Source organism: Denticeps clupeoides, chromosome 17 (assembly GCF_900700375.1).
Source record: "Denticeps clupeoides chromosome 17, fDenClu1.1, whole genome shotgun sequence".
NCBI lineage: Eukaryota > Metazoa > Chordata > Actinopteri > Clupeiformes > Denticipitidae > Denticeps > Denticeps clupeoides.
In genome coordinates, this window is record NC_041723.1 from 10,169,695 (window position 1) to 10,231,714 (window position 62,020).

The window sequence follows — 62,020 nt, forward strand, 5'->3', positions numbered from 1 at the left end:
ACCAGCTTTGGACTCAATTGTTGGATATATCCACTTCCGGGACCTTGGTTTCTGGCAGAATGTCAGATATCAGATTGATGGCTAGGATCCTAACTACCATTGTTTGTCATCCTTGCCCACCACTGTTTATAAAGGGGAATTCTTTGACACCAGTTTTTACCATCACCACCACATGTCACTCTGTGCAGAATTGGTCTGCCAACTACCTCATACTTCTCAGTCAGTAACAAGACTACTCTGACACTTTTACACTTTACAAGCTCTGTTGCACTACATTGTTCACATTGTTTACGTGGTTTGCACTCTCCACCACGTGCCCTTATTTGTATATTGAGTTTTTAAATTTTATATATTTGCTTATTTTTATACCTTTGTATTTAATGTTATTGTTGTATTTAACGTTACTGTTTGTATTTAATGTTACTTGTATGCACCATGGGTCTGAGAGTAATGCAATTTCAATTCTCTGTATGTCCTGTAATTCTCTGTATGTCCTGTGGCAGAATTGACAATAAAGCTAACTTTGATAGTGGACATACTGGGGCATACGGTCGAACAACTGTGGCAATGTGATAGACACTGATATGAAAATTGTCTACAACTGAAAGACACAAACTGTTAATCCATGATACTGTATCTAGACTGCTGTAACAAATGACCTCAACAACTAGATAACATCTTTGGTTTTCTTGAAATTATGAGAAAATTAAGTTGTGAGCTTGACATAACAAAAAAGTGAAAATTCATGTCCCCCAAGGACTTTGATACAGAGCTCTTACAGAGATCTTTCACTGCATTTATTTGTATGCCCCCTCAGAGACACGTAGTGGTGGCCAATTGTATATTCAGTTTGTCGTCCTTATCCTTCCGCCTCCTAAAATGCAGCTCCAAAGTGCCAAACACTGCACAAACTCTGACACACTGAGGGGGATCCTGGGTGTAAGTAACCTAGTCTCTTTAACTACTGATTGTAAATTCCAGCTAATTGCAGACATCCTTCTTTCTAAGATGAGCAATAGTTGGACCAGTACATGAGCCAAGACACAACCATTCAATCATTGTGCCAGGACAGAGGTGTTCAGATTTAAACCTGTCTATAAATCCCAATCTCCACCCAGCAGACAGCCTGAAAGGGAAACACACCCCAAACCACTCTATGGCCCAAAGGACGAGATCCTTTGGGCCATAGAATGAGATCTTGTATGGAGCCCCAGGTCATGGGAGGTTGTCAGTGATTCCATTTTCTAATAATTGCTCCAACAGTTGTAGGCACTTAACGAGCCTATTCAAGGCAGGAGTGAGGTGCAACCAACCTGGAGGATAAATTTGTGGTAATCTGGTAACTTTTGCAGATAGGGTGTAGTTTTTGATTGCTAACCTTGTTACCTGTTTTTCCTAAGTGTTTTAGCAATGCTATTGAATCTGCCCCGCATGTCTCTGAAGTTTCAGACGCGACCAGGATGTCATCCACATACACTATAATTCGGCTTTGAGGTGAAACTGTGAAATCTGCTGTCTGCAAACCCCTGGGGTAACCCGTCGTACGTGTAACCTTGTCCCTTGTACGAACCAGAACTGGGAGTCTGGGTGTACTGGTATTGAGAAAAAGGCATTGCTCGGGTCAATCACATTTGGTCGTAAGGAGTTTAATAGTGTATGGGGGTTTGGTTTGAACTGCTTTGTTGATGGCCCGTAAATTCTACCATTCTCAACCTGACTTTGCTTTCTTTACCAGGAAGATGGGGGTATTACAAGGTGAGTGGACATTTTCTGATTACCCCTGCTGTTAGTAGGCTTTCAATTACTGATCTGATCCCTTCTTAGGCTTCTGGCCCAAGTGGGTGGGTATTGTTTAATTCTTGGTCTCCAGTCAGATTTTGGCTTTATCTGTACTGATGGGTCCTACATTGGTTGAGTCTCTGGCCCAAACTACCTGAGGGACCTTGGTCAAATCTGCCTCCTCATCACAAATGAATCTTGGGTTGTCCTGTGAATACTGCGCAATAATTGTGTGGTACATGTACAGTACCACCCTTCTTTGTCAGTCTCAGTATTGCCTGTTGCTTCGGCTGCTATGATTGTTCGGGGGCCTAAATCTTTCCAGTCAATGTTATAGGGGTAAAACAGTGACAGATGTGGCACAGCTGGCAGCATGTATTGTCTCTGACTTGTCTGTTGTAGCACTACTACGGCTGACGCAAAAGATCTCCTATGCATTATCAAGTTGTAGTTGCAACAATTACAGGGTTCTGGTGTAGGAACTGGGTTCCATAGTCTGAATCCAGTTTGTCACATATGTTCATCGTGACATGTAACCTGCTGGGTAACTTTTCTTCCTGTGGGACAGTGAGTGTAGCTCTGGCCATCCTTATCAATCTGTCAGGTTTGTGTGGGTTGTCGACATGGGGTAGGTTGATGGAGTAATAGACTCCATGGTTTGGGCATGTAGAATTTTATTGTTGTTCACGCTCTCATTCCATCTTTTACTGGGAGCACAGCTATTCCCAGACGGATCATTAAGTCCTTTCCCAACAAATTGATGGGGGCAGGTTGACAATATTACGACAAAGGCTTCTACACTATTTTAAGTTTCTGGGCCAGTTACAAATGTTGGCTGTGACATGTATTCTCTATGAGACAGTCTGCCAGTGGATTTGACCCATATTGAGGATTTTCGCAGGTCAACAGTTTTGATATTGACAACTGTCTTGCATGTTCCTGTGTCGCATAGCATTGTGATTGACTTCCCATTGACAAACATTTTTACAAAAGATTTTTCTTTTAGTCCATTTAGGAGCTCTAATGTCGTGTAGATGTCTATTCATCACTGTTGGGTGGGCTGTTATCTTTGGGAGCTAGTCATGCTTGATTATGGTCACGTGGTGGGCGGCTTCTTCCACCATGGCCTCTATGACCCCCTCTCCTATTGGGGCATTCCCTAGACCAATGGTTGGTCTCCCCGCATGTCCAGCAGCCCTCTGGGTCCGAGCCAGGATTCCGGGGTGGGCCAGCAGGTTCTTAGCCTCTGCCTCACCCCTAAAGTGACCCCTATGTCCTCCACGGCCCCTTCTTTTTGGTCAGGTGCCCTGGTCGAAGAACACTTCCTCATCCTCAGGGGTTTGGTCAGATCGAAAAAATGCCAGGTCATGCGGAGGCTTTTTATTTGTTACTTTAGAAGCATGTCTAACCCACTGCATAACTTGTGGAACTCCTGTCATTTCTACTTCTACAATCTTTTCTCACCCAGGCGCTAACATGTGGAACCATCCCTGTTAATAGGGCGTTTTTCAACTGTTGTTGGTATGCGCCATTAGGGTCGTCATTATAGGGGATTCCACTGGAATGGACCCTAAATTCCTTTTTGAGGCAGATTTTGTAATCTTCAATGTCTTCATTGGATTTTTGTTTTTATACCAGCCAAATGACTGTAATTTGCTCTTCTCTGGAAATGTTCACGGACCCTACGGCACAGGTCCTCCCATTGTTCTAGATATATACCCTGTAGGCAACCATCTACAGGATTTTGGTGAACCTCTCCATCTCCTTGCCTGTCCGTATCGTCTCCTCGTACTCAGCTCAATTTTTTCCCAAAGAGGACATAGCTGCCTCCTCTAACTCCATTCAGCCAGTATAAATGGAGAAAACCAGACATATCCTGGATCCACGCCTCTGGATCCTCCTGTGGGGGAGTTACTCCTTCCATAGCTTTCCTAGCTTCCTCGAGTGTCCACGGTTAGTAGCACTGTTAGTAGCAGGTTGATAGTAGCAGGTTGATTGTCCCCAGCATTAGGGTTTGGGACCCGGACCATTGGATATGCATCAGCCCTGGGGGCGGACCGACTATTTATATATCTCGGTGGGGGGCCCAATGTATCCCTGTCTACCCATAGTTATTGTTAGTGGTGCTTATCTTCGTTGTTTTTTCTAGACTTACGGTTATTACATTACATGCTGACCCAAACCAGTTATGGGCATTAAACTTGTTACTGGGACTCTAACCCAGTTCTTTTGACATGGGACTTTAACCCAGTCTTTCTTGATTATGGGATTCTAACCCAATAAAACTGTCACTTACTTCTACTCTGGCTGAGGCGGCTCGGTCGGATCCCGTCAATCCACTGTTGTCAGCAGGAGTAGACCTAGGACGAGGAATTCACCTCCCGGGACTTTACTTCAGGCCCTGATGACTCTGGCCATGCATGGGCTTCGGAGCATCGGGCTCCTCCTGGCAACAGATGGATATTTTGGGATCTGGGTCAAGGCATGTTGGGTATTTTTAATTGAGCATCCCAATGTTAGGTTTTAATAAGAACCGTACAGTATTATAAGAACCGTACTTATTATATACAGTTAATATATTAATGCAAAGAACACAGCTAAATTTTGCTTATTTACTATGTGCAATCTGTTGTATGACATGAAAATTCATTCTAGGCAGAGACAATCCCTACCTAAAAATGGAGACAGACACTGCACATTTACATTATTTGCAAATGGCGACACATGGCTGCCACATACTTATTAATTACCAGCTATGGACAGATAAAAAAAAAATATTTAAATGTTGACAAAATAAAAAGCACATTGGCCAGGCTAGCCAATTGGGGAAGTGGTGGCCTAGCTGGTAAGGAATCAGACCCATAATCAGAAGGATTATTCCCGAACCGCCAAGGTGCCACTGGGGTGCCACTGTCCCCACACACAGCTCCCCAGGCACCTGTCATGGGTTCCCCACAATGAAAGTGAAATGATTGTCACTTGTGATACACAGCAGCATGCACACAGTGAAATTTGTCCTCTGCATTTAACCCATCACCCTGTGTGTGTGGGGACGGTGCTTTGCTCAGTGGCACCTTGGCGGATCGGGATTCAAACCGGCAACCTTCTGATTACAGGGCCACTTCCTTAACCGCTAGGCCACCAAAAATGCGTTTCACAATGACACAGTGTTTCACAATGACAATCTCTTCACTTCTTACCCCTGCATACCTGCCGAACAAACACCATCTGAGTGCCTGTTTTCTGCAGCAGGCAACGTATCCTCAAAGAGCGAGCCTGAGCCAGGAGCATGTGAACATGCTCACATTTTTGCAAAGCAATGCAAAGTGTCTGAACAAAGGGAGTGGGAGAGTGTGTGAGTGTGTCTGCAGTGTAGTGTAGAGAACAAGTTTTACATTCGAAAAAATCCTGCACATAATCATGAAGTGCTTCGAGCGGTTAGTCCTGGCACATCTGAGGGACCTTCTCCCATGAACTCTGGACCCAAACCAGTTTGCGTACCATAGCAACAGGAGCACAGAGGATGCAGTCTCCATAGCGCTGCACTCTGTACTCACACACCTGGACAAGCAAAACACATATGCACGGATGCTGTTTGTTGATTTCAGCTCAGCATTTAACACTGCCATCCCCTCTAAGCTAATCTCTAAATTTAGAGCCCTGGACATCAACACCTCACTTTGCAACTGGATTATGGACTTTCTGACCAGCAGACCACAGCATGTAAGGTCAGGCCACATCCGCTCCACTACTGTCACGCTCAACACTGGTGTACCACAGGGCTGTGTGCTGAGCCCCTTCCTCTACTCCCTCTTCACCCATGACTGCCGACCTATGTATGGATCAAATTCCGTTATTAAGTTTGCAGATGACACCACGGTGATAGGTCTCATCGACAACAACGATGAGACTGCCTACAGGGAGGAGGTCCAGCATCTGGCCACTTGGTGCACAGAAAATAATCTTCTCCTAAACACCACCAAGACCAAGGAGCTCATTGTGGACTTCAGGAGGGAGAGAAGAGGCTCGCATGATCCCATCCACATCAATGGGATGACTGTGGAGCCTGTTACATCCTTCAAGTTCCTGGGGACCCACATCTCAGAGGACCTGTCCTGGAGCATTAACACCTCCAGCCTGGTCATGAAGGCTCACCAGCGCCTCTTCTTCTTGAGAACATTAAAAAAGAACCAGCTACCCACTACCATCCTGTTGAACTTTTACCGCTCTACAATAGAGAGCATCCTTACCAGCTGTCTCACAGTGTGGTATGGAAGCTGCACTGTTGCTGAGCGTAAGGCGATGCAGCGGGTGGTGAAAACTGCCCAGCGCATCACAGGGACTCCACTTCCATCCATTGAGGAAATCCAGAGGAAGCACTGTCTGCGTCGAGCTCACAGTATTCTTAAGGACTCCTCCAACCCGGCCCACGAACTGTTCTCTCTCCTGCCTTCAGGCAGACGGTTCAGGCTAGCACGGACAAGAACCAGCAGACTTAGGAACAGCTTTTTTCCCCAGAGCTGTTTCCTTGCTGAACTCCTCTGCCCCCCCCATACACTCCTGATAATCACTGCACTGTACTACTCCTGCACATATCACTTTATCTTGCACATATCACTTTATGTATATATATAACTTATTTGAACTGTATCCTGCACTTGCTGCTTATTGCAATTCTGGTTAACTACATTTCGTTGCCCTGTACTTGTACATGTGTAATGACAATAAAGTTGAATCTAATCTTATTCAAGAATCCACAGGAGTCTCTCCAATCACTCCCAGTCTGAGACGCTTTCACATACTTGTCTGTAATATTACTATAGTTTGTTCTTATGCATATTTTTAATCAGGGACCAGTTTTATAACTACCAAGTAGATCATTATACAGGGTGGCGACTGAATATATCATGTGACAGAAGGAACAAGAGTAGATGAAAAGTTTCAACATAACATTTTATTAAATTTATTCACAACATTGTGTCATGATTAGTGCATGATTGTTTTTCAACTTAAAAAAAAAAAAAAAAAAAACATTTATTGCTTGCACATAGTGGTAAAAGTCCTTTCCTCTGTACCCATTACCACAAAACTTGTTCTTTACACAGTTCAGATAAAAACCATAATACACAAATACACAATTCTCTGGAACACAAAAAAATTGACACAAAAAAAACTATTCTAACTATATTGTTATTCAGTCACTGTCCAGAGTTCAAAACTGAATAGCCACGTTCCCAAAAGCCATGCATTGCCCATGAGGACACCCACCGATGAGAAAGGTTGTAAGGGTGAAATGAGGCAGTTAGTCTCAGACCCAGAAGCAAAAGGTACCTATTCCTCAAGAAAACTGGATCTGCTGCACTCCGGAGATCTAGAAACACAAATGTAAACTGTTTAGTGCAAATAAAAAAAAAAAGCATTTTACCATCACCCTTCATATAGCATTTCTAAGTCTACGCGAAAGGTGCTGTCAGTTAAAGCATTACTAAAAATATGAAAAGGTCCTGAAGACAGCTACCAGTGGCCGACACCTTGTCTTGTATTAACTGATGTTGACTCATGGACAGAAAACAAATAATGCTGCTCTGATGCTGTATTTTAACCTCATCTCAGTCACGCTGGATGTATCAGGGCAGCATGGGCGCAGGCCAAAAAAAAACTTTTTAAAAATTGTCGACACTCGTGATGCCACCCCCACCATGATGCCAATGGCGCAGCAGAATGGCCAAAGCACTCTTAATACATATTGCCATTTAGCCACTGCACAACCATAGACAGGCTAGGGGAACTAGTGATAATGTTAAATAATCTCAGAAAGTTACATTTTCACAATAGGGGACCTTTAACCACTAGGGGGCCTACTGCTGCTCCCACACACTGCTCCCCGGGCGCCTGTCAGGGCTGCCCACTTCTCCATCAGGGGATTGGTTAAATGCAGAGCACACATTTCACTGGATGCTTTGCTGTCTCACATGTGACAGCTAATCACTTTCACACCTTTCTCTTGTTTATGTCCGTTTTTCCCGCTTTTTCCTCACTCAGTTGTCTGTCTGTATCTCTCCCTTGCTTTGCACGTGTAGAGTGGCAATGTTTACCGCCTGGAACACGCATACTTGATTGGCTGAGCGGTATGACATGTGATTGGATCGGTGCTCTGTGGATTCTCATTCACAAAACTACTGAAAAGACTACAAAACCTATGCTGTTTAAAATAAACATGTAGGGCAGTGATGGCCTGGCAGTTAATCAGACGGTTGCTGGTTCGAATACCGATCCACCAAGGTGCCACTGAGCAAAGCACAGTTCCCACACACTGCTCCCCGGGCACCTGTAATGGCTGCCCACTTCTCACCAAGGGTGATGGTTAAAAGCAGAGGTCACATTTTGTTCTGTCTCCGTTTGCAGTGCTTCACAATGACAATCACTTCACTTTCACACTCAGTCAGGTTTATATTATAACCTTCTGTTTTGAATATGTCCAGATTCGTGTGGGACAGCTTCTGGGTTCGGACCCAAAATGTGTTCCACATGTTAGTGTTCCACTGCTATAGAGACTTTACTTTTGGCCATCAGTCACACCTTGAAAATATTGCTGGACAACTGAACGAGGGTTGGGGTTTGGGAATGCTAATTGGAAAATTGACCTATGTTTATTAAATGGCATTTAAGTTCCATGCTGTGTTGGGCAAAACTGCACTGTGCCCACAGGACCATGCTTGATCTCCATTAAAGAAACTTGCTGCGCTTCATTGACTGGTTATTTTCCCCAATCCTGTCCCTGGAAACCATAGAGACAGTTATGACCAGGTGATCGTTAACAACCTAATTAAATACATGGCAGGTTAGAATCTATTCTGTTGAAATAATGCCCCCTATTACATGGAATTAAATTTCTCCAGGACTCACAATATTGCACCCTTAAGCAGACATGATCACCCCCTTAAGTTACCCCCCCAAAAAAAATAAATAAATAAAATAATTGTAGCTACCTGCTGGTAGGAGGTTGTGTACACCATCACATTCTGCTGCTGACCATCAGCTGTAATGATGCCTGTTGGAAGTTGATTTGCTGTGAAATATTAAAAACCAAATAAAACACGGGTAAATAAATAAATAATCTGTTTGTGCGTTGTCAGAGTGGCTTTATGTGCCACACTCTTTAGAACGCATCTTACACATGTAGACTACAAGATGTAGACTAATGCAAATGGGTTAAGCTATAATCATACACTTAATCCCTTGGAAAACATGGCTTCAAATACAATACAAAAAAAATCTCTTGGCCTGAACTTGATGGGACATTCAACATGGAAAACATTTGAATCATATGGTAAATGTGGTCACTTCATTCAGATAGTAGACTGGATGAAGACTGTGGCAGTGGGACCAATTATTCAGAAAACAAATAGAAATGTCTATATAACGTTTTCTTTTCATAACCCAGCCACTGGGGATGTATGTGTATTTCTTGGTGCAGGTCCCAAGCTTGTGTAAATGGGGAAAGACATCTGGCTGATCCGCTCTGTCGAACCATAAGAGGAGCAGCCAAAGGTCAAAGAAGAATATGCTAAAATGCTATGCTATTATGAAACCATAAAACCACACATGGCCTTCGCAGATAGTCCTGCTGAGGTGCATGTTTAGCAATGCATTCCTGGGATGCACAAAATATTGTACTAAACTCCGAAAGCTTTGTGACAGGAACATACATGGTAGGTTAAAGGGTAATATATGCGGTTCATAAAATCCAAATTTTTCATTAATTCTTTTTCATTCAAATCCTATTTGTCACGTACACAGTCATACATGGTATGATATGCAGTGAAATGCTTTTGTGACTGCTATTGACCTCAATATTGCAAATATTGTAAGTATTCAAGTGAAATGTTTGCGATATTTGCAAATTAACCAAAAATTACAAATGTATGTTTTAAGCATAACATATGTGTTCCTCCTCATTCTCTCATGTTGGACTTCAGGGAGTGGAAGTGCTTCCCTGATTGCAGCAGAGAGAACAGTCCATTGTTGGGGTTGCTGAGGTCCTTCACTATCTTAATGAGGTCCTTCAATATCTTAACAGGCCTAATTCTATGTAATTTTAGGTATAATTTTACTATAGCCCTTCTACCGCTGTGTTTCCAAAAGACAATTCAGAAATCATGTAGTACATTACAGTCACATTTATATATTTTCACCACATGATGTTGCCAACCACAAAGTTTCAGCTTGGCACCTTTTGCATAACGCCCCATTACCAAACAAAACAAAAAAAAAAAGTTAAGCAACCTGCAGGTATGCTATTTTGTCACTAAGCAAAGACTATTTTCCATATGTAAATGAACTCCTCCCTTACATACATTTATCAGACACAATGGTAGTAAGTGGGATTTGAACCTGGGTTCATAGGAGAGTGTCTTACCCACTAGGCTACTATCACCAGATCATCAGATTGCGGTGACTCACCAAAACTGTCATCCCCCAGTTCCTCTCCCAGCCCTTCTGTAACACCCACTCCTCCAATGCCCTTCTCCCCCTTCATTGCCTAGAAAAACAAAAAACACACCAGTCTGGGTAAATGCACACTACATAAACAACGGTAAATGAAGGTAGGAACCAGAGAATGAAATGAGAGCCTGGCTGCAGAGATTGAATGAGACTGCCAACACAGACCACATTCATGGACATAAATGGAAAATGCTTTTTAAATGGTAACTTTATAGCATACATCTTCACATTATGACCCATGTGCCAGAAATCAATGTTAACAAACATGAATAAGTCTGAAAAGTCTCAGCCAAACTAAAAACCCAAAATTTTCAGTCTAAATGGATCTTATACAGAAGCCACAACAAGGAACATAAGTAATAAAAATTGTGTTACAGTCTCACAAAAACATTCAGCAGACTGTCTCAAGGTCATTTCATGCTTACGTTAATTTAACAGGGCAATTTACCTCTCTGAACTTCTGAAGATACAACTTAAGAGGCTCCACATACATATCAAAGCCTAGCGTTGACATGGCAAACAGGATGTCCTCGCCGTTGATGGTTTTGCGCTTCTCCTGGTGACACCGCTCGCTCGCCTCGGAAGTGATGAAGCTGATAAACTCACTCACACACTCTTGCACGCACTCTTTGGCATCTTTTGCTATCTGTGGAAAAAACAGGACGATGGAAAACTAAAAAAAAAATGTGCACATCTACACTGTTGTGCACGAATAATAACAATAAAAAGAAAAAAACACCATCAACTGGCCACCTTTCCCGTCTGAGGGATGGCGTTCTTCATAATTCGGGCCACGTTAGCAATGGGGAGGTAGATGTCCTGCTCACGGAAATTATCTTTGCCGCCATTGGCATCATCCTGGTCGTTGAGGCCTTCCTCGCCTTCTTCTGCAAGCACAGGTTAGAAGCTGACACTAACATTACTCAAGAAAGCAGCCATTCCTACAAATATAAAATAAAATGATTACCATCTTGCGCCTGAAGCACATAATGGCTTCCGGCCATATATTCTCCAGTGATGCCCAGCTGGGAGGCGTCTGTTGTTGAACCGTCCCCTTCCATCTATGGAGGACAACAATTGGTCACGCTAATCAAACACAAATCCACCGATAATTAGCTATTTAATTAAACAATTAACTAATTGATATCCTGTATATTATACATATCGCCCCGAGGCACAATTATATACCACATCACTGGCTTAATTATAGATTTACCCCCAAAAAATATTACGTTACTAGGCTAGTATATCAAGTATATTAATCAACAGGCAAAATGTACTGGTATAGTGTACAGCAGTGGCAGCAGCAACCAGAGAACACTCGTTTTATTATGGTGTAAATGAACAACTACGACCTACGAACTGATAACACCTTACTGCAGATTTAAAGTTATTCTTAAAAAAAAAGAAATAAAAAAAAAAAAAAAAACAACGTTGCATGAGGGGCGAAGCCCTTCATCCTTTGTTCCCGCGTCTGGGTCTGCGACAAGGCGAGGAAGCAAGACTAAATAAGACGATTAAAGCTGCTCACCGGCCACGTTAATTATTATTATTATGATTATAATTATTGAATCATTGACACGGCCGAACAAAACCGATAATCCTCTGGTTTCCAGTGGTGTCGCTCCATATCACCGGCCCGGCACAACACCGCTACAGTCGGCTCCAAATAAAAAAACCTGTCACTTGTGCAGCCGCAAGTGACAGTAAACGAAAGGGACAAGCCCGGCAACGCGACGTCGGCTCCCTCGTCGCCAAACACCCCGCTAGCGTTAGCTGAGCTTTTTACTGCAGGCCCGACGCGGGACGAGCGCCTCGCTTCCCGCGCCCAATTTCGCATTCGCGCGGCCAACTAATAACGAGAGTCAAACGCGGAGACGTCCATTCGAGGTAACGCGATATCGGGTGGCGATCATTGGCCGGGGCCAGACACGAACCTGCGGTGCAGCCCTGGTTGGTTACCTCCTTGAAACGGCCGTTTGGTTGGACAGAAAATGGCTGCAAATGAACCAGTCCCGGCGCGTTGCTCCGCGCACCTCGCCAAGACCCGGCCGAGCCGCCAGGGCGCAGCAGCTCGCCAGAAATCGAGTTCAATTATCTTAATTTTTTTTTTTTTTTTACTTTGACGAGTCTCAGATACTTAAAGCATCACGGTGTAAAATAAACAGCACTCGTTGTCAGACAGTACAGTGAAAAGCGTGAATAGGCGAAGTAGATATGGTTCATTTAAATAGATGCAGATGATGTTTGTTTCACTTAATGTGATTAATGAAAATGACCAAAAAAATTAATTGTTTAACACGCAAATGCACCCTGTGTCAGTCCAGCCAACATGTATTATGTACAATTGTTCGTTTGTTTGAAAAAGGAATAGCAATTGTTATTAAATTAATTTAATTACACTAGCACTAAGCCATTTAAGTAAATGTATTAGTCAACATACATATAAGATAGTTTTTTTTCTTCCATTGATGTTTTAATGGAGAAACTGAGTCGAAAAAGTCGAGAACTGCATTTCCCAGCGAGCCTTGCGCGTCATGGGGCAGTCACGGGACCGTCGCCTCCTGCGCTGCGCTCGGGTCTTTTTTTTGCCGTCTAGTCGTTAGCCGCCTGTCCACAGTGGGGGACGTTTCCGCCGGTGCGTGTCTGCGCGATGGCGGTGGAGGCTCTCTCACCTGACTGGGAGTTCGACCGCTTTGATGACGGATCTCAGAGTGAGTGGCCGGTCTCCTTCGCGTTGAACTAGTGAAGCAACGCAAGGGAGAAAGCTATGGCGCTAGACAGCTAGCTTCAGGTGACAGGAGCGGGCTGCTGTATTGGCCCACTAGTGTTTGATCGAATCACTTGTACGTAACCGAGTATCTGCCCTTATATGTGATTTTCCAGAGAGCTGCGCTGAACCCAATGCTTGCAATTATTAAAGATAATGCACGTGTGTTATTGTAAAGTTAAGTTGAGTCATTGTCGCATGTGAACAGGCAACTTCCCTTGAGTGGGGAAAAATATGTATGTATGGAGATGGTTATTATTGATCATTTGTGAGTGATGAGCTCAAAATGGCAAAAAAAAAATGAAATCTGCTCGAAATAAGTTGGTTACGCATTGGTTGAACAGATGAAAAAAGGTAATTGTCTACATATAAATGCAACACAAGAAAACTAAACACGTTGTCATGCATACGTAGTTATATGTAAAATATAACCAGTCTGTTTCTAATGTGGCTTATGAGTATTATTTGTCACCTTGTCATTATTTAAATGTGACTCCAGTTACACAACTGTTATACTTTTTATTTGGAAACTTGTGCTAATATTCATATATTTTGTGAAAACTGTGCTTGATGAATAGAAATTCACACTGAAGTGCAGCTGAAGAATTACAAGAAGTTTCTGGAAGAATATACATCTCAGCTGAAAGGAATTGAAGAGGCTCTAGACGACTCTGTTGGAGATGTGTGGGACTTCACGTTGGACCCCATTGCTCTACAGGTATTATGAACCCTTCTGTGGTCTATACTGTTCGTTGTGGAAAGAACTGGAATAGCAGAGATCATTTCGCTAAGGTCACATGATGCATGGACTCTTAACTATGGAAGAAAACCCAGTGATTTACCTTGATTTTTTTGTCATTGTTTATCTTGTAAGAGCTTCTGTAAGTTGTACCTTTATCTTAAGACTGCATTTGAAAATAATAGATTTAAAAATATATATTTTACCTACCCCCTTTTTTTGGCAGCTTCTTCCCTATGAGCAGTCATCATTGTTGGATCTTATTAAGACTGAAAACAAGGTATTGTATCACATTTCTGCTGACTTATTTATGCTGGTAATGATCTGAGAACGATAGATTATTATTTTCTGCAGGTTCTAAACAAAGTCATCACAGTTTATGCCGCCCTTTGCAGTGAGGTTAAGAAGCTTAAATATGAGGTAAGATTAAGGTATGATTAATGCTTGAACTCCAGGTCATTATGTGACATACTACCTTACATTAAATATGTTTCCTCTGTTAGGCCGAGACTAAATTCTACAATGGCCTCCTGTATTATGGTGAAGGAGGTAATCACATTTTGACTTGTCATCCTGTTTAAATAGCTTTAATGACTGTGTAAAGACGTCCTCCCTGAGTTGTGGCTTTTTCTTCTGTAGTGTCTGACACCAGCGTTGGGGAAGGAGAGTCACAGATACAGATGGGTCGATTCATTTCCTTTTTACAGGTAAGGCTCATAGGAGCATCGTCACAAGACCAGTCTTATCTGCTTCTCTAGTGTTCCTGAGTGGATTGTTATATGTAACTGTGCCATTTTGTCTTTGTTTTGAATATCCTTCTTGCATTTTTCTCACACTCAGGAGCTCTCCTGCTTCCTATCACGCTGTTTTGAGGTTGTGATCAACATAGTTCACCAGCTGGCTGCCCTGTATAACAGTAACAAGTATGTCAATTAACATCTCAGTATTCGTTTGTGCAGGTATGTTTTCATTTATTTAGTATTTTCAAAATTTATTTTGTCTATTTCTACGTAGGGGTGCCGTGAAAGTCATTGAGTCCACCGGCGTTCATTTTCAGGTTTTGATTATTTTATTTTTTTTGTTTGTTTTTTTAAGTTTCTGTGTGTTTATTTGAATGCTGTCTAAATACCTGTTTTGTGCAGATAGTGTATGAGCACCTAGGAGAACTTTTAGCTGTGCTGATCACTTTAGATGAGATAATGGAGAACCACGCTACTCTGAGGGACCACTGGAAGATGTACAAAAGGTGAGTTTGGGTCTTTTAATGTGCTTCCTTTTTCTGTATAAGGTAATTCGCATTAAATGGGAACTCTGTTACTGTAGGCTGATGAAATCAGTATATCACAACCCTTCTAAGTTTGCTGTTCCTGAGGAGAAGTTAAAACCATTTGAGAAGTTGTTGCTGAAACTGGAGGGACAGCTGTTGGATGGAATGATCTTTCAGGTTCCGTTGCAGTCATCACTTATAATGGACAATAAAGATTGTAATGGTCTAATACTGTCTCATGTTCTCTTTAGGCCTGTGTGGACCAGCGCTTTGATGACCCTGGAGAGGGTGTATTGGTGTCTAAGAACAGCGCATTTGCAGAAGAACTTGCTCACAACATCAGGACCATTTTTACCAATGTGGAGTCTAAGCTTGGTTAGTATTGTTTTTTTTTTTTCTTTTAAGTTATTTGACCATTATTCCAGAATTAGGCAATGTAGTATGGCATTTGATATTGTGTATATGTAGTCTAATCCACAACACCACACACTGTTGATTATCCATAAAATATTGTGTACAGACTTTCATCATTCTTGTTTCACACCATATTTAGAACCATGTGTGTTGTTTAAGAGTGTCAGAGTAATGGGCTGTTTTACTCTTGCATATTGTGGTTTGTACTTCTCAGGCGAACCTTCAGAGATTGACCAAAGGGATAAGTATACAGGGGTGTGTGCCTTGTTTGTTTTGCACTTCCACATATTCCGAAGTGTGGACAAAAAACTCTACAAGTCCCTGCTGGATGTGTGCAAGAAGGTGGGTGTGTTTCTATTAATGTAAACATGTCCGGTGTGTGCAAGGTGTTTTATTTCTCTTGTCTTTATTCACATTGTCCAGGTACCTGCTGTTACACTCACAGCCAACATCATCTGGTTCCCCGACACCTTCCTTATCAACAAGGTTTCTGCAGCAGCCAAACTGATGGACAAGAAGAGTCTTCAGACCATACGCACACACAGAGACACATATTTACAGCAAAGGGCACAGACTCTCACCAAGTGAGTCGACAAAATTTTCTCCAGTCTGACGGATTTTCTTATTGCGTTCATGTAAATTGCTGAGCAAATAGGAAGCTCTAACAGTTGCCCCATATGCTAGCGTAAATGTGCATAAGCATTCTGTTGTAGGCAGTGGAACAAGAAACAGGAACCCAGTGTGAATGATCTCTTCTTCACAAGAGAACTTAGCAGCTGCTGCGATGTTGGGACAAAATGGCCTCTGTGGGCTTCTGGCACATGTCCAGTAGATCTAGCTGGAACTGATTGTCTGCCTGAATGAAGCCTGTGACATCAAGTGGAGTATAAAATGGGGGGAATTTTGTTTGAACCTTTGAACCCCCTACATTCTGTTCTCAACAGAAACCTGAAATTGACAGAATGCGTCTTATTAAATATCTCCGTGTAACTGATGTAACGTTATAGTGTTTTCCGCTTTCTTACTCAGAGATGTGCTGTCTTTATAAGACCTTTATGCGTTTTTCATCTAGGGATGTGCAGTCTTACTATGTGTTTGTGACCTCTTGGATGATGAAGATGGAATCTATTTTGTCCAAGGAACAAAGAGCAGAAAAGGTGCCTGAGGACCTTAGCGGCAGGTGCAATGTTTTTGTGCAGGTAATGTGTTTTAAAGCTGTACGTCTTGGTGTTTTTTATAAAATTTGCCCCATATGCAGCCCAATCTTCTTTATCTGCATCTTTATCTAGGGGCTGCTGTATGCCTATAGCCTCAGCACCATCATTAAGACGACTATGAACCTGTACATGTCCATGCAGAAGCCCATGACCAAGACCTCAGTGAAAGCACTGTGTCGGCTAGTGGAGCTTCTGAAGGTGATGTTGGTTACAGTAATTCATACATTCCTGTTTGTTTGTGACCTAATACGATTTATTTTTGTTTCCATCCCAGGCGATTGAGCACACGTTCCATCGCCGCTCCATGGTTGTAGCCGACTCTGTTTCCAACATCACTCAGCAGTTGCAGTCTCAGGCTCTCACGGCTATTGCCACAGCCAAGGTATAAAATATACCATATAATAAAATTAATTAATAAATAATCTGTACTTAATTTAGTTTTGTTAATAAGCTTGTTTTGTTTTCTTTACCATGTGCTAGAAAAGAGTAATATCTGACAAGAAGTACAGTGAGCAGAGACTGGATGTCCTGTCAGCCCTTGTCTTGGCAGAGAACACACTGAATGGGCCAAGCACCAAGGAAAGAAGGCTTGTGGTGTCATTGGCACTCAGCGTGGGCACACAGATGGTGAGGAATTTCTCCAGTCAGGGTCTGGACTAAGCCTGCCGTTCTGTGTTAGTCTGGCGGATTAGATATCTTTGTTTCCTTCGGTCTGTTGCTTTTAAAAACCAACACTTGCCTGCTCATTTTCTCTATCCACATTTCAAATGCTTGTGATTCTGTATTGCATGACATCTTGTCACGTGTCACTCTAATAGAAAACCTTCAAAGATGAGGAGCTGCTTCCTCTGCAGCTTGTGCTAAAGAAGCTGGACTTAATCAGCGAGCTTAGAGAAAGGTATGTGCTGCTAAAAGGAGGATTAAGGGAGTATATAAGTACAGCAATTTTAGGTAGCATTTTCTGTCTTTGTTCTGTTGTATAGGGTTCGAGTTCAGTGTGACTGCAGTTTCCTTTATTGGCACCGAGCAGTTTTCCCTATCTACCTGGATGACGTGTACGACAATGCTGTTGATGCTGCACGAATCCACGTAAGACCGGCCCAACAATGCAAAATGTCTATTAGACACTTGTGATGTTTGTGTTGCATGAGTGTTGAGTGTCACATCAATCAGAAGGGTTGAACTGAAGTGCTGATTATCTGTATGCATATTTGACTTGGTCATGGCTGTGGTCCCAAGGTGACCACAGCCCAACAAAGATCACGTTTGTGGCGTCTGCTGATGGCCTAGTGTACAAGATGTAAGTGTGGAGAGAATGGAGAGAAATAGAGAAAGGGGGTGGACATTGTGCTATGCTTGCACATGTGAGGTATTGACAGGCGATAGTAGGATCGTGGGTGCCAAAGCTAATTCCATGTTATCAGGCACAAGGTTGGCGCAGACCCTGGACAGGTTTGTATATTCGGTGTGCTTGATGTGACATTCACAAACTCTCATCTTATGTAGTGCCCTTAGTTTACTGTTGTAATTTACATGCTCCTCTCTGGTCCTTCTAGTACATGTTCAGTGCACTCAGAGACAGTGTACCCACCATGCTGCATGCCAAGCACATGGAGTCCTGTGACCAGCTGCTGGAGAGCTATGACTCTGAAATCATGTTGGTCTTCAATGAGGTGATGGGAGTGTGAGATATATCTAATAATGCTTGATGGAAAATTTGATGTTTCTTTACTTCTCACTATCTCTCTTTTTGCATTTGGCAGCACTTGCTTGATAAACTTTGTAAGGAGATTGAGAAGGACTTGCGCCTTTCAGTACACACACACCTCAAGCTAGATGATCGGAACCCCTTTAAAGTGGGCATGAAAGATCTGGGCCACTTTTTCTCCCTCAAACCCATACGTTTCTTCAACCGATTCATTGACATTAAAGGTAAGCTTGTTGCCACAACCTCCACATAAAACCCTGGTTTTAGATGCCTCTTAAAACTTCAAATTACCAGCAAAATTGTGAAGAATTTGAAGTGTGAGCCCAAGTCAAAATCTTCTCAGAGAAAAAGACATAAGTCTGAAAATAACTGAGGTCAAATAAGTGCAGCAGGCTTCTCTAATAAGGAATTTTACAGTCATGGTCCCAGGGGCGCAGCACATACTGTTCAACCCAGCATGGATTTACATATCATTTTAATTGGCCTAGGTACATCCTACAATTGGCATTTCCCTAATATTTCCAAGACCACAAGTATGTATGGCTGGCCACCAATATTTACAGTGACCAATGACCAAAATGACCTCACAGGCCTTTATTGCTGCAAATATAAAATCTGACCCAAAAGAAAAATGTTTAAGTGTGTGTACTCATCGTATAACTGTGTGAAAGGTCACACTATGTGAAGACTCACAAATATACACAATAGCAGCAAAATGTAAGGACAAAAATCTTTTTAAATAGCACGTTTTGTTCTTGCAGCCTACGTAACACACTACTTGGACAAGACCTTTTATAACTTGACTACAGTGGCTCTCCATGACTGGGCCACATACAGTGAGATGAGGAACCTGGCCACACAGCGTTATGGCCTGATGATGACTGAAGCTCATCTCCCCAGTCAGACCTTAGAACAGGTCTGTTGATAAAAGTCACATTCTTGTGATTTTTTTTAGTAATTTTTTTTGTACTACTAATGTGCTAAACATAAGTATCCTGAACTAGGGTCTGGATGTTTTGGAGATAATGAGGAACATTCACGTTTTTGTGTCACGCTACAGCTACAACCTGAACAACCAGGCAAGACTTTTCCACACAGTATTTATTATTATTTTTAAATACATGAAGGAAACATGTTTTAACATATATTTTGTAATAGATCTTCATTGAAAAAACGAGCAACAACAAACATCTGAACACAATCAACATCCGACATATCGCCAACTCCATCCGCACCCATGGGACTGGCATAATGAATACCACAGTAGGTGGAGTTTTATTAACATGGGACATTTCTGCCATGCGTAGCCATCACTGATGTCATCTATGATCAACCATCTTCAGGTGAACTTCACTTACCAGTTCTTACGTAAGAAGTTCTACATCTTCAGCCAGTTCATGTACGACGAGCACATTAAGTCCAGGCTCATCAAGGACATCCGGTTCTTCAGGGAAACCAAGGATCAGTCAGATCAGAAGGTGCGGTTGGTGAATGGGTTGCCCCAATATAAAAACTGAATTTTACACAGCGGTTAACCATATTGTGGTTTGTACTTAACTGTTAATTAGTTATTTGTGAATGGGAAATTTCATTTAGCTAAATTTCTGTTTGATTTTAGGTGTAAAATTACCATTTCTTTCCAAATGGCTGTCAGTTTTTATAATATATAATGTAATATAATGAGTAATATATAATGTTATCATATTCATTATCATTAGCTTCACTTAGTTAAATGTAAATACTGGCTTCAAACATGGCATTTAACCAGCATGGCAGTGCTGTCATGTCAGACAAACAAGGGATTCGCTTTATTTAAGATTCTTTGTGTTTGGCTGCTTCTGGTTGGCTTAACAGTATCCCTTTGAGAGAGCGGAGAAGTTTAATCGTGGCATCAGGAAGCTAGGAATCACGCCTGATGGTCAGAGTTACCTGGACCAGTTCAGACAACTCATTAGCCAAATTGGTGGGTGTGGACATGGATGACATCTTTTGGCCTAGGATGAGTGCAGTGATTTTTGCAATGTAACGTCTGCTATTCACGTAGGGAATGCCATGGGCTACGTGAGGATGATCCGATCAGGAGGCCTTCACTGCTGCAGCAGTGCCATTAGGTAGAGTGTGTCTGAATGCTTTATACTTATATGGATATTTTACTTTTAACATTTGCATTTTGTACATTTCTAATGAAGGTAAATGTTTTCACTGGGTTTTTTTTCCACATATTGTTCAGGTTTGTGCCAGATCTTGAGGACATTGTCAATTTTGAAGAACTGGTGAAGGAGGAAGGGCTTTCTGAACAAACCCAGAAAGCTGCCAGGTATATGAATACCATCTTGCCATAACACAAAGTATGAAGGACCAGCTGTTAGACACTAAACCATTTTCTTAAGTACAGTATAGTTTCATTCACAAGACCTCACTGACTGTAATCCCATAAAGAAAAAAAATCATTCATATTCCTGCTTCCCAGCCTACTAGACTCTGTCCTTGGTGACCTGACCAGTAACTCTGCAGAGGGTACAGAGTACTTCAAGATGTTGGTGGGTGTGTTCTCGCCCGAGTTCCGCAGTGTGAAGAACATGCACCTCAGGAACTTCTACATGATAGTTCCTCCTCTAGTGAGTCATTCAACCAATATTCAGAACAGTGTCTTTTTAAACGTTGGTTTTTAATGTGTGTCTAATGTGCTCCTTTCTTTCATATTTAACTGGTGTTCTCATCTTCAGACAGTGAATTTTGTTGAGCATTCCATCAGCTGCAAAGAGAAACTGAACAAGAAGAACAAAACTGGCGCAGCTTTTACTGATGACGGATTTTCTATGGGTGAGCATGAAGGAATTGATTTTAAAAATATCACTGTTTATGCATAAACTGCTATGAATCATTCATTAAGTCCTACTAGAGGTTAGTGTACATGTTAAGGTTTGCTCTTAATCTTATGTCCCAGGGGTAGCCTACATCTTGAAACTCTTGGACCAGTATCAAGAGTTTGATTCATTGCACTGGTTCCAGGCCGTGCGGGAGAAATATGTGAAGGAAAAGAATGCTGTGGTGAATGAGCAGAATGTCCAGGCCACTAACCAAGATGAGAAACTAATGCAGACCATGAATCTAACACAGAAAAGACTGGAACTCTATCTCCAGGTACTTTTACATATGTACGGTGTGTGTGTGTGTGTATATATATTGTACCATCTCATTCCAAGTTGTGATGGTGCATAGATGATTACACTCCCTACTCTTACACTCAGCTACTGCTGTAGATTTTTTTTTAATCCCTTTTGCTTGTTGTCTACTAACAGGAATTTGAGCTACTCTACTTCTCCTTGAGTAGTGCACGCATCTTCTTCAGGGCTGATAAGACAGCTGCAGAGGAGACTCAGGAGAAGAAAGACAGAGGTACGGATGTAACAAGTCAGTATGCTTATGATCAGTAGATTATGATGTAAGATTATGTAACTGTAAAAAATATCTTTTTGTTTGTTTGTTTTGTTTTTTGTAGAAGAGGTTTCTAAAGCAAGTACTAGTGCTGCTACCCCTGAAGAACCCACTTCTGCTGAGTCCAGTGCCAAGTAATGTGTACTGTTGGACCTGTGGACATTAACAACTCATCCGAGTGATGAATAAGTAAATCTGTAGCACAGATTGTCATGTGAAGAACATTCTCATCAGTCAGGTTCATTTTTACCCTCTGTGCTCTGTCAGGGGGTGGATGCTTCTGTTACCTGCTGCCGGTGACAGGAACTTTTTCTGGGAATGTAAACGTCCATTTTTTTTTTTTAAACTGCTGCTTTTTTGGTGTGGTCTGGTTTCAAATGATATTATTTTTATGTGGATGTTTATTAACAGAAAAAAAACTAAACATGCACTGAGTAATTAGTTGTATGCGTACATCTAGTATTTCAGCAGACTGTCCATCTTAGAGGGTGATCTAACCTAAGATAGTTGACTCTCTGTTCACATAGATGTTGCCATTTTCTGAGTTGGCATTGCCTGAGTTTACTGATAAACTGAATTTAGCACAGAGCTGTATGGGAGTTCTTTATTACAAGGATCAGAATGTATAAAACATTACATTTTCCATTACACTATTGTTCTATGTATGGTGCAGTGGTGGCTGAAATCTTAATTTTTTTTTTGTTTTTTTATCTGAACTTGTCATTTTAACTGTTGCCTAAATGTTTTTTTTTTTTTTTTTTTTTTTTAACAGCAGTAATTCCGATATTTACTGGATTTCCCAGTGGCCTAGTTGGAAAAGAAATATTCCTGTAGTACAGTCGGGCGTATTACTACCTACGTTGGTGTTTGTAAATAAAAGTTCACTATTTTAAAGTTGCATTCATATTATTACTGTCTGTAGTTAATAGTAAAAGTAAGTGTGTGTATACTATAAGAAATTACCTGTCTAATCAGCCACTATAACATGAAACTCACCAGGATCTACCAGAAACGGTGGGTCAATTTAAGAGGCAAAAGTTGGGAGCCATTTTGATATTCTAAGTGATTTTCTAATCTTTTGTATTCAGTGAGATTTGTCTCTATTCACCATTTTATATATATATATATATATAAATGAGGCAGTGTTGAAATAAATATGCTTTTAATAGAAAGTAGTGAAGTCATTATGAGAACACAATCACTTTGCTAAAATTGTTGGGCCAAAAAACAGATTGCTCAAGGGAACACTGAAGATGCTCAAAGACCATACACAATCACTCAGGATAACTTTCTTGCTTTATTACAAAGAAAAGCTGGAACATGGTCAAAAAAAAAATACAAGACCGGTCTCATATTGTACTCCATTTCCTATGAAAGGTTGCCAACCAATTAGCTGGTAATGAAACAACTTCTTCAGTCTGGCTTAGGAAGTCCTTGGTTTTGCTTATGTCTGGTCTTCTTTGAAGTCTTGTGTATTAATATTGTCTTGGTCATAAGTGCACAAGGTGACGATGTGACCTGTCTGGCAGTTCCACAATGTCCTGTTGTATCAACATAATGCCAGCCTTGCTGACCTCATAAAAACGAGATACAGAAGGGCATTTTTTGTTCTTAAAATAGACCAATATATATAGATATAACTATATATATATATATATTATATACACATTCATACATACATATCTTTATTTATGTGATGTCCAAAAATAAAAAAAATGTACACATTTATTACAAAATTGTAACAAAGACTGGAAAATGTTCATCCATTCTGCAACAATGAATTTTGGTGATTTCACAAATTCCCTGCTGACGACTGTGGACAGGCTGCAAGAAAACTGTCCCTTCATGTCAGGCTTGTAGTTTCAGGTGGTGTGCCCATTATGAGAATGATGCTAGGGCAAAACTGCTAGACCGAAGGAATGTCAGGAATACGGTACTTAAAATGGCAGGGGGGGAAAAAAAAAAACTACCAGTCCATCCAGACAAAAGAACAAGAGTGTTTTCCATATAGAAAACGACACACAGTTGTGTTCTTTTATTACTAAGTAGTGCAAGAATGAACATTGCATGTGTTCTCCCCGTATTTTCTTCACATTGTTGTACTTGGCGGTGGCGTTTTCAGTTCTGTACGCTTTGGAAAACTAAAGCATATAACCTTTGTTCAGCCACTGAAGCATGTTGTACAGTCAGTTTTCAGTTCTCCGGCTTTTGACCAGATATGCTTCTGACTTGAAGCGTAAACAAAACAGACCCTGCTTAAACGAAACAAAGGGGTAGAGGGGCAAAAAAAAAAAAAAAAAAAAGGGAAGAGGAGAGGGCAGATATGATGTTTTCGGCAGCTTGGAAGTTGTGAGGCAGGGGCCCTCCCTCTGTGGCAGCAGCCCCACCCCTTCCTCCTGCAGTCCATTTTCAAATAGGTGGAGGGGGGACTTAAAAACCAGAATGAACTCTGCGAGTTCTGTGCTGTGACCAGCTGGGACTCAGAAGCAAAAAAAAAAAAAAAAAAAAGTCTCTCAAAATGCCTGCTGTGCTGGGTTGTAGTTAAAGGTCGTTGGGACATGTGGTCGCTCCTCTAGCTTGTCGTATTCAAGGTGGAACTCCTGTGAAACAGAATGAACATGCACATATGTGTGATCTCAGACAGGTTATCCACATGATAACCTAAAACCAACAAGCATATGGACAAGCATGCTATATGCCAGAGGTTCAATTAAGTACAAGTTAGAGATCATAGGACTGCACACATTCAGAAATAATTATGTTCCTTATTTATACATCTCCTTTCTGGTTTAGGTACATAGGATCACCTTGCTTCCATATCTTTAAACATTACTTTACCTTAGCTACCTTTCTCCAGTTAAGACAGTCAAAGAAATAGTATGTTCCCCTCTCATAGGCGTTGGTCTTTAATGTGGGTTCCATGCCTGGTGCTCGGGTGATCCAGACCCTCTCCTCCTTGTGGTACCTCCAGTCCCGGTTAAATCTGCAACACAAGTGAATCGTGAAAAGTGGCAAATTCATAGCTGAATACAGACAGAATAATGGTAATGTTTAGTAAAAGAAATGTTAACAAAATACAACATACAGTTCTACTGCAGCTAAAAGCTGTAGGAGATCGCCTCCATTCATGTAGTACAGATAGAAGAGAAGGTCCTCTCCATAGCGTGCCAGTTTTATTGCAGCCAGCTGTGGAAGAAAGAATTTGCAGATCTGTTTTGTAAGCAGTAACCTAATTAAACTAACCAGAAGCTTCACCCTTGTGAATTTAGATAGTCCTTGATAGATGCAAATTACAAAATACTGCACAAATTCAAACATTCATAAAACCATAAATAGGACATAAATTAAACTTACCTTGTCCCTTATGTGAATGTTAGTTAAGTATTCTGATGGGACGTGGAAGTCTGGAAAATATATATTCATGTTTTGTAAAAATGCTACTTTATGATAGCTTTTTTAGGGCATGTGTGTCTACAGTGTTTTTCTCTGGCAGAAAACCGCTGGCAAGGCACTAGGGATATGACCACTAACTTCCCATTTGATTGGTTGCCTGAAAAGGACTGACAAAACCAGTGCTCTTCAGGGGACTCCATTGCTCAAGGAATTATATATTATAAATAAATAAATGAAAACAAACAAACAGTATAGACACTGACCCATACATTTTCCATTGAATAAATTATGTTTATTCCCTAAAATATGAGACAAAAAACACTAAATGATTACAAATGCAAGAGAAGCCATGACCTAATAGTAATTTTATTAATGTAAATGTGCAAATGTACTGATATTGTATTGGTTTCTCTTTGATGAACTAGGTAGATGCAAGCTGCTTACCAATGTCTTGTGGACGACATGGGACAGATGCCCACGGGGAGGCAAATTTAGGGTACAGGTTTCTGTGAAAATAAATATAAGCAAAATGTTCTCTTAAAATGTTTAACAGTGCAGTAAGGTGGGAGGGAGAAATAAAACATACTCTGGAGAATTTAGATTGAGTCCCAGTGTTGTCAAGTCACTCCCTAGCGCCAAATGCACCATGCCAGGGTCTGTCTCAGCTGCTCGTATGAAGGTCAACAGTCCAATCATCCCAAACTGGTCTGTCACCATGCCAGATGGAATGTTAGTCACCTTACCTGTTCAGGGTGGTTCAGAAGGAAAGAGTGAAAAATTATTCAGAGTCCATCTATATCCATACAGAACCGATTCACTTTAAGATTTTTCAAAACGGTTAATGTGCCTGAAAGCTAAATAGAGCTCACCATCAGGTAGAACCTGAATGCCCCTTTTATGCTGGTTGTTCTGTGTTGATGAAGTCTTATCACCAGGGAACTTGGGCCCATCTATTCCAGAACTGTTCTTGCCAGACGAATTCAAAGTCTAATACATTATTAAAAGGATCATGCATAATTACACTGTTTTTATGTGCCTAAGTGAAAAAAAAAAAAAAATTAAATAATTTTACTCTGTTGTCTGTGTAAGTGACATAAGGTATGTTAGATTATGGCGTAAAAACTGTTGGGATTCCAGATCATGAGTAACATTCTTTCCCTCAAGTCCAATAAAAGGAGAATTGGGGCAACTAGAAGTACCTACCGATTTGCCATCATCAGAAGTCAATGTAGCATCCTTGTAATTAGGGCCAGGTAATGCAGGAAAGTCTTCGTTGTGGATGGAGAAGTCTTGTGATTGCTCACTTGATGGCTTTGTGACCATACCGACTGAATTAAAAAAAAAAAAAAAAAAAAAAAAAGTAAGATGTAAACAGGATGTCCAACAGGCTGTTTGCAGCTCTGACAAATAGCTCTGGGTTTTTTTTTTTTTTACCGTATGGAGCCCTCCCTGCCAGTGGATTATGCATTGGTAGTTGGTTCGTACTTTCCCTTCGTGATCTGTCGGCCAGCGCTGGGAAATCTGAAATATCCAGCCCTGTCACATTTTCACTCCCATCTGTTACAATTCAAAGAATAATGCAAAACTGAATTGCAAACTGTGAGTTTAATAAGTAATGTCTATAGATAGACATATAGAAATTATGTGTGTGTGTGTGTATATATGTGTGTATAATAATATATGCATATATAGAAAATAATTACAGCATAAATGTACTTTTAAAAAAAAATTAACTTTCACACTGTGTAATGCAAGGCTACTCAAAAGGTAATGAAAAAAGGTAATGAAAAAAGATCACAATAATGCATGGAAACTTACCTGTTCCATTAAAGATAGTACTTGACAATGAGCTGTTCAATCCAAAAGACTGGTTTTTGTTCATCCCAAAGCCTGACATACTGTTGCAAAAAAAGCATAATGTTAATAAGACCAGTAGTGGCAAGATATTTACAATTTTAAATCTGCCATGGAGTATAGTTTGCTGGCAATCTCATGGAAGCAATAAAAATGGTGTGACAGCAAACCTGTTTATGGTGAAAGACTGGCGTGAGGGTTGCTGCTTTGGCATGCATATGATACTGGGGGAGCTCCGGTTGGGACTGCCCAGGCCTGAGCTGCCCATGCTGTTGGTCCTGCCAGTCATGCCCATGCTCTGGTTCATTATGTTCCTGGTATTCATGGGCAGTATCCCTCTGTTGTGCACACAAACAAAGCCATTAAGACATCTACTGTATACAACTTTCGCCAGCTAATTACTGACACAAAACCAGCTAATATGCATATAGAGCATGAATTTGGATCAGTACACCTACCTGTTGGGCGAAGGTGGAGTGTGAAGGGACATTGTCGGGACTCCCGTTGTTGGAGTAATATGGTTAGGTAACTGAACACTTTGTGTTAAGCTACGGTTTAGCTGAGGGGTGTTACTGCTCATTCCTCTTACTGAAAAGCCTAGTGCACCTGAAGAAGAAAATAAAAAATTGGGATTTTGACATTGTGTCAGTGCACACATCCAATCAGCCCTTAACAGCAATAAGAAACAATATTATCATAAATACTAATTATGTCAATATTTTTTAAGCTACATTTAAATTGGAGCATCAGTCACAAATTACACATTCACCTACGTATGTCCCATCAGTGCACCACAATTATTTTAGGAGATGATCTATGATTCTCAAGATTTGCAGTCAAGTTGGTAGAAATGAGCACTTACTTTGTGGTCCATATAAACTTGCACCGAGCTGTGACAGCTGACCTGACGATGACGGCGAAGGAGACGCCAGCAACTAAACAAAGCACAAAAGTTCTGAGTCACACTAGGTTATTCGCAACAGTGAGTGCAATTTCATTATTTCGCCAGAACCAGAACCGATATGGTCAGAGAAATAGGGTTGTACTTACGTCTTTCTCCGACCGATGTGGGAACATCGACGGCTGGCCATAATATATGCTATCATCAGGGTAGTCGACACTTTCGACCCCCTCTACAAACTTCGGCCTGGTAGCACTGAACATGCCGTTTGTCACCTGCAATATTAAATACAAGGTTACAGGACATCACTATTTCATTATCGGTAGACGCTGTATACATTCAACACCTGTGGCTACATCTGAGTTAGGTTCACTTTACCTATAGCCTAAGATTTACATTTAGAATACCTGTACAAGCACATTACTCATTAACTCACCATTAAATATCTACTGTAGTTAACAGAGAACCAAAATGTCTTCTAAAAAAAAAAAAAAACACTTCCAGAAAAGCCCTGAGGTTACAGTTTATTGCTGTTATTTCAGGCAAACTGCAGAAGTTCGAACGGTTCACGAAGCGCGCAGTGGGATTGAAGGCGACTTGTTCTCGTGGAAAAGTACCACATCACCCCTGCTCTTAAATAGCAGTTTACGTGCGGAGAAGCATCGCGGTTAAATCGGGGGGGAAACGTTGACGTGCAGCTTCCACGCGTGACGGAGAGCAGGAGGATGAAAAACGCGAACTGCGCGTAAACACAACTCGACAAAAAAACAACAACAACAGACGGCGTAGCTTTAGCATTAGCGACGGCTAACGCGGTGCCATCAAACCTACTGCGTTAAAGGCGAGCCGCTGCGTGGGATTCACTGAGCTGAAACACACCTGAAAATGTCCAAAGTTAAAGAACGTTGCGCGAAACGAGCGGCCTTTCTACCCGCCTGGCTTGTTTTATTCGACTTGTGGCGGCTAACATCGCTCTCTGAAATGCAGGACCCGTTACGTGTACATGACCATCCCCCCGTCATAATTGCGGGTTGTGAAAAATTATAACCAGAGGTGGCTTCAAGCACAGAGCAAGCTTCACAAGCACAAGGCTGTGGAGTTATTTGGTCTATTGAACAAAGTCAACAAAAGCCTCAAAACCGCACGGAAGGGGAAAAAAAAAAAAAAAAAAAAACACCAACGAACTTTAACGCAAGACCGCAACTCCAGATGTGCTTTATCCGGCCGCTCGCTGGAGCGTCTTTCGCCTAAAAGACACCGAGCGGATCCACACGCGTCGCCTCGCACCGCCCCGCCAGATCTACGCCTGGAAGCGGCGACGCGAGGCTGGCCGACCAGCCGGGTCCCGAGCCGAGGTGTACCGACTAGCGTGCTAGTACCGACGGGGCTCGGTAAACGCGCGTTCCGTTCCGGCGGGCCGAACGCGGGCAGTTCGCCCGGCCAAAGCCAGCGACGCCGCCGACGCTTCTGGCCAGGCCGCGCCGTGTTTTAAGGAAGCACCCGTGTAGCTTAGCGAGCGAACAGGTTCGAGCGCCTCAAACAAAACCCACTCATTTCCCCCCGTCCCACGCTGCGGGAATGCCCACTCGGCAAGTCCATACGAGCCACGCGTCTCCCCCGGCACAAAGGCTCCCGCCGCCTCAGCCAAACGCGTTTAAAATGCCGAAAAGGCAACGGGGAGCGCGCACTCACCGCATTAATTCGCCTCCTTCTCGTAGATCCAAGATGGCCGTGTAGCCTACAATTGTGAGTCCCGGGTGAGTGGCCTTTACCCTTTGACCCCGACGGTTCGGGCCTAAGTGCTACCCCGTCCGACAGTTTCTCTCCCGCAACTGCGCGTCAGGGGGGAAACCGCGGCCGAAGCAAAATGCAAATGTATTTCGGTTTTTAAAAAAAAAAAAAATGAGTTTTACACGAGGACAGTTGGAGGTTCATGGGCCTGGCTTGCCTGACGGAACATTTACTCTTTTTTTATAAATACGACTGACTATAACGTTTTGTTTTCATTTGTTTTTACAAATAAAACAAATAAACCCTTACCTTATATTTGTTGTTATGCTGCCATCTTTTGGTAAAAAAAAAACGAGGCCATTTAGTTGAGTTTGAACTTTTAGTTTAAAAAAGATTGTTTTGCACATACTACCTTAAGAAATGTATTACATTGAACAAAAAGTGTTAATTGTAAATGTACATTTACAGCATTTATCAGACGCCCTTATCCAGAGCGACTTACAATCAGTAGTTAAGGGACAGTACCCCCCCTGGAGACACCGGTTTAAGTGTCTTGCTCAGGGACACAATGGTAGTAAGTGGGATTTGAACCTGGGTCTTCTGGATCATAGGCAAGTGTGTTACCCACTAGGGTACCACCCTTTTTTTTAATTATAATGTTTGTATTACTGGCTAATTTTGTACTATTCATTATACAAAGTAATTCGTTTATTTATTTATTTTTGAAGTTTATTGAATTACATAACATAAAGACGAGACGTATTTTACCCACCTTGTGACTCTTATCTGTGTCCAGGCCACCAGGACGCCACTCATAGTACGCCGCTGTGCTATGAGTGGTCACGCTGCTAAAAACAGTCTTATCAGTATGGATGGAATGAAAGTCCAGTAGTGGCTCTTGTGAGATAACAAACAGAAGTTCCCGTCTTTTATCTCATTTCGAAAATAGTCCTAATGAGAGTGTCAGAGATAATGCATGATGGAGACGTGGAAATTCTTGGAGTTGGGTCAGTGTTCATGTGTTATACCAGAAAACGTCAAACGATTTGCTCATTGTTTATGACCGATGGAAATCAAGTAACATCATGGCTCATATAGTGTGTGTTCTGGCATTGGAAATCACCCACCTGAACACCACCCTAGTTTCAAAGACAGAACAATTGAATCTGCGCTTTGGTCTTAGAGACAAGTGTTTCGGTACAAGTTAGATTTCGGGTTTGTGCTTGTTAAGGTACGTACGATATTGTGTGTAGCATATGTACAGTGGATGAAGAGGCAGCCTGTAAGACCAGAGGGGAGGGGTGTAGCGCCCCTTCATCATCCGCTCACGAGACAAAGGTTTCTGCAGGGCTCACAAGACGGAGAGGAGTAATGAACTGTGGCGTCTAATCTTCTGTGAAGGACTCTCAGCTGCAGGTTTCTGGGGTGGTTAACACTTTTCCTTTACGCGACCGTTCCTTTTGAAGAAGGATCTTTTCCAGGCGGATTTTGTACAGGGGGACTTTTTTAAACACGAACAGAAATTCAAAATGACACCAGGAGTATGAGGAGAATTTTTTCCTGCGTTGGTGGAAGTCATTAGAATGGGTAATGCCTTGAGAGGTGTTGTGGCCTTCGTACCCACAGAACGCTGCCAGAGGTTTTTGGTGGGCGACCTGAAGGAGATGCCCCTTGACCGCACGCTGGACCTGAGCAGCCGGCAGCTGCGCCGCCTCCCCGGGAGGGTGAGCGTCTTCGACGAGTTAAATAAGCTCTACCTGAGTGACAACAACCTGAGGAGCCTGCCACAAGACCTGCACAGTCTGTGCAAGCTTCAGCTCCTCGCCCTTGACTTCAACAGCTTTGAGGAGCTCCCGCTCGCTGTGTGCAGCCTGCCGCAGCTGAACATTCTTTACCTCGGGAACAATCGACTGAGCGCCCTTCCCCAGGAGCTGAGCAACCTTACAGAGCTCAAAACCCTGTGGCTGGAAACCAATTGCTTCACCACGTTCCCCGGTGTAGTCTGCCAGCTTCCCAATCTCAAAACACTTCACTTGGGCTACAACCAGCTCCAGAGCTTGCCCTCTGACCTCAGCCTGTTGGAGGAGCTGCGGAGCATTTGGCTGGCAGGCAATTTGCTGGCTGAGTTTCCAGCAGTGTTACTGAAGATGCACTTTTTGGAGGTAATTGACGTTGATCGCAACCGCATTCGATACTTCCCTAGCCTGTCTCATTTGCAAGGGCTGAAGCTAATTATATATGACCACAACCCTTGTGTAAATGCTCCCGTGGTCGGAGAAGGCGTGAGGAGAGTTGGCCGCTGGGCAGATAGCTCTGATGACGACGAGGATGAAGATGGCGGAAAGGCGGCTGCTGAGTGTTCTGGAGAACCAGAAGAAAAGCTTGCAGGAAATGAATTAAAACCAAGAGACATGAAGGGCTCACTTGATATTTGTCCGGATGTGCCCTTAGAAAAGATTATTTAGCACATTTTTTTTCATGCAAGATGCAAGAAAAATAAATGGTTAATTTACTGATGAATGTCAGGGTTAAATGATGTTGTACTTATTATACTTATATCCATATTTCTTAGGTATGATGTCATACAGCATGTCTGGATTTGTTTGATGAGTTTTTTCGTGTTTTCCAGATTTGCACTACACAACTGTATTTGGTTTCAGCGTGCTGTGCAGACCTTGCCGGTTTTTAAAGTCAATACTCTGGCCTTTTAACACCTGCTTGAATATGTATATGATAGATTGCTAAATTCTAGCTATCCACCTCTCATCCTGAATTATGCATACTTCATCTGACAGATTTGGGTCTCCATTCTGATGTATGGTTTTTAATGGGTTTTTATAATTATTTCGAGTTTTCCAGGGCTATGCTGGGAAACGGCTATGAGACTATTCTTACAATTCATTTACATTTACATTTACGGCATTTGGCAGACGCCCTTATCCAGAGCGACTTACAACGTGCTTTCAAGTTACCATCGATGAAGAGATCAATTCAGACATCTGAATGTTCACCTCTACTGAAAGCAGCAAGCCTTTAAATTTGCATCAAATGATACAAAATCTCAAAATCAACCATTAATATTAATGAGTACAATGTTTCATGTCATGTACTAGAGCTATATACATTAATACATATGTAATTGTCATAATTACGGGGAATACATATAATATATTATATTAATGACACAATGAAATAGTTGGTGTTCCTTTTAAATAAAAACATTACACACCATGAAATATTGTGTCATCAAACGTGAAATTTCTCTGTATCGACATGTAAAAACACATGGAGTCAAGGATAAATAGTTTAAACAGTACATTACCCATCATTGTTATGTTTGTCTATTAATTTGAGCGCAACTAAAACAAATTCCACCATTTTTTTACGTTATGGCTGCGCACAATTTACGCAGAAATTCATGGCCAGGCGAAGCAGGATTGTAGACCATCATACCATAAACCACCGCGAGTGTGTGAGGTGTTTGATATACAGATCGACGCGGCCGCTGCGCAACTCGAGCGCACCCTGTCGCGCCGCCTCGGACTCGCCGCCCGCCCAGGGCCCAGTTTCGTGGCGAGGAACGAGCCGCGATGGGAAAGAAAAGTCGCACGGGAACTGGCCGAAGAACAATACTGCAGCTGTCGCCGCCGGGACCGCGCAGTGGAACGTCCGGGACGCGTGAAGAGGGTCTCGGCTCCGCCTCGGAAGGTAGGATTTCGACGAGAAGTGACTGATTGTTTTTTTTTTTTTATTAGATCCATGTCTAAATGACGTGTGATTTTGTGGGCACGCAGAGGAGGCCTAGAATATTCTTGTCTGTCAGCCGCCACGTTACCCTCTGTTAGCTTAGCTTAGCATTAGCTTAGCATATTTCAGTTTAGCGTAGTTTCGCGTCTTAATGCGATCTGATTTAAAACAAGTCCCTGTGACTAGCATTATTCTTTTTTTTTCTATTTCTCTCTCTTTCTAAACGGAGCCAGTCATGAAGATCCATCTACTTTGTCGTGCGTCTTCGTCCCCCATCCGAGTACGATGGCTGTTTTGTTAGCAGCAGTCAAGCCCCGATGTCCGTGCCGAAATCGTTTTTTTTTTTGCTGGATCTCTGGGTTGTTCGAGCACGTCTGAGGAAACAGGCACACAACATTTTAACAGATCAAATGTCGGACAGCACGTGAAAAATACATCCGTCCCTGGCAAAATCGATTAAACGTAGTAAGCGGGCAGTGGCACCAAAGGGGGGGAAATGGTACGATTGTCCGTGTGACTGCATGGGGTTTCCTGGCAGTAATAATTCAATAAACCGATGGTACGTTTCCCCTTCAGATGAGCAAGAGGGTGACGGGCAAAGAGGCTTGAGAGATATAACCACAGAAATGAAGACCCCAGCTGTGAAGGCCACGCGTGAGTTGCCTTCTGTTTCCCCCAATGTCGCCCTTTATTAGCCCATTCAGGGTACAGAACCTAGTCTGTACGTAATGAATATGTCTTGTGTTTGTTCAGAGGGCCTTTCCCTTCTCGGCGCTTACGAAGACAGCGACGAAGAAGATGGAGTGGACAGCCAGTCCCACGCGTCCAAGCTGAAAAACAGTCAGCCGGCTGACATAGACAGCACTTTAGCAAATTTTATGGCGGTGAGTGTAAAAGAATGCAACGATTCTCATCATTAAAAATTCGTTTTTTTCTTTTTCTTTAGTCAGATTGTCTTTTATCACTCAGTTCAGCGTAAATTCACTGTGAGCCTTTCCCTTTGTTCTGATGAAGGAGATTGATGCCATCACAACACAGCCCGGTCAGGCCTCCGATGGAGCTGCTGTGGACGCCACGGCTCCAGCCCCCACTCCTCCCCGTCCGGAGCCCAAAATTGACCAACAAGGCCATGAGCAGAATGGACCAGGTCAAGAGTTCCAGTACAATACCCAGTACTCCCTAGCAGGAGGTGAGAGATGCCATATTATAAATCACACCGCTGGGACTTGAGGCCAGTGTATTTTCTCATGACCGAGCTCATCCACTGAGTGTGCGCATATCTATGTGTGTTTTTGTAAAATTCTTTTGCAGTTGGTGTTGAAATGGGAGATTGGCAGGAGGTTTGGGATGAAAACACCGGCTGTTATTACTATTGGAACACTCAGACCAATGAAGTTGCCTGGGAATTGCCCCACTACCTTGCTGACCAAGTGCAGGGCCTTCAGCAGAGTGCTGACAGGTATTTTCACAAGAATTGATCATATAAACTCAAATTCATTTACGGCCTCATTTGTGACTGTGTGGCCTTGTTCTCACAGCTCTTCTGTTGATGGCAGCAGCGTTTCACAGAATGCAGGGATTTATCCAGAGCAACAATCTGCCGTTGCTGCCACTACCCCAAACGTTAAGAGAGAGGCAAAAAAGAGGGCAAGTATCTTTTGAGAGATCTTAATTTAATTCTGAACCAAGATTAACTATAGTGGATGTAAGGCATGTTCCGGACTATAAAGGCAACTGGTAAATGAGTGATCTCCTTTGATCACTGGACTTCTAAGATTCATCGCATCTGTTGAATATATACACAAGTTCTTCCAGAACTGAAATGTATGCAGACTTGTAGTAAATAAATACAATTAAACCCCTATGTAGTTCATGTAGTCCTGAAATAAAATAACTTGTTTGGATGCTATACTATAAAGAAAAAGATGCCCTTCGCCTGTGACTTATTCCATGTGTGTCTGGACTTTTAGGAAGTCATCGAGAGTGTGGTCGCCTTGACCAGTGAGGAGGAGGAGAGAAGAGGTGTGGCCGCATCTCTTCTTGCTCCGCTCATACCAACAGAAGTGAAGGAGGCCGAGGAGAAATGGAGAAAGAGAGTGATCGCTTCGGATGGCAAGGGGGACACTCAGGACTTTGACGGCGAGGAGAATCAGGCCACTGGGTCACCTGCTTTGCGCGAGGGAGAACACGGCTCACAGAGCAACCAGCAGAGCAGGAGCCAGTCTGCGGAGAACTCCGAGGGAGAACAGGATGAGGCAGAGGAAGACACAATGGAACTGGAGTTGGCACTGGAACGGAAAAAGGTGATGGCTATTATTTTAAAATGTTGAAAAAAAGGTTTAATATTAGTTTTGGTTCTGTATATGAATGTAATATTTATGGCTTGCTTTTACAAAATATCAGGCTGAGCTCCGAGCCTTAGAAGAGGGTGATGTGAGTGCTGGAGGATCTAGTCCTTGCTCTGAGGCCAGTCAGGAAGGAGCTCGTAGTCTTCTATCCAAAAAGACCAAGTGGAAAACCACTTTCCTTCGCACAGCCAGCCCTGACTCAAACAGCCGAGGTTCTGAAAAAGCCGGATGGGACACCCCAGAACACACAGACAATGGTGAGGTTACAATGTTGTTTTAGCTTTACTGTATATTCCATGAAATAATATTCATCAAAAAGTGGATTTATTTAGACCACCTTGAAAAATATGCTTTCCAGCACATTCCAAAACGGTCGACAAGGCAGGTGAAGAGGAACGGGGGGAGAAGGTTGCCTCAAAATTACCACCAAAGGAGGATGAAGAGACTGCAGACCTCAAGGTTCTTTCATGCTTTTAATTCGCTCACATTGATGTGAAATTCTGTACAGATAGTACCTCACATGCAGGTGTTTTATGCACATACACAACAATAATTATGTAACTTTTTTGTATCTTTTCCAGTTTAAAATAGGAGAACTTGCAAACACATTATCCAGTAAAATGGAGTTCTTGGGAATCAACAAAAAAGACATTTCAAACTTTCAGCTTCTGCTGCTTCAGACAGAGGTGAGTAGTCTAGCTCTTCATGGTGACGTTTGCGTCATGTTTAGTAAGTATCCCTCTTTCTCTCCGTTACCGTCAGACAAGGATCGCAGACTGGCGAGAAGGCGCGCTGAACGGAACCTACCTCCGCCGCCGACTACAAGAGGCTGCAGAGCACATTAAACATTATGAACTTAACGCCGCCCCTAAAGGCTGGTCCTGCCACTGGGACAGGTACGGGCTCCTTACCTTTCACATGTCTTACTCCCCTCCCCCCTGAGAATAAAAACCCAGACTTGCCGAGGTCACTTGTGTGTTTTGGGGGTGTCAACGAACAATGGATTTATGAAAGACTCAAAGCGGCCATAAGGGAGTGTCTATAAAGGGCCAGCCTGTCCGCTCCAGGGAAAACAGAGAGGAACCCTTAGACTGTCCTGCCCTGGACAGGGTGTGAGGACAGGGTTCTGTGGTAGCTCGTAGGAGAGGTGGTTGCGCGTGCGAGAGCTTTGCACTTTTCAGGACTTCTGCCCCCCACTGCTGGGATTTGGGGGCGACACAGAGTGACTGCGTGGAACAGGGGTGCATCCGTTAAAAGTGAAGACTGTGCCATGACCCGGAAACGTACAGGTCAGACCAATTCTATTTCATTTTTTTTTCCTCTACTGTTTGTCTTTCCGTGCATCACTGATGTAATGAAACATGTACAAAATCTCCTGTGCTCCCCCCGCCCATGCTGATGGTGCCCACAGTCGGCATCTCGGGGGAGTGTGTGCTTGTCTGTGTGAGTATGAATATGACACTGATATGTCCACAGAGTCAACCTGAAAAATACCAATCAGCTTTTCAGGATTTGCTGGGAATTGATTTCTTTTTTTTTTGCTTTAATTTTTTTTTTTTTTTAGTTTTGCTTTTGAACTTAAAAAAAGAAATAAAAAGAAAAACAAGGTGGGTTTAGTCACCCTCCACCCTTTCAAATCTGGCTGCTGTTTTCGGTCCAAAACCGCCTCTACATGTCTCACTGCTCAGTGGGGCAGTAGAGACGCCCATAGCGCTCCAAAGTTCATAGTTGGACAGATGTGAGCACAGATTTTGAGATGCTGCTGTGTGTTTGTCTCTCCACCTCCTAGAGAACACAGGCGGTATTTCTATGTGAACAACCGGACCAGTGCATCGCAGTGGGATTTCCCAGTGGTTGAGGAAGAGGAGGAGGCCAAGAACGGACAGTCCAATGGCAGCAGCCAGGTGGAGGTTGCAGCACTGTCAACATCTACCAGTGGTCTCATGGGTCAGTATAGATTTAGTTTTCATATTGTATTTTAGTAAACAGAGACATTTAATATAAATTGTTTCTCTGATGTTTCCCTGAATAGGAACAGCCTACTCGTCCATCTCATCTTCCCAGGCATCGTATTGGCCAGTGGCCCAACCCCCTCAACCTCCTCTACCACCACAGCCTCCCCTGCCACCGGACGATCCTCCTCCCCCAGCAGAATTACCCCCACCTCCCCCTCCCCCACCAGAGTCCCCACCCCCGCCACCGCCCCCGCCCTTGAGTGACGATGGAGAGATCGAAGAAGTGGAGATGGAGGATGACGACGCAGAGCCACCTGCCCCCGGTACTGAGGAAAGTAAAGTGAGTAATCTCCAGTTAATTACCATGACTAAAACTAATCACATTAATCATGCACTAAGTTTCAGTTTCTTAATTACTGGTAAGTTTATAAGTCAGATGGCCTTTTTGTCCAATTTTCACTTTCAAACAAGACATCCAACATTGTTACATAACTGCAATTACAATAACTATTTTTCAAACTTTTCCGTATTGATTTAAGAGACATGTCCACTTCTTTAACAACATTTCAGTGGAACCACTTTGCAGCTTCTGATGTTTTCAGAATAAACTACAGAATGAACACTTGAGAGAACTTTCCACAGCACAGTATGGATGTCACGTGGAAATAATCATGGTTCGAAAGAGGTAGAACTCATGACAAGCCCTAAATCTGCACTAAACAGTTGCTCATTATAGAACATTTAGAGAGCTTGTGTAACTTTGTGTGGCTGTTGCCATTATTTGGATATGTGATTTTATGCCTGTACTTCTCTCCTTCAGGCTGGAGAGGCAGCAGTTTCATTTGGTGTAGCAGCTAAAGCGCAGAAACGCAAAGCCCCAGGCTCAGGACAGTCAAGCAAAGCTGTCACCATCGGGAGCAGTCCCATCCTCTACACCCAGACCACTGCCACTGCAGGTCAGGATTAAGATGCCAAAATATGTCGACTCTGAGAAATGGCCTGTGAGCCACCAGTAGTGACAAGACCTCATTTCCCCCTCTGTTGTAGCCCAAGTAATGGCTGGAAATACGTACTGGGGAATATCTGCTGCTGCTACGGCAGCTTCACTACACCCAACAGAACCCCCTCTTCCGCCGGCGCCAGCTCCACCCACTCAGCCTCCACTCCCGGCAGCCCAGCCTAATGCTGTCCTTCCTACAGCACCAGCTAAAGCAGTATTAGTAGACAAGACCAAAAAGCCCAAAAAGGAAAAGGTATTATTTTTCTAAAGATTTTATTTATATGAGATTAATTTTATGCAGTCACTTAGTTCTTTAAGTGAGCTGTTTAATCGTGTAAAATAATACGATTCAAGTAACAAGCCCGCTAAATATTTACCAGAGTTGTACACAAATAATTTAATGTCCATACTCTGTACACATCAAGGAGACTCTAACTTTTAGGTCTAATTTCTCACCGTTTGTTCCAATTTTTGCAGACAAAAAAGAGCAAGACAAAGATGCCGTCTTTGGTAAAGAAGTGGCAGAGCATACAGAAGGAGCTGGATGAAGAAGAGAAGACCAGCTCCAGTGATGAAGACCGGGATCAGCTAAACAACAGACGTATTGAAGAGTGGAAACAGCAGCAGCTTTTGTCGTGAGTTTTCTGATTTCTCCCCTAATTTGTATATTTTTATGTTTGAGGTGTAAGGTTGAGAATAAATCAGTTTCACACAAGTTTACATTTGTGCTTTTGGTATTTTCTAATCTATTTAAGCTTAATTGTAGATGGGTTATGTATATTTTCTGTGCCATTGTGTGTTACTGTCATCATGGTCAAATTGCCAATTTTAGATAATTGCCTGACTGTTTTTATTTATTTATTTTTTATATAATATACTTGCAGAGGGAAGGCTGTTAAAAATGCCAACTTCGAGGTCCTCCCTGACGACTGGAGGGAACGTCTCCTGAAGAAGAGGAAGATGATGCAGAGTTCGTAACGCTGGGTTTAAATGGCTTGGAAACAGACGATCCATGGACATTGTTTCCATGCCATGTATAAGCCACACATAATGTTTTCTAAGGATGTAAGAATTTTTACAATAATTGTGCAGCAGGCCACAGGCCGCTTTTTTTTTTTTTTTTTGGTCATGTGACTTCTCCAGGTGCAGAGGATGTTCATATTTAAAACATACTCAGCACATTAGGTTTTTGTTCAACATTGTCCACTTGTTGAGCTTTCCTTTGAACTGTTCTGGGCTCAAACTATTTATTTATGTCAAGATTATTCACCCACTGCTGACGAGATCGTAGTTTTTATTTTTTTAATAATGTAAAACCGCTGTTAAATCATACAGCTTTCTTTTACAGAAGGTCTATAATATGCACCATCCCAAATATAAAGTTGTTCTGTCCTGTGCTTCAGTCTTTACTGAACTGCATGAAAAATCTACAAATGTGCCAATTTATTCCACCATTTTAAACAACATTCATTCTGTGTACTACTCCCCCCACAGCTTAAGTCACTTTTTTTTTTTTTTTGAATTTGTGTTAAGCACAGTGATTGTCCAGTTGCAATGGGCTGCGACAGTCCCTTGAACAGTACTTTGTATGCGTGTCTTAAACTTTGTGTGTTTCATTACTGTACTCAAATGGGGAATGCCATTTTTTTTTTTTTATGTTGTACATAGTGATTAAAATTTTGCCACTTGTAATAAAGTGTGTGTGCCTGCTTTTGGTACTGGTTGGGTGTAATTTGGGAAGAAAAGGGGTCCCGTGGCCACTTTTCATTGCCAAGTATTCGAGGCCCATCACATCTCATCACGCAATTCTACGTTCTGACCACGCCGTGCTTGGTTAATGGCGCGTATGGATTTTAAACGCCCCGCCCGAGCACCCAATGGGCGCCGCATGCGTGTGAGCTCCATGGCAACCACGTTACAAAAATAAAAAAAAAAGAAGAGGAGAAGAGACGAGGGACGCCGCTGCAGAAAAAAAAAATCAGTGTTGGGAACAGGCGTTCCGCGCAGAAAGCAGCCCGAACCCCCGCGTGGGGTCGACAGTGTTCGTACGTCCTCGGGTAAGCAAGTAGACAAGTCCGAAGACGCCTCGGCTCGATCAAGTCCGCGTCGCGGCTGTCTTCCGAGACGCTAGCCGGCTAGCTGTGGGGAGTGTGGGGCTACGATGGAGCGGCTGTGAAAGGGGAGGAAAAAAAAAAAAAAAAAACTCGCCCAACGATGTGTCCCGCGTGGAGAAGCGACCTCCCAGTGCAGGTGAGACTTCCGCGCCGACGCCTGATTCTTGCGCTTCAGCCACAGAATGAACTTGTTTCTCCCCCACCCCAAGGCGCCCGGCGACCCGTACGAGCGGTTCATTTTGCAGCACCTCCGACACTATGGACTTTTTACTGGTAGGTGGTCTAAGCGGTACAGTGTTACGCCATTGTTCTCATTTGCAAATGGATCTCTTGAATCTGAGGTTGTAATTTATATATTTATACACACACACACACACACACAGTACAGGCCAAAAGTTTGGATACACCTTCTCATTCAATGTGTTTTCTTTATTTTCATGACCATTTACATTGGTAGATTACATTGGAGTTATGTACTTAACAACAACAAAAAAAAGGTGAATTAAGTGAAAGCATGTTTTATATTCTAGTTTCTTCACTATTTGCTCTGATTACTGCTTGAACACTCTTGACATTCTCTCGATGAGCTTCAAGAGGTCGTCACCTGAAATGCTTTTCCAACAGTCTTGAAGGAGTTCCCAGAGGTGTTTAGCACTTGTTGGCCCCTTTGCCTTCACTCTGCGGTCCAGCTCACCCCAAACCATCTGGACTGGGTTCAGGTCCAGTGACTGTGGAGGCCAGGTCTCCACTTTTTGTACATAACTCCACATGTGTTCATTCATAGTTTTGATGCCTTCAGTGAGAATCTACCAATGTAAATGGTCATGAAAATAAAGAAAACACATTGAATGAAAAGGTGTGTCCAAACTTTTGGCCTGTACTGTATATATGTATGTATGTGTGTATGTGTATATATATATATATATATATATATATATGGCATTAAGGGCATTAATAGCTTCAATAAAGGCCAGTATATGTAAATAACTTCCCAGTAGTTGCTCACCACATTATGTCTACACTTTGTGAACAGTGGGTGGGGTATTGGTTTTGATATAATGAATATTCTTTATTCAGCCAGGAGCGCATCGCCTCTCCGGACGGGGAGGTGGGCAGGTAGACGTGATTCCCTTCTCACAGGCATACAGTCACCGGACGGCAACGAGACGGATGAAGAGATGGAGCCTGAGAGGACGCTGTGTGAGATGTTGTTTTATGACTTATCTCCTCCATGCTTTCGTTGACTGTCCAATGTCTTGATATGCATGGTTTATTGTCTCTGAAGCTATTTATGCCACATTTAGACCAAATATTGTACGGAATTCTATTTTACTGTGCCATTACAGTAATGAACTGTAATAACTATTAATAACTATTAATAAGACGTGCCATTAATTGAAGATATTTGTGTACAATGCATTTATGCTAATTTGTGCACTTATGTCACCCATAGACACTTTACAAAAAGAGGCTCTCAGAACCCGACAGCTGTTTATTGATATTAATGGGAGCCACCCAAATCCACGACTCAGGGAGCCTTTAGGTCTCTTTGCTGTTCCGTCCACCTTGAGCTCCTTCCCAGCTGTGCGGTGGCCCATTGAGTGTGAGGTCATCAAAGAAAACATTCGGCACATGGGTATTTAAATTACATCCAATTCTATTCATGTCCTTACGTTCAGTTCTGAGGGCTATGCTGAATATAGATGTCTGTCTGTCTTTCTTTGAATATTTTAATGTTTCTGGTGTACAGAATGGGACCCCCCTGAGGCTGAGCCCTTCTACCAATTCACAGGCCATGAAAGGACACCTATGGCAGTTGGGGAAGAAAAGGGAAATATCGTTTTTTGCTCTGATTCAGGTACTGCTCAAAGCATCTGGTTTTTAATTCCTAAAATTGTAGCATCAGGACTCACCACCACGTACCACACCACAATGACCATCTGAGACGAGTGGGGGAATGAAAACATTGATGCTGACAGTGGATTCGATGTAGAGAGGTGCAGTGCCACTGATACCTCAGAAACCAGGGAATAAGGTCATGAACCTGATACGTTCTTCTGCCACCAAGAAGACGCACGGGAAGTTTTTTTTCACCTCATCCACGCTCATTAGTCTGTGCTTTAAACAGGCAGAATAATATTAGTTGGGAAGCTATTGAAACTGAACATGAGCACAGATCATACAGAAACAGAATAATCCTGAACAAGGTTGAGAAGCAGTGAGCTCTGGAGAACAGGTACCATCAGAGAGAAACACTGAAGCTAACTAAAGACGTTAAAATCACGTTGCAGGAAAAAGGCAGCAAATGTTAACGTGTGAAGAGGGAAGGTATACAGAATGTTAAATAAAGAAGAGGAGCTACATTTAAGTAACAGGAGAACTCTGCTGGTAAGGTTACTTACCAAGATGAGGTTTAGCTGTTACTGGTGTGATATTTCAAATGAGGTGAGAAAGGTGAAGAAGTCTGTGGTTAGTGGGTTCAGTGTGACTGTTTAAATTGCTCAGGACACTTACTAGAAAGTATCTGGCATGTATCAGCATGCCTGGGTCATCAACGAACTGGGGCAGCCTATTTGTCTGTCGGCTTTGAAGTAAGCTTTAAATGGAGATGAGCTAATATGTGCTGATGATACAGGAAATGTAATATATATATTTTTTCAAATTTTCCTAATTCAGAAATGTGTTATGTGGTAGTAGCCTAGTGAGTAACACACTCGCCAATGAACCAGAAGACCCAGGTTCAAATCCCACTTACTACCATTGTGTCCCTGAGCAGGACACTTAACACTGAGTGTCTCCAGGTGGGGACTGTCCCTGTAACTACTGATTGTAAGTCGCTCTGGATAAGGGCGTCTGATAAAAATACTGTAAATGTTATGTCTTGGTCATATTTGCAGCCACAAAGACACCGTACTTCACTGGGTCACGGGTGGGTGGCAGTCGAAAGCCACTGAAAACTACCACATTTTGTGCCAAAGGTCAGAGGGATTCCGCTTTGGAATTTGAGTCTCGGTTTGAGAGTGGCAACCTTCAGAAGGCAGTGCAAGTGTAAGTCATGATACTTTTAGAACTGATGGAACATTTATATTGTGCATGCAATACATGTGTTTTAAGAGCTGAGAGCTTTTTTATTTTAATACATTTTGAACTTTTGTTTCAACCTAGTGGTCTGCATGAGTATGAGTTGACCCTGCGTCATGACTTGTACACTACTAAGCACACCCAGTGGTTCTACTTCAGGGTAAAAAAAGTGAAGGCTGGTGTCACGTATCGCTTCACCATCATCAACCTTCTCAAGTCCAACAGCTTGTACAATGCCGGTATGCGGCCACTCCTATACTCTGAGCGTGCTGCTAAGGAGCAAGGTGAGGGCTGGAAACGTGTGGGTGCCAACATCAAGTACTACCGTAACAATGGCAGCCAGGATGGCAAGGCTTTGTACTCCCTCACTTGGACTCTGGAGTTCCCCCATGAGGGTGACACTTATTACCTGGCCCACTGCTACCCATACACCTACTCTGACCTGCAGCACTACCTTCAGCGTGTGGCATGTCAGCCAACCACAGCTGGCTACTGTAAGCTCCGGGTGCTCTGCCGCAGCCTGGCTGGCAACGCTGTGTACATACTGACAGTCACCGCTCCCAGCATGACCCGGGAGCAGAAGCGGGCTAAGCGGGCAGTGGTGGTGACCGCTCGGGTGCACCCCGGTGAGACCAACAGCTCCTGGATGATGCAAGGTTTCCTGGACTTCCTTTTAGGTGACTCACCAGATGCCTGCTTGCTCCGTGAGACATTTGTCTTCAAGGTAATTTCATTTATATCAAAGCAAGTATAGCCTTTCAGTTTGCACTTCAGTTTGAATGTTTTCCTGTTTCCTTATAATACCACACTCATTGGCAATGCTTTTTATGTCAGAAAGGAAGATATTAACAAGCATTAATTACAACAGTACAGTACATATTTAACATCATGTCCATCTCATTCTTCAAGGTAGTGCCCATGCTTAATCCTGACGGTGTGGTGGTAGGGAATTACCGCTGCTCTCTGTCTGGCCGTGACCTGAACCGCAACTACCACAGTCTCCTTCGGGAGGCCTTCCCATGTATCTGGCACACTCGGAACATGGTTAAACGGTATTGTAAAGGCAGTGCATCTTGGGTAGACAGGTTAAAATATCATTCAATATGGAGACTTATTAATTTGTGATACTGGAGACACTGGTTAGTTGAACTGCATGAAAGGTTGGTTTTAAATTACAGCAAAGGTAAAGACTAATGAGTAATGGGTGGCCATAATGGTTTTGGTTTTGAATTACACAAGAGGGTAATGTCTGGTGTCCTTGTTGCTATTTTAATTGCCAGGCTGTTGACGGAGAGAGATGTTGTACTGTACTGTGACTTCCATGGCCACAGCAGGAAAAATAACGTCTTTATGTATGGATGTGAGAGCAAGGACAGAGCATCGGTTCGGTTCCAGGACCGCGTCTTTGCCCTGATGATGAGCAAGAATGCGACTGACAAGGTGAGATGTGCATTGTTCATTGCTGTGCTGATACTGATAATTCCCTGACATTCTACTGCTTTGCCCCCCAGTTCTCCTTCAGGAGCTGCAGATTTAAAGTTCATAAAAGCAAAGAAGGTACAGGCCGTGTAGTCATGTGGCGACTGGGAATTAAGCACAGCTATACCATGGAGAGCACGTTTGGGGGTTCCACACTGGGTAAGAACCATGTTTCAGAGAGCTGCCTGACAATTATAGAGCATAATAATACATTGACCTTTAACCTATTATGACAATCTCCAGGTGGTAGGTCAGGTACTCATTTCACTACTCGGGATCTCAAATCAATGGGCTACTACTTTTGTGACACCCTCCTGGACTACTATGACCCTGATCCCACCAAGGTACCTAGTCGAACTTCATGTTCTCTAATTTCCTGTAGTTGTTTTTATAAATTGTGTAGGAGAATGTTCATTGTTTCAAAATGGTGGCGCTTTTAGCTATAATAAGCCCAAAAACGAACACGTTCTGTCTCAGATTAGCCGCTGTCTGAGTGAACTGGAGGATTTACAAAGACAAGAGATGAAGCAGAAACTGGTCAAGGATGACTCGGATGGACATCTTGGAGACCTGTCTGATGCTGAGTCCAGGTAATAACTCTCTCACCAAGAAACATATTTATTGCATTGTAATAATATGAGATATGAGCATTGAATACATCCAGACGGATCTCTGCAGATCATGACTCAGTGCTTGCATTTCCTCATGGTATTTCATCGCTCTATTTTAATAAGTTTGGTACTATCTTCTGATAATGTAATTTCTCAGAAAAGCCAACTCTGTCTTTTGATCCCACATGTAGCATTTGTAGCATGCTGCATAATTCAATGTGCATAACTAATTAATAGTTTACTGTAAAGCAACCTCAATATATTATTCTAACAGTAACTATGTAATGTAACTATGATATTACGATGGCGCAAAATTGGAAAAACTGAGTAATCATACGAGTGAATAATCATATTTCTGCCTTTATCTGTAGCACAAGTGGTTCCAATAGCACTGAATCAGATGGCCTTCCAGCTCATTTACTGAATATATCAGATAAGGTATGTTGTGAGTGAGTTGTTGTGTGTTGTGAGTGACCAGATTTAAAACTACCTCATGAACACATTCTGTTTTCTGCAGAGCCACAACAAGAGAAAAACACTGAAAAGCAGAAAAGAACGAAATAGATCACGCCAGGTTCATGTAGAGGACAAAGAATCTAAGAACACCCAAATACATGGAAAATTTAGACATGTAAGTGAGATCTATTTAAGATTTCACTAAGAGTTACACTGAAAAACAGTGTTAATCTATATCCCTCTGTGTAGGAACCTTTTAGTGAAGAGACAATAAAGGACAAGATTCCAGAAAAAATGGCCACAGTTAAGACTAAGACGAAACAGGTAAACAGGAGCAGACTTTCTTGTGCTGCCATAAAACCGGATGAATGTATTGTGTTTAGGAGAAATTTAAGAATATTTGTGTAATATTTCAATGTTAAAGTAATATTCTGATGTGCTATAGGTTGAGAGGATTGCAAGTCAGACCGTAAGATCTTGGATTCCCCATCCCACCCCCCGAATTGGTGTGATTGGTCACCTCGCTTTGTGGGAGCAAGAGCCGAAGAAGGTGCTTCCAGATCATCTAGAATAAAACTTTTTGTTTTTGTTTTGTGGGATGTTAGAATATTCAGTAGCCCTGTTCATCATCTTTAAGCATTTATTTTAGCATATCATAGGCAGCTCTAACTGTGTTGCAGGATTCTTACCTGGAGGTAATGACCGCACCAGACAGGAACTCGGCCTCACCGTTTTCCAGACTGCTCTCAGCCTCAGGTAGAAGGGTTACAGTACATTCATCAATTGTGCAGTATATAAAAGCTATAGACAGTTTGTCTGTAAAGTTAATTTGATAATCGGAGATTTTTTTTTTGTCCTTGGAATGTAAATGTTCCCGTGCTGCAAAGATAATGTAGCGAGGACACGCCACCACCATGTGCCAGTCCAGCTCCCTGTCCCTGCTGCCAAGGAGTATCCTCTCATGCAGATATCGCCAATGAGACAGTTCTCTGTGTCATTCAACTCACACACAAAGCCACAACGTGAGCAATGTAAGAAGTCACCAGAACCTGTTTTCAAATTCCTGCTTCTAGTTTGTAGGAACTTGGGAGTTTTCTTAGGTCATTTATCAGGCATAAAAGTAAACTGAGATATATGAGGTGGCATTATGTAATATAGCAGCTGTTGAAATTGTAAGTAAGCAATTTATTAATTAATAAATAAATATTATGTACAGTGTTAATTTACTGTGTTGCAGTTCAATAGTGAACTGGGAATTTATTGAAATTAAAATTTAAGATGAAAATATGCACTGTACATCTGTCACCAGTCAGGTGGTACAGCCAGAGGCTCAGGAAGGACAATGAGAACCGGACCATAAAGTTTGTCAGTAGATATTATTCACCTGCAGCCAAATCTGCAAGCAGCACTGGAATTAAAACATTTCACAATGGGCTGGATGGATATACAGGTAATGTTTCATTTGATTAATTGAAAGGTTTACTTTCTTTATTACAATTTTTTTAATGAGGCTGAAATGTGTGTAGAATATAATTGTGGTTATATATTTGTGTTCATACTTAGGTTTACAAACAGACACTCTCTTATCCAGTGATTCGGAGAGAAGGAACACAGCCTCTGCTTCAGAACCAGAAGTGCGACAAGGCACTTCCCACTTTTCGCCTAAATTAACCCTTATGGACCCTCGTGGCAAAAGGTTCAGTGAAGTCACAAAACCAGGCAGAGATTTAGATTGTTTCAGAACTCCTGGACTTGTTATTTATATGGAATATATATTTATTAACTGGAATATATATTTGAAATTAATCCAGCGATGTCACAGTTTATGTCTTTTTCTGCAGGTTTATCATGGGGCCCTTGACAGATGACAGAAAAACAAGTTTGCTTCCTCGGGTCCCTAGTCCCCTCCAGGGCACATTTTTGCAGAGCTCCTACCAACAACATAGGCCCACAAGCAGCAAACTGACTCCTACTCAGCATCAAGTGTCCTAACGTCTGTTTCCTTTCCCAAGCTCAGGGCCAAACTAAATGTATAAATAGGTATACTGTACACCTGTTCTGCACAAGGTACCAGCAGCCAAATTAATTCATAAACAGTGGTGTAGAAAGGGCCAGAATGTCCTAGGTTGGGTTTTTGGATAAGTACCACACTAACTAATCTTAAGCAGCAGCAGGCCAAACCAAAGCTATGCTCACTGCAATGGAAATTATGCAATTATTGTATGTAAAATGTAATTAATGCCGTATCTTTGTATATTATATATGCTCACTGATATTAAAATGTTTTGAAGCTGCCTAAGATTTTAGCTCCCAGTTGGAACATATTATGGCACTCAGTTGTTAATTTTAATAATTTATTTTCAAAACTTTCACAAAGCATACTTTCATAAACACATCTTAATATATGTACAAAAATACAAATATATAAGGCACACATATAATAAAATAAGTTCACTAATGACTTATGGGATATTGAGGCTAGGGACTTAGATCATCGAACTGTTGAAGGTGAAAATGACTCTCAGTGTGACGGACCATCTCCCGGAGAGCCACAAACCCATAGATGGCCTACAGAGAGAGACAACACACAAATAAAATATTACAACATTTGGCAGATGGTCTTATAGAGCAACTTAGTCAACATAAAACAAGAAACTCAGCATTGGAATACTGAAAATAACCAAATATGGTTAGTTTAAAGTGGTCTGGCTTGAAATGCTCCCATATTCACATTTACGGCATTTATCAGAAGCCCTTATCCAGAGTGACTTACAGTCAGTAGTGACAGGGACAGTCCCCCTGGAGACACTCAGGGTTAAGTGTCTTGCTCAAGTGGGGTTTGAACCGGTGACATTGTGGCCTTCTGGTTCATAGTTGAGTGTGTCTCCCACTAGGCTACTACCACCCCATCCCACCCCACTACTAACACACTTACCTCTGCAAGTAGAAATAAGGCCAGTACTATATGAACTCCTCTTTCCAGTGGCATAATAAGAATTGCCTCGTTAAAAAGCAGAAATAATATTAATGGAAACTGCAACAAGAGACTCAGTAGCCAGAATCCAGCCAGTTCAGGAACCTGTAATGAATTTAAAGCAAACAAAGATTAACGCAAGGCTTAAACCACAACTGGGATGCTACTCTGAAGCAATACATCACTAAACCTACGCAGATTTTATTTCATTAAAAATGAAAGTGATACACAGCAAGCATGGTGCAAACAACGAAATGTGTCCTCTACTTTTAACCATCACCCTTAGTGAACAGTCACAGCCACATACTGCTTCCCGGGCGCCTGTCATGGCTGCCCACTGCTCACCATGGACGATGGTTAAAAGCAGAGACAAAGACAATCACTTCACTTTCTGCCATGGACTGCATTAAGGCAGGCATGGACAAGTTCATTTTGGCTTTCCAGGACCAGGCTGTTAAGGTTCCAGAATGTTTGAGTGATACGTACTCAAAAACGACCAGGTGATAAATATAATTAATTGTACACTGGTTCTAGGAGTGATCATGGTATGGTAAATACGTTTTAAAACCAGAGAGAAAAACTCTACTGCACCTTTTCTTGTAAGTTTCCGGCATGACCCAGGTACAGCCTGATAGCCTCTATTAGCGTCATTACAACTAGAACAGTGATGAGGATGAACTTGTAGTAGTCAGGAAGAGCCCCGTACTTCATTCAGAGGGGGAGAAAGACAATCGTATCACCTTCAAACGCAATCAAGCATCCGGGCGGTTATGGTAGTTTTAACCAACTCGATCGGAGACGATACCTTCAGGTGCAGCGTAACAACTTCACTGATCCACCACAGCGGGAAAAAACACGCGTTAAAGAACAGCGCCATTTGGAGGGGGAGACTCGAAACGACGTCGCTGTCTAAAAGCACAGGGGTTATCGCTTAATTAAACAGAGCGCCATGAGGCAATAAACTACCACAGGGCGTGCTGGCTAAGCAGCTAACTACCACAGTGTGTGTGCAAAGCGCCATGAGGCAATAAACTACCACAGGGCGTGCTGGCTAAGCAGCTAACTACTACAGGGCATGCTGGCTAAGCAGCTAACTACTACAGAGCCTCATGAGGCAATAAACTATCACAGAGCATACTGGCTAAGCAGCTAACTACCACAGTGTGTGCAAAGCGCCATGAGGCAATAAACTACCACAGGGCGTGCTGGCTAAGCAGCTAACTACCACAGTGTGTGTGCAAAGCGCCATGAGGCAATAAACTACCACAGGGCGTGCTGGCTAAGCAGCTAACTACTACAGAGCCTCATGAGGCAATAAACTACCACAGAGCATGCTGGCTAAGCAGCTAACTACCACAGTGTTTTGTGCAAAGCGCCATGAGGCAATAAACTACCACAGGGCGTGCTGGCTAAGCAGCTAACTACCACAGTGTGTGTGCAAAGCGCCATGAGGCAATAAACTACCACAGGGCGTGCTGGCTAAGCAGCTAACTACCAGTGTGTGTGCAAAAGCGCCATGAGGCAATAAACTACCACAGGGCGTGCAGGCTAAGCAGCTAACTACCACAGTGTGTGTGCAAAGCGCCATGAGGCAATAAACTACCACAGGGCGTGCTGGCTAAGCAGCTAACTACTACAGGGCATGCTGGCTAAGCAGCTAACTACTACAGAGCCTCATGAGGCAATAAACTATCACAGAGCATACTGGCTAAGCAGCTAACTACCACAGTGTGTGCAAAGCGCCATGAGGCAATAAACTACCACAGGGCGTGCTGGCTAAGCAGCTAACTACCACAGAGCGTGCAGAGCACCATGAGGCAATAAACTACCACAGAGCATGCTGGCTAAGAAGCTAACTTTCACAGCGTGTGCAAAGCGCCATATGGCAATAAACTACCACAGAGCGTGCTGGCTAAGCAGCTAACTAGTACAGAGCATCCTGGCTAAGCAGCTAACTCACGCAACAGTCATAATACCGAATCCTAAATAACCCAAAACTAGTATTACAGGCGCTGCATTGGCCGACATGTAATTATTTACCATGCACGGAGTCCAGACGGCCCATAAATAATCACAAGCTTGTACTAACACACACACACAACACAGTGGTAGTTATTGCCCTTTTTTGGCGAAATATCCTACAGATGGGACGTGGACGCTACGACGCTTACTCTTGCTGAGGGAACCGTCATGTTGTTCTCGGGTCGGCTGTGTGCGACTCGGGTTTACGAACACGGTCCTGGAGAAATCGCCGAGACGCCTCCTCACGGCCTCCGGCAGCTCCATGTTCGGGGAGAGGAGAGGAGAGGAGAGGCGCCTCCTCCCCGCACGCCGCGGACGAGTTCATACGACACTCCGACAGTGTTGGGTTTTTTTATTTAACAAGCATACAAAAAAAAAAAAAAACACAGCCTAATAACATTTACAGAAGAAATAAATAATGTTTTTTCCAGTCACAATTCGACATAACTCGTCGATAAAACTACGTCAGTGTTCCCCCTGCGGGAGAAATGACATGGTTTATTTGGTAATTCTGCTTAAGTAAGTTTGACCAGTTTAAGTTTCCTCACTGGTCACAACAGCTCTGGCCCGCAGGTTCCACCAGGTGACCAGTTTTCACTCTGGCCGCGCCAGTCGAGAGCGGCTTCGACCAGCTGAAGGTCATGCTGGACCAGCTTTTTTTTTGCAGAACACCATGGCGTTTGGTCTTATTGAGGTTGTATCAGGGTTTCAGGCACTGTAACGCCAGCGTTACAAGGTCCACTCGGAGTAAAGTCATGTGATGGACCTGTCATCATGGGATGGACCTGTCCATTGTGTTGTAGAACTGGAGGCAGGTTTTGTGCTGCAGGAGTTTCTGAGAGAGATGTCTGCTCCTCACCCCTTTGCCCAGTTCCATGCTCAAGTCTGAGTACCTGTACACAGTAGACAAGGCAGGACAAGTGTCCTCTTTTCATCGCAGACCACTGAGAACAGTGCTGAAAAAATACTTCCATTCTATTTTCAGATGGTTAAGATGGAGAACTAGCTAATTCGTCCAATTTACACAGTGGTCATACCAACTAAGACCAGCTTCGATCAGCAAGCTGTGCTTTTGTGCAAATCATGCTAGTCGTAAGATAAGATAAGAGTAGACTACCTGTGTGATATTTTCCAAAATGCCAAGGTGTTGAGAGCCATCAGCGTGGCCAGAATGAAGAAGAAAAACTCCAGGTTTCCATCACTCAGTGCATTGGGGAAGAAATTTCCTGTAACATTAAATGTTGCTCAAATTATTGTTATTGCTGAATTCTAACATTCTGAACATAAATGCAAGTGATCTTAGCCTGGAACTACCTCCAGAAATCAAATTCACCAGTTGGATGAGCAGTGCTCCCAGGAAGCAGCCTCCTCCATACGACAGGGTTAGGAAGTGCAGGGCGATGCCACGCAGACTTCTGGGAGTCAGGCAGAAAGAAATTAAAGAGCCTGCATGAGGGTGAAGAGAGGAGAGACAATGCATTCAGCTTTCAGGGAAAATTGTTCAGCACTGTAATATTCATGAGCATTTCTCCTACATGATGGGGTGACTAGCGCTTCTGCAACCCCTAGGAGGATGTACTGAGGAGTGAGCTGGAAGCAGGACATGGAGGACACATGGAGCACCTTTCCAGACAAAGCCTGCTCCACCAGGGGGTAGTCCTTCCTGTGGATCTCTGAGATCCCTGCTATCAGGACAGAGAGGGCCGCACAGGCGTGGCCTAAAGCTGCCAAGAAACGAATACAAATCTCAGGTTGCACGAGTGTCACGTGATTCACACGAAAAGGTCGCTTGAACGTTTGAGTTCTCACTTATTGCCTTGGCAGGTGAAAAGGGGCTTTTCTGCGCGGACAGACTGCAGCTGTTCACAAACTCCAGCAGTGGGGCCAGGACCAGGAGCGGCAAGATGCTGATCACGTTCATTGCAGCAATGGGCAGCAGGAAGGAGTCCAGTTTTAAATTGGAGTGCATGGTCTGCAGGTAGTAGCCTGAGGGGATCTGTTAAAAATTACAGTCAGTATTTAGTAGAGCAGGAATTTGTTTTTGGTGGCAACTTCTAAAGATCTGGGTGTATTTTTGCTTTATGTGCAGGGTTTACTGGATATGATGATTGCGCTAAGACCTTGTCATTGGCTTGCCTGTGTGACGCATGTTCGGTATAGAAGCTGGAGCCCGAAAAGAGGGAACAGTTTGGCCAGGATCTTGAAATTTTCGACGTGTGTTTCACTGTAGCGCCCTCCGTTGATCTCCTTGGCACGGTCTAACCAGTTGGTGATGTCTCCACTCAGGTGCCGATAGTGTAGACAGCACATCTTCAACGAGTTCAGAAACACACCCATCGTGGTGAGCAGTGAGCGACCTGTATATCAGATTCTGTAAATGTCCATCCTTGCCTGAAGCGTCTTGGTCTGATTAAATCTGTTTGGGTTGAGTGTACCTCTCTTTGGCTGGTAGGTGAGATTGTAGAGGCCCATGTTGATGGCAATGAGGGCCAGGAGAACTGAGGTGAAGGGGATGAGGAAGCCCAGGTTCTTGCCAACAGATTGCTGGATGTAGGCAATCCCCAAAAAGATGACCGCTGAATTTAGATTGACGAGCCAATAGAACCTGAAAATGAATATATATGTATATATTGACTTCTTTTAATATTTAAAATGTTATCATGTCTGTAGGATTTGTGAGCGTTACCAGTTGAAGAATGACAGAAGCTGATGTTGACCATAGCCCTGTAGGTCGTATGCCCCCATTGGGCAGAGGATGGCTCGGATACCCCCGATGCCCAGGGCAGTAGCCAGAAGCCCTGTGTAGAATAGGCAATGCTGTTCATGGTGTTCAAGGTGGTGCATGATGTTATGGGTGTCGATGTAGAAGTCCTCAAAAGGGAATGCCACCACCGGGAGTAGTGCTGTTCCTGGGGACAAAAGAAAAGGGGAATTAAACCAAACAGATTAAATATAAAAAACAACAACTGACTTGTCTATATTTGCCATACTCCGTCCAACAAGACCAAACATTCTCAAACCAGTGAAGATGTATGATGTATAAATGATGTATGATTTATTCAGTAAATTATTCTAATTTCTCTCAGTCAGAGTCACTGATACTCACCTTTGTTTGTGCCAGCAGTCCTGGCAGGACGTAGGTACTGTAGTGGGAAAAATGGGTATTTATGTGTGCATCTTGCTTATATTGGTGAATGCAATTCATTAACTGGTGAGAGGGTGGTAGTAGCCTTGTGGGTAACACACTTGCCTATGAGCCCGAAGACCACAAAGTGCCAGGTTCAAACCCCACTTACCCACATTGTTCATGCCTGAGCAAGACACTTAACCCTGAGTGGCTGGCAGGGGACTGTCCCTGTGACTAATGAGTTTAAAAGATGGTTTCATTCAGAGAATTCACCAGTTAAGGTCTGGTGAATTGTTTTTAAAAAGCTTGCCTCTCAACCGAAATACAAACTCTAAATCTGTTTATTGAGGGGAAATTCTACAATTATTTAATAGAATTGTAGTATTGCTTAAAAGTAACAGTAGTAGTAAATAGGAAGATGCCTTGTTTTTTTTTATTTAATTATAATGATTATAGTGTTATAACATGCTTGCCTCTGTGTGTTGGAGGCAAGCATAGTTTGTTGCAATGCTATGCAGTAAATTCAAAATAAATATATGTGTAGAAATAAGCTTACGTCCAAAATAAATGAATCATTTCTGCAGTAAAACTTTTTTTGCTCATGGTCCTTACCAAAGAAATGAAGAAAGGCACAAATATAAAGCACTTTGGTCCTCCCGAGGCACATCTCTGCAAACCAGCCCACCAAGACTGGGCTGAGGGTGCTGGCTCCCACAAAGCAGAGGTTTACTGCAGCCGCCTGGTGGTTGTCATAGCCCAGCTTTATGGTGCAGAAAAGGATCATGTTGCAGACAATTCCGAAGAAGGTGAAACGCTCACATAGCTCCACCAGCAGGATGCACACGATGACCTGAAGCTTCTTGCGGGAGTAGTGGCTCTTGCTTCGTGGCCGGGCCATGGCGCTAGGCTTCCGTGCGATAGTGACTCTCTGGAGGAACAGTCCTTCCTGCCATGTGTGGAGGTCTGAGACCACCATGCTGCCCTACAGCACTAAAGTCCCCGTCTGTGAGGGTTTGTAAAGGCCCTTCCTGCTGCACACTAACGAACCCAGGGCCAATTTCTCACTGTGCTGCAGGAATTCTAGCACACTTTGCGGTGATCAAAGGGTCAAAGGCACCCAGACGTGCAAAGACATCCCTATGAGGTCTCAGCTGCTGTTGCTCTGCTCTATTTGCTGCCTGGTGCTCCTTCTTTATGTGTGACTGTGGTCAGACGTGACTATTTATGGGCTCTTAATGGCACCTCATAAATATTGCCATCGGAGCGATGAGAGTGACCAAGGAGAGTGACTTAGGAGGTCCCTATGACATATTTGCTATATTAGTTTTCTAGGAACTTTGTAGATTCGTAATTCTGTGAAAACAAAGTGCTTATAAAGAACATCCTGAGACATTTTGACAGGATATAGATATTATATGCAAATTAGTGATGTATATAGCCAGATATTAAATCTACACAGAAGTGTAAATGTAAAGGTAGCAAAGGCAGTAACCACACGTGTCTGTCACACGTATTGTCCTGTGTGTGCCTTTAAACTGGCTAACCCCAGAGACCGGGTAAACAAAGACACGTGTGGCCCAGAATTATCTTGCCGTCAGACCCTGCTGAGGAAGGTGTGACTCCAGGAGGCGTCACAAGCGTGACTTGCACACCATTTCACAAAAATATAAAACCTGTCAGTGATAGGAGGGCACATTCAAGTTAATTAAACTGAAGACCATGAGGGACTTCCAAGGAATTTTGCACTCTTCTGTTGAAGACACACGGGCAGACCCAAGATAAACAGGTCTCTTTTAAAGGGCCACTGCTGCAATTAGAAGGGGCGTGTGAAGTGTGAGCTGTGTCTTGTGTGTCCGACTGCTGAGCTTTTATTTCACCTTATCTGACACAAATACATTTTGCATGAAAGCAGTAAGAACCAGACTTTTATGGCCTTTATATTATTATGATATAATGATCTTTTTTTTCTTACACTTCCAGAACAAATAATACATTTAATGAGTGTAATAAATGGTTGTGGATGCCACAATGAATTTATGGAGTCATTGAGTTTTCACCGGCTCAATTCCAGATGACATCATGTGCTTTGTACTTCAGTTCTGCATGGTTGCGACGAGGGTGTGATGAGGGTGTTTCAGCCTGAGCTCCCCAATTCTGAGCATTAGAATAGACCACACCGGTGGTGCCGGCCAGCCTCAATGGAGCTCAATGGCAGCAGAACTCCAGTGAGCAGGTTGAAAGGGAGGAAGGGGATCGGCAGTGCCGAGTGAATGTTTTCTCTGTGTGGCGCATCAGTGAATGAGCCACCGCTCTTGTTGCCATGGATTCCACTCACACTTGGGGATGGCAGACACAATATGTTTTAATCTGGTGGCTGAATGTTTTTAGGCACCATAAACTTTGAATGCTTCGCAATACAAGTAAACTTTTCTCTCTTTGTATTATATATCTCAAATATGACAAAATTGATATGAACACCTTAAGGGATTATACTGTTTTTTGAGTTATCAAATGAGTGTGCGGTGCTATTTAATATTGTCTGGCTTGCGTTTCCATGAGTCGTTATCACTAGAGGGCGCTATAGGCTTCTAGTCACTAGTTGTTGGCTTTTGAATACGTTTTTTAAGCAGAATTTTAAGATCATATTTTAGATTATGTATCCTGTGCTGTTTAAATTGTTTCAAAGCAATTATTTGTCACGCCTAATATAAAGTAGAGAATTACGGTGAAAAGGACCATACTTGCTAAATTAACATTTTCTGTGTTAGTGTTGTTATGGATATTATCTTGGTTACATTATGATTAACTGATACTAGGAGATTTTTCTTTCTTTCTTTCTAAGCATGAATAATTAAGGCAAATTGGTAAAGGTCATGAATTATTAAAGGATAAGCCACTGTCTTCTGGGGTTTGGTTGTGATTACAAATAATTTGTCTGACACCAATGCAACATGAGCTCCAGTTCATAGGTCAGTTGACATACTGCAGCCTGACAGAGGTTACTTGTACAATGATGAATGTTCAGGTTAAATGGTTTAATTAGCTTCAGATATTGACAAGAGGATGCCCCGAGCATGATATTTGTTCTGGTTCAAAGTTAAGTCAAAGTAATTTAAATGTCATTTCGGCCATATGGAAGTATACAGGGAGAGGAACTTGGGAGTGTGTGAGACGTGCACATAGTGACAATTCGACAGGACAATACACTCAAACATAGACAACAGTGCAAAAAAGTGTACCAGACAGTGTGGTTAAATTTAGAGAACAGCTCAAACGTATACAGCACTCAAAAATACAACATTTACATTTACAGCATTTATCAGACGGCCTTATCCAGAGCGACTTACAATCAGTAGTTACAGGGACAGTCCCCCTGGAGCAACTCGGGGTTAAGTGTCTTGCTCAGGGACACAATGGTAGTCAGTGGGATTTGAACCTGGGACTTCTGGTTCATAGGCGAGTGTCTAACCCACTAGGCCACTACCACCCTTTTACAACAGTGCAATAGAGAAGACACTGGGCGAAGCGGCAATAATGTTTGACTTGGAAATATCCCAGTGACGGAAAAGTGCAAGAGACATTCAGAGGGGTTAATTGGGGTACATTTACACATTCAGTGGTTAAATGGTATTGGGGCAGTGGTGGCCTAGCAGGTAAGGAAGCGGACCTCTAAAATTAAGGTTGTGCCAAGGTGCACACACTGCTCCCTGGGTGCCAACTGCACACTAATGGGTTAAATGCAGAGGAGACGTTTTGTTGTGTTGTAGTGTATCACAATGACACTTTCACTCAATTCCAGACAAATTTGTCATCAAAAACCTACTAAGGCGAAAAATGAATGCAGGGTACTTGTATGTGAAATATTTGTCAAATGTGTCCTAAAAAAGCCAAGTGACCAAATGAGTCATGCCAAGACCTGCCATAAGTACAATATGCATATTGCAATATATTAAACTCAGTAATATATTAAACTGTGCTTAAGTTATGAAGAATTAAACAGACGTATGACGTATGATGTCAGATCACCAGTCGTAGTAATGGCTGGAATAGTGGAAAAAGGCCAGGGTGGAATTGGCATTTTTGTATGCCATTAAAAAACCAGTCCACAGAGATGTACAGGGCAAGGGGATTAGGCCGGTTCCCTCTGTTATGTACATTCACATGCTTTCTCTCACACTGGAAAACCTGCCATTGATGCCACGCTGCCCCGGGGTGTTAAGCTGCTGGGGTGCTAAAAGGGCTGTTGTACACAGGCACAATGGGACTCCTGCAGATCAGACTGGGGATGTGATAAGGGAGCTAATGTACCCTGTCACTCCGGGCACTGGGTGCACAGATACAGGGCCGAAGGTGAACGTTTATTTTTTCAGACTACCACTGTAGCACTCTGTAAAGGCCAAATCTCTTTTTGTAATAATACTATACAAATACAATGTTATAAAATAAGTTAAATGACATTAATTGCTAATAACTAAAATAAAAAATAATTAATTAAGGCCTGTGAACTATTGGCCATGAAAAGGTTTTACTAGAATCAAACTAGATATTCTTAAATGTGCTCATTGAAAAATCCCAATCAAGGGCATCATGCATGTTCCTTGTAGGTGTACTCAAGGTCCTTTCACAGCACCCTGGTGCTCTCCATAAAATATTTTGAGAGTGTCGAAGGAGAGACGGCAATCTGGGCAATTTGTGAGCCATGGGCGGAGGAGGAATGCCATTGAATTTGGACTTTTTTTGATGCACATTTGGGCTCTTTTGTGTGAGCGCTGAGGAAGTCCATTGTGAGGTGGGACACCCTGAGAAAAAGGGGCTCTCTGGGCCATTGTGTCCCAGCGCTTCTGCTCGGGCTCACACCGCTGAATGGGTGAATGCCATCGGAAACAGCAGTCCATGAGCAAGACAATGCCGCCACGGGACTTTGAAGATTAAAAAGGCCAGGAGTGGACAATTAAAAAATACCAGCAAATTATAAGAATTGTGCATTCAATTTGTGTGTGTGTTTTAGGGGGACCTGGATGCTCACCTGTTGCTAGGAAACCTGTTGCTGCACTCCTGGCATGATTTCCGCCGACATTTGTCTTTAATTGGAGAAATCTTGCATATAGGAAACCCCGTCATTCCACTGAATGGTGTGTTTATATAGTAGTTGCAGGAGTGACTGGAGTGGGGGGACAAAGAACATTTTTGTAATGGAGAAGACCATGTGACCTGTGCAAGGGTTTTAGCCTGATGGGGGAAAAATGAATTACTATGTTTAAAATGTTAAATTCATTGAGTGAAAGTGAAGTGATTGTGATCACACAACGAAATGTGTCCTCTGCTTTTAACCAATCACCCTTGGTGAGCTGTGGGCAGCCATGACAGGAGCCTGGGGAGCAGTGTGTGGGGACGGTGCTTTGCTCAGTGGCTCCTCAGTGGCACCTTGGCGGTACCACTTCCTTAACCGCTAGGCCACCACTGCCAAACACCACATTGAACTGAGAGAATAATAGAAGTGAGCGGTTAGTGGCATGTAACTTGTCCTTGCTCCCTCTGATTGTATTTGGGAGTGATGTGTGGCCCTGTCACCGCATCTGAACAGCGGTCAGTCAATGTTAACGATTTTGTTGTGCTCCAACCCTGAGATGGAGAGCAGATTCATCATGCCTTAATGAGCCGGTTTCATTTGGTGTGACACGTGGACAGGATCTTTGACATGGCTATGTGCCCTATTTATCACTCATATTTTTTGTCACTGCATTTGCTCATGTTGGCTTCTCTTTATGACAGATAAAGAAGCAATTGTTCAGTTCACCTCTTTTCCATATGAAATACACTATTGGCTAGTCTGACCCTTGTATTATATTATATCATAGGAAGCATTTTTGTCTCCACACCAACAGCTGTGTTAATTGTGTTTGTTATGTAACTACTTTTGATCTGAAGAGGGTTTTAACACTTTCATGAATCACTGTGTGTGTGTGTGTGTGTGTGTGTTTCAACAAGTATGTGTAGGTCTGTTCTTTCCTAACTCACCGACCATAGCAGAGACAGAAGTCTGGGTTGGGTTCAGATGAAAGAACCTCCCAATCCTGTCACCCTTTCTCCACAAACTCAGGGAACCTGATGTCATTTGAAAAAACTTTGATTTAAAGCCTGAGTTTTGGGGACTCTGAAGGAGTGTTTTGTTCAGGGTCTGGTATGCCGAGAGCTCCACGCTGCAGTGGACACAGCTCTCATGCTCCAGAAAATGAGTTTGGGAACAGACTCACAATCTCTCGGAAGGCCAGCATATTGGAGTCCTACAATGACAGTTAATCTTCATAAGATGTGAATGGTAACCAAGGCTCCACAATGGTGCTGCAGAGCTTTGAATATTGATGGCCCATCAAAAGTGTGAGAGCCAAGGGCTCTGGTGTGTGAACGTTCAGAAATTTCATTCAGAATGTAATGAGAACATTTTCATGGTTTTGGTTTTTAGTTCTTTCTAATTTTTGGTGAAACTAATTTATTTTTGCCTTTTATGAGTGGACAAGGAACTCCTTTGGAAGACTGTTTCAGTCACTCAGGGACACAGTGGTAGTAAGTAGGGTGTGAACCTGTGACTTTGTGGTCTTCTGGTTTATATGCAGCGCTAGGCTACTGCCACCCATGACTATGTTATCATGAGAAGAGATGGATCATTATAAAGCCAGTTATGTCATTTTGAAAAACATATTTAAATACCCGCCAGGTCTGTGACAGTGCAGGTCACACACATAATAATTCAGGTTGCACTTTAAATAAGAAATGCCTATTTAAAGGATATTTATTGAAACTGAGTTTTTGACCTTCCTTCTGTCAATTTATCTGCTCTGTTTGGTATCTGTTCTTAAGGATTTTTGTGACTTCTTGGGTTCTGTGATTTTCAGAGAAAGATTTTCAAATAGTGATCTCACTCACTCATTCACTATTCATTACCATTTATTGCATTTCAGGATGCATGATGGGGACTTACTCACCGAATTGTAATGCCTACTTACCATTGTTATGGAAGCTCTTCAGAAAACACAAATTCACATCATGTCTCTGTTATTTGAAGTACTTCCAGTTATCTCCTTTCCTGAGTGACACAGTGGAAGAATTCATATATATTTCCATGTTGCCACATGGAATGGGTGACAGAACGCTGCCTTGTTGCCAGCGGGTGGCTGGGGGAAGGCATGGTGGAATCATGCCAACACCTCCCATTACTGGGACAGGTATTGATCATGCCTCCTGCACAATTTGGAGATTGGTGACATGGCAATTTGTCAATAATGCTGCCAGGGGGCTGCTGTGGATTGTGGTGTAATGTGAATCCAGTCAAGGCAGTGAACCAAAAACAGCAGTGGCTGGAGAGAGGGGGGGGGTTGCTGTAAATGAGGCC

The 62,020-nt window shown here is 42.7% G+C and overlaps 8 protein-coding genes across 12 annotated transcripts; 4 read left to right on the forward strand and 4 right to left on the reverse strand.

The window, feature by feature from the left end:
- Window positions 1-6,797: 6,797 nt before the first annotated feature.
- On the reverse strand, window positions 6,798-12,331 carry nfybb (nuclear transcription factor Y, beta b). Of its 3 annotated transcripts, none has more exons than XM_028958327.1 (7): window positions 12,222-12,331; window positions 11,252-11,345; window positions 11,038-11,171; window positions 10,733-10,930; window positions 10,243-10,321; window positions 8,769-8,848; window positions 6,798-7,150 (listed from the first exon to the last, which is right to left on the reverse strand). In XM_028958327.1, the coding sequence occupies exons 2-7, from the start codon at window positions 11,343-11,345 to the stop codon at window positions 7,118-7,120; spliced, it is 618 nt and encodes a 205-aa protein (XP_028814160.1). In that variant the 5' UTR covers window positions 12,222-12,331; the 3' UTR covers window positions 6,798-7,117. The 3 variants fall into 3 exon arrangements, with proteins under 3 accessions (XP_028814160.1, XP_028814161.1, XP_028814162.1); XM_028958328.1 differs by lacking the exon at window positions 12,222-12,331 and adding an exon at window positions 11,816-12,207; XM_028958329.1 differs by lacking the exon at window positions 6,798-7,150 and adding an exon at window positions 7,168-8,557.
- Window positions 12,332-12,844: 513 nt separating this feature from the next.
- On the forward strand, window positions 12,845-22,855 carry washc4 (WASH complex subunit 4). The gene is made up of 33 exons (XM_028958263.1): window positions 12,845-12,998; window positions 13,633-13,772; window positions 14,020-14,073; window positions 14,148-14,213; window positions 14,297-14,342; window positions 14,433-14,500; window positions 14,634-14,716; window positions 14,808-14,850; window positions 14,936-15,039; window positions 15,117-15,237; window positions 15,312-15,435; window positions 15,689-15,816; window positions 15,898-16,058; window positions 16,547-16,673; window positions 16,764-16,889; window positions 16,966-17,073; window positions 17,172-17,318; window positions 17,510-17,589; window positions 17,675-17,780; window positions 18,248-18,364; window positions 18,455-18,623; window positions 19,161-19,315; window positions 19,404-19,478; window positions 19,558-19,662; window positions 19,743-19,877; window positions 20,254-20,362; window positions 20,444-20,510; window positions 20,630-20,716; window positions 20,870-21,017; window positions 21,126-21,222; window positions 21,347-21,543; window positions 21,702-21,798; window positions 21,902-22,855. Exons 1-33 carry the CDS (start codon window positions 12,938-12,940, stop codon window positions 21,973-21,975), a joined length of 3,525 nt encoding a protein of 1,174 aa, XP_028814096.1. The 5' UTR covers window positions 12,845-12,937; the 3' UTR covers window positions 21,976-22,855.
- Window positions 22,856-23,509: 654 nt separating this feature from the next.
- On the reverse strand, window positions 23,510-29,815 carry cnot2 (CCR4-NOT transcription complex, subunit 2). The gene is made up of 15 exons (XM_028958237.1): window positions 29,678-29,815; window positions 28,135-28,260; window positions 27,947-28,019; window positions 27,543-27,690; window positions 27,255-27,422; window positions 27,049-27,128; window positions 26,665-26,787; window positions 26,434-26,558; window positions 26,100-26,217; window positions 25,817-25,973; window positions 25,675-25,736; window positions 25,192-25,241; window positions 24,923-25,023; window positions 24,676-24,820; window positions 23,510-24,437 (listed from the first exon to the last, which is right to left on the reverse strand). Exons 2-15 carry the CDS (start codon window positions 28,246-28,248, stop codon window positions 24,351-24,353), a joined length of 1,551 nt encoding a protein of 516 aa, XP_028814070.1. The 5' UTR covers window positions 28,249-28,260; window positions 29,678-29,815; the 3' UTR covers window positions 23,510-24,350.
- A 527-nt stretch (window positions 29,816-30,342) lies between these two features.
- On the forward strand, window positions 30,343-32,741 carry lrrc10 (leucine rich repeat containing 10). Its single transcript, XM_028958735.1, has one exon. It carries the CDS (start codon window positions 31,300-31,302, stop codon window positions 32,179-32,181), a length of 882 nt encoding a protein of 293 aa, XP_028814568.1. The 5' UTR covers window positions 30,343-31,299; the 3' UTR covers window positions 32,182-32,741.
- A 522-nt stretch (window positions 32,742-33,263) lies between these two features.
- Window positions 33,264-40,484, forward strand: fnbp4 (formin binding protein 4). Its single transcript, XM_028959290.1, has 17 exons — window positions 33,264-33,424; window positions 34,040-34,117; window positions 34,217-34,347; window positions 34,478-34,652; window positions 34,775-34,922; window positions 35,002-35,110; window positions 35,434-35,766; window positions 35,867-36,068; window positions 36,170-36,270; window positions 36,393-36,497; window positions 36,574-36,707; window positions 37,601-37,758; window positions 37,844-38,106; window positions 38,587-38,722; window positions 38,814-39,019; window positions 39,244-39,401; window positions 39,651-40,484. Exons 1-17 carry the CDS (start codon window positions 33,307-33,309, stop codon window positions 39,742-39,744), a joined length of 2,649 nt encoding a protein of 882 aa, XP_028815123.1. The 5' UTR covers window positions 33,264-33,306; the 3' UTR covers window positions 39,745-40,484.
- Window positions 40,485-40,710: 226 nt separating this feature from the next.
- On the forward strand, window positions 40,711-48,801 carry agbl2 (AGBL carboxypeptidase 2). 3 transcript variants are annotated; one of them, XM_028959284.1, is made up of 21 exons: window positions 40,711-41,016; window positions 41,090-41,153; window positions 41,958-42,080; window positions 42,334-42,516; window positions 42,631-42,738; window positions 43,778-43,928; window positions 44,046-44,685; window positions 44,871-45,013; window positions 45,242-45,401; window positions 45,473-45,599; window positions 45,684-45,784; window positions 45,918-46,030; window positions 46,423-46,489; window positions 46,569-46,682; window positions 46,757-46,831; window positions 46,953-47,057; window positions 47,188-47,263; window positions 47,395-47,538; window positions 47,817-47,957; window positions 48,071-48,203; window positions 48,349-48,801. In XM_028959284.1, the coding sequence occupies exons 1-21, from the start codon at window positions 40,981-40,983 to the stop codon at window positions 48,497-48,499; spliced, it is 2,955 nt and encodes a 984-aa protein (XP_028815117.1). In that variant the 5' UTR covers window positions 40,711-40,980; the 3' UTR covers window positions 48,500-48,801. The 3 variants fall into 3 exon arrangements, with proteins under 3 accessions (XP_028815117.1, XP_028815115.1, XP_028815116.1); XM_028959282.1 differs by having other exon boundaries at window positions 48,071-48,513; XM_028959283.1 differs by having other exon boundaries at window positions 47,395-47,529; window positions 48,071-48,513.
- Window positions 48,802-48,844: 43 nt separating this feature from the next.
- tmem17 (transmembrane protein 17) lies at window positions 48,845-51,847 on the reverse strand. The gene is made up of 5 exons (XM_028959285.1): window positions 51,653-51,847; window positions 50,287-50,390; window positions 50,073-50,186; window positions 49,443-49,586; window positions 48,845-49,075 (listed from the first exon to the last, which is right to left on the reverse strand). The coding sequence occupies exons 1-5, from the start codon at window positions 51,765-51,767 to the stop codon at window positions 48,986-48,988; spliced, it is 567 nt and encodes a 188-aa protein (XP_028815118.1). The 5' UTR covers window positions 51,768-51,847; the 3' UTR covers window positions 48,845-48,985.
- A 428-nt stretch (window positions 51,848-52,275) lies between these two features.
- Window positions 52,276-59,751, reverse strand: slc15a5 (solute carrier family 15 member 5). Its single transcript, XM_028958777.1, has 11 exons — window positions 59,657-59,751; window positions 55,450-55,612; window positions 55,243-55,369; window positions 54,190-54,412; window positions 53,939-54,108; window positions 53,640-53,860; window positions 53,313-53,499; window positions 53,039-53,227; window positions 52,818-52,949; window positions 52,621-52,729; window positions 52,276-52,396 (listed from the first exon to the last, which is right to left on the reverse strand). The coding sequence occupies exons 1-11, from the start codon at window positions 59,749-59,751 to the stop codon at window positions 52,276-52,278; spliced, it is 1,737 nt and encodes a 578-aa protein (XP_028814610.1).
- Between the last annotated feature and the right edge of the window lie 2,269 nt (window positions 59,752-62,020).

Coding starts and splice junctions, on each gene's coding strand:
- nfybb (XM_028958327.1), bottom strand. CDS start 11,345: ATGGAAGGGGACGGTTCAACAACAGACGCCTCCCAGCTGGGCATCACT. Junction 11,172..11,251: donor TGTGCTTCAGGCGCAAGATG/GTAATCATTTTA, acceptor CTGTGCTTGCAG/AAGAAGGCGAGGAAGGCCTC. Junction 10,931..11,037: donor CCATCCCTCAGACGGGAAAG/GTGGCCAGTTGA, acceptor TTTTTTCCACAG/ATAGCAAAAGATGCCAAAGA.
- washc4 (XM_028958263.1), top strand. CDS start 12,938: ATGGCGGTGGAGGCTCTCTCACCTGACTGGGAGTTCGACCGCTTTGAT. Junction 14,074..14,147: donor TTATTAAGACTGAAAACAAG/GTATTGTATCAC, acceptor TATTTTCTGCAG/GTTCTAAACAAAGTCATCAC. Junction 14,717..14,807: donor GCCCTGTATAACAGTAACAA/GTATGTCAATTA, acceptor ATTTCTACGTAG/GGGTGCCGTGAAAGTCATTG.
- cnot2 (XM_028958237.1), bottom strand. CDS start 28,248: ATGTTCAGTGCTACCAGGCCGAAGTTTGTAGAGGGGGTCGAAAGTGTC. Junction 26,788..27,048: donor TACTATCTTTAATGGAACAG/GTAAGTTTCCAT, acceptor GAATTGTAACAG/ATGGGAGTGAAAATGTGACA. Junction 26,559..26,664: donor GGCAGGGAGGGCTCCATACG/GTAAAAAAAAAA, acceptor TTTTTAATTCAG/TCGGTATGGTCACAAAGCCA.
- lrrc10 (XM_028958735.1), top strand. CDS start 31,300: ATGGGTAATGCCTTGAGAGGTGTTGTGGCCTTCGTACCCACAGAACGC.
- fnbp4 (XM_028959290.1), top strand. CDS start 33,307: ATGGGAAAGAAAAGTCGCACGGGAACTGGCCGAAGAACAATACTGCAG. Junction 35,111..35,433: donor AGAGAGAGGCAAAAAAGAGG/GCAAGTATCTTT, acceptor CTGGACTTTTAG/GAAGTCATCGAGAGTGTGGT. Junction 36,271..36,392: donor AAGAGACTGCAGACCTCAAG/GTTCTTTCATGC, acceptor TATCTTTTCCAG/TTTAAAATAGGAGAACTTGC.
- agbl2 (XM_028959282.1), top strand. CDS start 40,981: ATGTGTCCCGCGTGGAGAAGCGACCTCCCAGTGCAG. Junction 42,081..42,333: donor GGAGCCTGAGAGGACGCTGT/GTGAGATGTTGT, acceptor TGTCACCCATAG/ACACTTTACAAAAAGAGGCT. Junction 45,014..45,241: donor ACTCGGAACATGGTTAAACG/GTATTGTAAAGG, acceptor TTTAATTGCCAG/GCTGTTGACGGAGAGAGATG.
- tmem17 (XM_028959285.1), bottom strand. CDS start 51,767: ATGGAGCTGCCGGAGGCCGTGAGGAGGCGTCTCGGCGATTTCTCCAGG. Junction 50,391..51,652: donor TGACGGTTCCCTCAGCAAGA/GTAAGCGTCGTA, acceptor CTGTGCTTTTAG/ACAGCGACGTCGTTTCGAGT. Junction 50,187..50,286: donor TTGTTACGCTGCACCTGAAG/GTATCGTCTCCG, acceptor CTCTGAATGAAG/TACGGGGCTCTTCCTGACTA.
- slc15a5 (XM_028958777.1), bottom strand. CDS start 59,751: ATGACGGGGTTTCCTATATGCAAGATTTCTCCAATTAAAGACAAATGT. Junction 55,613..59,656: donor AACAGGTTTCCTAGCAACAG/GTGAGCATCCAG, acceptor TTAGTGCTGTAG/GGCAGCATGGTGGTCTCAGA. Junction 53,861..53,938: donor CACCTACCAGCCAAAGAGAG/GTACACTCAACC, acceptor TCTGATATACAG/GTCGCTCACTGCTCACCACG.